The sequence below is a fragment of the Schistosoma haematobium genome, chromosome 6, assembly GCF_000699445.3.
Source record: "Schistosoma haematobium chromosome 6, whole genome shotgun sequence".
Taxonomy (NCBI): domain Eukaryota; kingdom Metazoa; phylum Platyhelminthes; class Trematoda; order Strigeidida; family Schistosomatidae; genus Schistosoma; species Schistosoma haematobium.
Window position 1 is genome coordinate 15,868,353 of NC_067201.1, and position 72,089 is coordinate 15,940,441.

The 72,089-nt window shown below is 34.9% G+C and overlaps 2 protein-coding genes across 4 annotated transcripts; one reads left to right on the forward strand and one right to left on the reverse strand.

The window, feature by feature from the left end:
* Window positions 1-4,280: 4,280 nt before the first annotated feature.
* On the forward strand, window positions 4,281-39,094 carry ERN1_1 (Serine/threonine-protein kinase/endoribonuclease IRE1; the record flags this gene model as incomplete). 2 transcript variants are annotated; one of them, XM_012937574.3, is made up of 19 exons in its annotated part: window positions 4,344-4,469; window positions 4,501-4,597; window positions 4,637-4,667; window positions 4,701-4,846; window positions 6,741-6,954; window positions 8,362-8,420; window positions 8,872-8,928; window positions 10,527-10,806; window positions 12,758-13,153; window positions 16,371-16,946; window positions 18,625-18,757; window positions 19,375-19,594; window positions 22,618-23,144; window positions 24,108-24,441; window positions 31,167-31,291; window positions 32,567-32,875; window positions 33,108-33,354; window positions 36,709-36,845; window positions 37,705-39,094. In XM_012937574.3, 19 exons carry the CDS (start codon window positions 4,344-4,346, stop codon window positions 38,044-38,046), a joined length of 4,356 nt encoding a protein of 1,451 aa, XP_012793028.2. In that variant the 3' UTR covers window positions 38,047-39,094. The 2 variants fall into 2 exon arrangements, with proteins under 2 accessions (XP_051065584.1, XP_012793028.2); XM_051216949.1 differs by having other exon boundaries at window positions 4,281-4,469; window positions 4,701-6,954.
* A 306-nt stretch (window positions 39,095-39,400) lies between these two features.
* On the reverse strand, window positions 39,401-60,254 carry GORASP2_1 (Golgi reassembly-stacking protein 2). 2 transcript variants are annotated; one of them, XM_051216952.1, is made up of 6 exons: window positions 59,949-60,254; window positions 54,862-54,942; window positions 52,857-53,147; window positions 50,510-50,887; window positions 49,274-49,709; window positions 39,401-41,648 (listed from the first exon to the last, which is right to left on the reverse strand). In XM_051216952.1, exons 1-6 carry the CDS (start codon window positions 60,009-60,011, stop codon window positions 41,617-41,619), a joined length of 1,281 nt encoding a protein of 426 aa, XP_051065585.1. In that variant the 5' UTR covers window positions 60,012-60,254; the 3' UTR covers window positions 39,401-41,616. The 2 variants fall into 2 exon arrangements, with proteins under 2 accessions (XP_051065585.1, XP_051065586.1); XM_051216953.1 differs by lacking the exon at window positions 39,401-41,648 and having other exon boundaries at window positions 41,802-49,709; window positions 50,510-53,147.
* Window positions 60,255-72,089: the final 11,835 nt, after the last annotated feature.

Sequence of the window (72,089 nt, forward strand, 5' to 3'; positions counted from 1 at the left end):
ATCCGGCAGTTGGATCACTGAATGTCGAACATATCATCGCTCCCTGCCAAGGTCATGTACAACCAACGCGCATTAGTTAATCGTTTGTCATGGACTGGCCCATGCGGCAGTGGTCTTACTTTCGCTTGTATCTACCTTAACTAATATATTTCTTTAATAACGTCCTCTGTGTTGTATAGTCTTCAAAGCATCTATGGTACCTTGATACGTCAATGGGGTAGTCGACGTAAGGTGCTGACCACGAGGTGTGACTTCGACGTTAGCTAGTTTGTCACACCATTCACATCTAACTCGAGTAGGTCTCCAATCATTTCGACATAGATCATCTACGTTGGTGATCTACAATACTTCCTTCAATATTTATTTCACAAATATCCAAATGTTTTATGTTCTTTAACACTAATCGTCATGGTTATATGTCTAATGATAAAAATTTTCAACGTTTTATATTTTGTGGGTATCACTACCAAAGTTTGACTTGATAATTTCGAATTAATTGAGCATTGTGTAGATGGTTATAAATAAATTAATATATTGGTGATATCCCAATGAGTAGAAAAACTAGATTTCCTGGAGTTTCGTGATTTAGTGCTAGTATTTTCTTCAGAGAATAAATCATGGAATCAAAATTAATCCAAGTTTAAATAATGCAAAGAAACAACGCAATAATATTATGTGTGACACCGGCTGAAACCATATAGGAGATAAAGCCAAGGCGAATGCATCCCCTCAATTTAAGCGGCTTGGAAGACACGTTCTCACTCGTAGATTTTTATCTCTCCTCCGAACTAGCTGTATCTGAAAGCTCTTTTCATCCCTTGTTTATTTTTGCGCGACCTTTACTAACGTAAAATATTTTACAAACGTGATTTGCATTCCTCAAACTCCTACACTGTCCTTAAGCAATAAAAGTACTGTTTTTGATCTAAAGAACAGTTAGACGTCATCAGGACTAGACAGCTTATTTACAGACGAAAGATTCCTAAATAACCTCACAATCCTGGCTCTACTGAGAAAATTTGGTCAAGCCAACACAGTCTTTAACTTTATCAACGAAGTGAATTAAAACATCTTTCTGACTACATGCTTTGAGATTTCAGACGTTAGGTGTCTACTTATCTCTGCCAACAAGTGTTTCGCTTAACCAGTCCTCCTATATTAAGAGCAATCCATATACATAATGGATCGCACTCCTCAAATGCTGAGACTCAAAAGGTGCTACTAGGAGGAATATAGACTAACTTGTGACGATAGCACATGCGGACAGTTTAAACACGTAAAATTCAGCTGCGCGAAAGCAATAAAAGAAAAGAAACTTCTGAATAAAACCAAGTTAATTTGTAAATTTTTCACCAAACCGAAAATCACATTCGAACATGCAGCTTTTCTTTGACAGGTCACGTTTTCCCGTTTGCTAAGTCCTTATGATTCAACCGACAACGTCGGTGATACCACTGAGCTTCTGGCAAAACAGTTTTTCAAATATTCCTACCGTCATATACAAACGACATTGACAAATGCTTCACCAACAACTGAACAATACTCTCAGAAGTGAACTTAAGGGTTGACAGAGAGTATCAGAACTTACAACACCCAAACAAAAACAGTTCTGTCGCCCAGGATATGGTCCATTCGGTCGTACTGACGGAAGCGGCCTAAATCTTGGCGAAACCGCTTAGAGTGATGTCCTCCCATTCTCTAAGCCAAGGAACGATCTCAGCAAATGGGAATAATGCTCACACTATGCCATTTATATGAAGGCTGAGGTAGCGAACTTTCAGGCCACTGGCCAGTAGCGAATCTCGCAGCACTCCAAAAACGATAGTCTTTGGCATGTAGTGATCTGAGTGACTACTTGCTATCTATTAACTTACTTTCGCCTCGATAAGAAGGGAAACCTCTCTTTGACTAAACTGCTGACTGCGGTGAACAGATTGACAACCATCCTTGATCGCAAGAAGAAGGTTGGCGTCATATACTTTGACTTCTCAAAAGCTTTTGGTAGGATCAACCACATATGTCTTATCAATAAGCTCAAACGGTGAGGTATCAAAACATCATTAATTGGTTGGCTTAATTCTCAGTGTATAGTACTAGGACCTCTCCTTTTCTTGATTTACATAAATGAACTTCATCAGCGAGCATCGTCTTATTTCACCACATTTCTCTCAAGATGTGAAAATTTTTAGAGTAACGTTTACAACCAAGATGATAAACTGGCATTTCAGTAGGATAAGACTTGGCTTCATAGTTGTGAGGATAAGAACAGGCTTTCTTTCAATACTTTAAAGTGCAAATTAGTTCATCTAAAACGTTTTATACACTAGGCATATAGTGTAAGTAACTTCCCTCTAGAGGTATGGCAAGTCGAAAAATACCTAGGAGTGTTGGTACCCTATGATCAAAATTTTTACGCTAAACGACAAAACAGCCCTTCTAGCGATACGTGCCCTAGTAAAATTAAAGCACATTTTCAGGCAGTTTGACTTCAGAACTCTCTACTTCAACATTTTCATTCGGCCCCATTTAGAATATGGAAACTTTGTGTTTCCTCTCTTACTTCAGATGGATAAGAATATACCGAAACAGTTCCAACGGCGAGCCGCAAAATCAATGTAAGGACTCAAATAGCCATCTCAGAGTTGACATTTAAATGACTTATAGGATCCCAAACATTCCTGGAGACTCTCTCAAATCTATATTCAGCCTACTTTTAACACAAACCTAAGGGCAAGCCTCGGAAATTAGAGACACAACATAGCACAATAAACAATGATCACACCTTATGATCTGTACTAGTATTCGAATTCCGGTATTATTATTATTATTGTCATTATTATTATTATTATTATTATTATCATTATTATTCACAAACATCTTATGGGTACATAAGTGTTGTGAAGAAACCACTTCGGGTTTCTTCAAAAAATGCAATAATACACAATTTTCAATAATGTCAGCATTATACTTGCCATTTAAAAAAAATTTAGAGCAATAATAGTAGAATACTAATAATAATAAATCGGGTCTGTGCAATTGAGAAGAATATTGAATTGAGTTTAAAGAAGGAAATGGAGAAAATAAGGGAATAGAAATAAAGAAGACGTGAAATACGCAAACAGTCTAATAGGCATGTTTACGAACACAGAACAAGAATAAACGACTATGTATATATCATCAAATTAGTACCAAAAAATAATTAAGAAAAAATAACTTATAATTGCAGTAAGATATGACGCTAGAATAAATGTTTGTGCAGTTTTAGTTTAGAGTGATGCTATGAAAGTTACAATTAAATGAAAAGGATAATAAAATATCAATATGTATGAGTCATATATGCATAGTGAAGATAAAACGGGTCTGAGAATTTAATTTAAGTGTAACACAAGTTATTGTTTTAATTACAAGCTTCGTAATCTTAAGAATAATATTCATTTAGAAGGAAAGAAGAGAGAGAAAAGAAGTGAACACTTAGTGAAAAGTTTTGATCTATGATAAGAATAATATTTGTGTAATGAATATCAACCTCAGAAGGAAACCAGCAATTGAAAAAATAAAATAAAAATCCGTTAAAGCACTCGGATGAATACATTTAGATTTATGTACTGTTTGCAGTGGTCCAAGCGTCTAGTCTTCAAGAGAAAGCCTGGCATATTCTGAGGGAATTTTGACAGTATTTCATTAAAGTTCACCAACATTTTTTTGTAGTAACTAAATATACTTTGATTCTTACCTAGAGGCACCCATGAACTACTGTTAATAGATATGGAAGTCCGTTAAGCGAAAGTTCCTCCTTTTCTGCCCACAACCATTCGAATCATTTGCTTTGTCTTTTATCATCACTAACTTATTCTTATCTCTATTTTATTCATTACGGTTTTAATTCTACTCACACACCAATTTTTATCAATACTGTCCGCATTTGTAATCAATTTATTTACTTTTTGAGACAATCAACTTCTGTTTACATCCTAATTTTTTCCACTTCTCCCTACATCGCAGCCAATCAAACCTCTACTTGGAGGTATGGTAGCTCCTGATTCCAGAAGCTTGACTACACTAAGACAAACCCATTCGATTACTCAACAAGATATACAACGCCACAACTAGCTACAAAACAGACTAGAACTAGGGCATTTGAGCATCTAAAACACCATCCACTGAACATCACTAAAAGACTGGGACAAATCTGAAGCAACAATAAGCTAGAGAAAGAAAAGCAAATAGTGTATACTTGTTCATGTCAAAGTCACTGAATATGTTAGATATTGGATAGTGAAATAGATTTAGCGGTATTTTCAAAGCTCTGGGTCACGTAAGGTAAAACAGATGGCTCTCAAAACATGGGAATTCGTATAAGCGTGCTCTTTATAAAAGTCTATATATTGACAGCCATATACTTCATAGCAATTATTTGTACAACCAGAAATCATGATTATGAATACTCGCATTCTTTGAAACTAAGCAAGGTAGCTGTTTTAGCATATATATACTGTTCAGATTCCTAATGATTCTTATATACTTATCCATACTTTGGGAGGCGAAATTCTATGTGTTCATAGACGCTCTGGACATGTAAAGTGGAAGTTTGACTCTGGTATGCTTTTTCTTAATTCTCTTCATCCTGTTGTTTTAGCCTCTGCTCTTAGCGCGAGTTATGACAATGGGTAGGTTAAATACCTTTCTAGAGCCTTCTGTAGGCCATTACTGATTGTAGATCCAATTAGCGGTTCTCTCTACGAATATGCAAGTTCAGTCTCAGAATTCTTATTTCAACTGTTGGATCATTCCATCATGGGGCACGTTCGACGTTCTCCTGCATACTACAAAAACTTCTTATCTCTCGGTAATTGGTTTTATTTGCTAACCGGTAGAACCTCAAAGTTCCTCAAGGCTTATCTAAAATGGGAGATTAGCATTTCATTAAGTCATTATTTCATGAAATGTTTTATTTTTTCTATAGTTACCTGAGTTACTGTTCTCATTTTTGGTAATCTTGCAAATAATAACGCCTTTTTGGGAATAGCAAGTACTGCTTCCTGGGGGCCCAAACTGTTTTCTACTGATATAACCTAACTAGCGTTTTCCTGTTGTATGTACTTCGGAATCATATTCATTTATTTTATTTGTCGGTATTTTCTTATGTGGCCAGAAAAATCAGTAATGTGTTTCACACATTTATTAGTCCATGAATTAAGTAATCTACGCCTAAATCGTTCTACGTTGTTTATGGACACCCTTCTCAACTGTACTGGAAAAATGTATAAATATCTATTTTGAATCCTCAGCATCATACTTGTGGTCTGTGATTAAGTTCACATTGCTGATCTTGTATTTCTACCGATTGTTGTTATATGACTCACTTCTAACTACCTCTGTAAGATGCGGTTTCAAAAATCACTTATTGAGGTTTTTTATCTGAAGTAATGTCATGCTCCTAATCCGTCTAGCATATTAACGTACTTATCAGGTAAATGTGATATCAGTTAATTTCGCTTCTCATTCATATGAACACATTTTTCCAGAGAAGTAACTAACGTCTTTCTTCTCCCTCATTATAGTTGATGACGTTATCTTTCATAAGAAAAGTTAGAACGTGGGACATAAACACAGCTTCAATTTTTTACAACACATTACAGAGTGATGAAATTATCGAGGTGAATTTAAAAGCAATAGCAATTTTAATATTGATTGTAGTTAAAAAGATTAGAGATAAAGATTATGGTCAGAGAATTATTAAATTTGTGGATTATAGTCATTTTGCACATCTAGAAGTCGATAGAGTGAATGCATCTTAGTCATGTCACTAAATGTCTCCTACCACTGATCACAGTAATCGTATGGACTCCAACCAGATAATCTCCATCAACAATCAGGACTCACATCAACAGTCAACGACTTCATGGATTGGTGTCAGATCTTGGTCTGACAGCCGCTAGCTTTCTCTTTACTTCTCCACCAGCCATCATCATTCACCGGTCCTCACTTGGAATTCATCTCCACGCACCACTTTACAGTGTAGTCTGTCGTATAAATTCCGTATGATTCTGACGATCTTCCTAGGTAAACCATAGTGTCAAACAAGGTTCTGTAGGGTTCTGTCCATACTGTTAGACACGTTCCCATAATCAAAGAATTCGATTTATAGTGACCAGTTCTTTTCAATTGACTCTTCAACAATGATCGTGGTGTTGAGATTTAGCTTGTGTACGACCGATTCTTATGGAATTCAGCCTGTTGATCTCGGAGTTAAGCGTCTACTGAATATTTTATTCAGTTTAATTACTGCTGTTGAAAACTTTTTCTAGTACTGATTGTAGTGTGATGCCTCTGTAGTTTTCACAATTGCTGAGATCTTTCTTTGTCATCTTGATGAGGTATCATTCTTTTCAATCTGACGGCATTGGTCCTTTCTCCTCCAATCCTGTCGTAACGTTTTTGAATCTTATCGACTAGCTTGTGCTGTCATGTTAATTGTTTAATTTTAAATATTGTTTGCGAAGATGTAATGTCAGGATATATGAGTTTGGATGGTAGTGGAGTAAATAGTTCGTGTGATGAGGTCTATGACATGAATATATAAATTAAGTTATGGGTGAATGGAACGAAGAGACGATATCACAGAAACTCTCTCAGTTCAATAAATTAGTAAGTCAGCTAGAAGTAATTCGGTTGTCTTTTCTTAGCAAAGTAAGTTGTATCTAAAAATGCTTGCCTATGTCATTATATTTACTGATAAGGTTCTAAATCGGACTTTTGGACCTCTGTGGATATGAATTCAGGGAAAATTTTCGAGTCAATATTTCAAAATTACGTGGATAGGTGCCCAACTTCGTTTAATAATGAGAATGTTGACAAACTGAAAAATTCTACTGAAGAAGAGATTGATATAATCAACCTTGGAAGAACTCAATATAACCTAGTACTTCGTGATCGTTTTACTGGTTTGGTGAGGTGAGTTATCATTGTTAACCCATATAGTAGTATGCGATGAACATAATTTTGAATTTAAAGTATCTTGGTGATTGGTGTCTATATTATGCATATACTGACTATTTTTATTAATCATTGTTGATTGCTGGCCCAGAGCAGTATTTTAAGCACTAACAAGGTATAAAAATCCTCATAGTTATCAACATTCGTTTTGAGTTGTTTGGAAAGTGTTTATTTATTTGGATTCATAAAACACTCAAAATAATAAATCCGAAAATTTAATATTGTTAGAAATTGATTTCAGTAGTGCGTAAATACATTCATTTTTTTTTGACTTCGCATTCCCAATTTCTTTTTCGTCCTTCTTACGGTTATTTACTATTATTTTATATTTAATAATGTTTCCGCAGTTATATAGCACGGGTCCATTTGTAATGTGAGATTAGCTATGACAACCAACAGTTGTTTTTCAGCTGAATGTAGTTGACTTAAACATTAGCTTATTATTTTAACTGTTTGGTAATAATTTATGTGATCACCGATACATTCAAATTATTTTAAAGTGGAATAAAAGATATATAACTTGAAAACTGCGTACAGCTGTTCATATGGACTGTACATCTGCTAGGTAATTTGATATAGTTGGTGGAAAATCTTGGACCTAGGTTTCGGACTATTTAGCATTCCCCAACAAGATTTACCCATAATTTCTGAGGGGCTTATGCACCCCGGTGAACTCGAACTTGCATCACTCAGCTTCACAGTCCAAAATATTACCATTGAGCTGTTCAGGATATGAAACTGTCCTTACGTAGGACTGAGATATTTACAACTGATTGATCACCCAGTAATAATCAGTTTCATATTTGTCTAGTCCTTTTGGTGCTTCTCGAATTCCACCGCCTAACATCTAAACATAGTGCACATTATGTCGAGTCACTCACGCTAGTGACCACATTCCAACTTTATCGATCAACACTAAGAGGAAATGACACACTACACCTATGTATAAACTAAACTTTTTGGTCACTAAAACCTTGCGAAGTAAACCATAACTTTAATTCAGTAGATTGGGATTTTGTGCTGAAGTAAATAAATTCAAGCGGTATGTTATAATCCGTATGCGACAGTCAAGTCAGTGAGTTAGCATGATTTTGTTTAACCACTTATAATGATGTTTGCGATACATGTTAAAATAGAATTTTATGATTTAAGAAGGAGATACGACTACCTGTTGGTGAAAGTTCTCAATGGTTTTCTATACTCTTCAAAATATTTAAAGTATTAATTAGTGATCTTGTTAATATCAGTAACAGCTTTAGGTTTGCTTGATTCTAAGCATTACTTTATGCTGTTGAGTTTTTTAATAATCAGTTCTTATGGTCATCTATTTAGTTCTTATTCTTTTTTCTCTGTTCTTTTTACTAGGCTTAATATCACTTACAATACGTTCGCCTCTCATACAGAAGCAGATTTACAAAATTATGGTTCGTAAAAAATATTATCGTTTGTAATTAATTTTTAATTGTTACATTATTCAAATTGCCATTTTTAGTAAATAGGTGAAATTGTGGTAAATTTGGATTGGTTAAACAGTAATCAACATCGGAAAACCTAGAAACTTTTAGTGCATGATTCGTTTAAGTTAAGAAAGATTCAGTCGGCCACAACAAAGACTAGAAAAAAAATAATCCTTTAGTATAGTGAAATTATTAGCTTCGTTATGAATCTTTCCACCCTGGTCAGATAATCCTTCCATATTTTCATTAACTCATAAAGTATATTGATTGGTTTCATATTATTCATATGTGCACCTAAGAATTATTATATATTAGAGTGAAGCTTGATGAAGATTTAATATAAACATTTGTTTACTTGCTATTAATTTTGTAATTTTGAACATTTACATCACTTTTAATTTTCACTGTTATCTAACAGATTTACAGCACGTTGCTATTACTCAACCGGCCTTATTGACCTTTGAAGGGTCTAAGTGTAAGTTGACAAAGTATATATTTTTTACCAAACTTGCACATTTTAGAGTAAATGTACTATGAGCTACCGTAAATAGTTTCAGTTAACTCCACTTAGTAATCATATGTAGGAAGTCTGGATGCCAAATGCTTTTCTGCACTCTCTGCTTCACCTGACATTCCACATAATGATTAGACATATTATATGGCTTCACTGTATCAATCGATATTAATTCAGAACTTTACTCTTCATGTTACTTCAATATTAGTTATGTGTTATATGTAAGGCTCCATTTTCAGGCACTCCAATTTTAATTATTGCACCATGGATTTGAACCCATTCAGTTGACACTTAAGTTATAGCATTAGCCTGAGTGCAATTAATAGCCTGTAGATGGGTCTACATTGGTTTTACAATATAGTTGTTCCTAACACAATACGGCATGAGTTGAAATCTAACATACAGAAATTTCTACCTCATGGATGAACGGTCCATATTGTCATGTTTAATTTAATTCGTATCATAACGGGACATTTTTCCACTGCCAACTTTAAGTAAATGTCTCACTCTTGATGTAGTTGAGCTCCACAAATTTTAAAAGACGTTTCTCAGACGTCGTCACATATGTGGATTTTCGATATGTTGATTGTATGTTCAAGGAGTTTAATTGAGTAAATTCAACTATATACTTTTGCAAATTAACATATCTATCCTAGAAGATTCTTGGTTATTTCACAGCTTATTTGGATTTAGTTTCTGCTTCGACTATATTTTCTTTCTTACTAAACAATACAGAATATCTTACCAAGTAATAGTGAGAGCTCTAGAGTCATCTTAGGCTACCAAAAGCCAAGTCTCTTAGATAAAAATGGGGTTAGGTTATGAGATCCCACTTTGTAATTTAAAACTCAACGTAATCATATAATATCATTCAATGCACCAAGACATGTTGCATGAATTTTTATAACACCTATAAATGAACAAGTAATCACACTAATCAGTAGCAACTGTTAATCAGATTAGCGATATCGAATCATCATAATTGTATTATTTGGACATTTTTAATGCTGACTTTTACATTCCAGTTATTTCTTATCTTCACCTAATTTCCAGCATTTAAAACTTACTCGAATCACTAGTTCCAAAAATACTCAACTTTTAGAAAATTCGGATAATTTTAGATATTTTAATGATAAAATAAATATCTATTCGACTTACGAATCCTATTTTTGGTGATTGAAAGTGACCCTAATCTAGTATGTTTGTAGTTCGCAACTATATTTATTGATAAGCAATCTGTTGGTAAGTGATTTTAGTTTACAGTTGTCCATATTCAGGACTCCAAGTGATCAGTCTTTGTTACCATATGGGTAGCCTAAACATATTGCTTTTATATAGCGTTGTGTTACAAGTTTTTAGCGTATTTCAGTATGTGACTAACAGTAAAACATAAGGCGCTCACTTTGTCTTATTAGGGATTCATCAGATGGATCAGTAACGTGTTTGTCGGATAGTATATACGTTAGTAAAACTATTCATTCCCTTAAACTCTTTATTTTATTGTCATTAATACTTTCAGATTTTGATGTATTCGATTTTATGTATCTTTTCTTCCCCAGTAATATGGAGTCTACCGTTATCATCTCCTGTAATCGGCATGTATGCATTATGGTCACCGTCTGATTCATCATCTAGTGTTGATGCAACGAACGAAAACACCAATAATAACATTAATAGCAATAACAAGGAATCCATAAAAGAGACAGCTAAATTACCACGAATCCTTAGACGTATCGCATTTACAACTTATGCATTAGATCTACATAATATGACAAATCCTACAGATGACCAAATTTATGATGAATTGGAAGCGAAATTTAATGGAACATTAGATTTAGCGTACGTCCTAATCTTAATAATTTTTTATATTTGTATAGAACATCGTAGTTATAACTGATTTTGTAATTGTATATATCCGTTAAATTTTGTTGTAAACTCATCACGTTTATAATCAAATTAAGTAATATTATGTTACTGAAAATTTTCTCTTTTCTCTTTTTGTTGTGGTGTAGACTTGTTTTTTTCTGATCATTTAAATCAAGAGCCGATTCTCAATGGCTACGATAGCTGAGTGATTTTCAGTATTTTTAGAACTTTTTTCGACTCTCCAATTAATACTGGTTGACGAGATAAATACTCGATATTGTAACAAGTATGATCAAGAAATGATGTTTAAAAGATATGAATCCTACCACATTTCTCTCCTTAAATTTACTTATATTATTTTAAGGAAGTCTAAGCATTCAACTACATCCTCCTGTTGATGTAATATCCATCAACAACTGAACGACAGGTATACTACTTAACTCTGTATTAGTTTATTGTTGGAGAAATTGACTGTTCTAGGTCAAAAACATGTTCCCTAGTAATTATTCACGACAGCGGGTTTCTTCTAATCATTGCTCGAGTTTGGTAAAACTTTCGTCTGAGCTATATAGGTTTTAAAGCGTAACTGACCGATATATTTGGGACATGCGTTATACTTATTAAAACACTGCCTACTTTAAAGCTCAATTCTAGCTGGTATATTGGTAGGTTAGGAAACGTTAGGAGTCGTCAAGTTAGAACACAGGATCAGTCTATAAAGTCATCGACAGTTGGTCTTACCTGTGTAAGCGAACATTGACTTCCTGCCTGGTTTGCATTTGGTAACCATCGTCTACAGTTGAATGTGTTAGAAGACGTAGCTTGAAATTTCTCCCAGTGGTTTACTTTACTCGTTCTTAAATCTTTCTTTATTACTGAGGTTTCAATATTATCTATTACTTCCCATTCTTCTTAAACTATGTCCGTATTGTTTTGCTAATTATGTTAATCTTCTCTCGCATTACTGACCGAGGTTTTAACGATCTAAATAAATGCGCATCTGTGCTAGATCCTACCCGCGATATATATAATCTTATCATAGTATGAGAACCAACGATATACTAGCGGGGTTTGTCAACTCACATAAGGACTTCATTTTTACACATAAAAGTATTATTTTAATGCATTAATTCATTACAACCTAGTTTTGCCATGTTAAAATGATTTCAATATTATAATTAGTACAGACCTTTATTTGTGAATTATTGGGATAAAATGAAAAACGGACTTCATACCTTTAAATTTCCTATGAGCTTTTTGTGCTTACACTGTATTGCACCATATACGATTGATTGATTGATTGATTACAGAGTAGTAATGAGTGTCATGTTTATTTATCCCTTTAGTATTGATCGAATTCTGTCGATCAAGTTGTGATGTGACCACTGGTCTAAGTGGTTGGACATACCTGCACTGTATTTAGATGTTCAATGGATCAAGGTAGTCGTCATGAAATATTTTTAGGACCGATTCGATAATCACTCAGGTTGTTTACCTAGAATACTAATCTAATTATTTGAACAATGTAAAATATTAAAACAAACATTTGCGTAATCGCCATACTATTCGTTATTTTATACTTACTCATATGATTAATTGTATCCTTTACTCATATACGTTTTATATGTACGCTTGTCGGTATGTATTTGTCTATCTACTTATTTATTCTATCCATTCTCTATTCGAACTGCGTATAAATACACTTATTAACTTATACTTTGAGTCTTTTGGTATGCTAATTCGATTTTGGATTTGTACGTTCGTTAATGAGGATCTGTATTTCACTGAAGTCAAATAAGCTACCATAAATGGTAAACATTTAGTCTGTCAACTGTGAATATTATATACAAATAATTGTTTACTTTTAGATTCATTAATAATTTTGAGTATAACGAGATATTTCAATTATTTTATGGTTTTGCAGACCTTCATTATATATTGGACGTTCAAAATCAACTCCAGTTTATGCTTTGATGTGTCTAGCAGAGGCTACATTACGAATACGTGGTTTACGTAGAGCATCTGAAATGTATATGTTGGAAGGTCCGAAAAATTTAATTGTCATGGATAATAATCAACAAACTACTACTACTAAGACTACAATTACTACTGATACAAATAATCATAATAATAATAATTATAATAATCACAAAGATAATTGGCCAACTGGTCTAATCGGTTTATATGAATTACCTACAAGTTATAAAAAAACATCATCATGGGATGATAATCGTATTGATGACCAACCAATGTCTACACTGAAACGTGGCAAACGATTAAAGCGTTTACCGTCCATATCATCATCGGACTCGTCTACAATGTAAGTTGGATAAATCATTGCCGTATATGTGTACATTTCATTCAGTCTGTTATAAATGAAGTATGAGATTTGAACACTAGACATTAACTAAATAATCAGATGAGTAAGGCTAAAAAATGCTAAACTGACCGGGCACTAGGTCAGTAGTTCACCATACTTGATCACTTGATACATTCGACCCAGTTATTTGATTAGCCGTCGAAAACCGAATATTGATAACAAGTATTTACTGAGACACAATAGTTTCTTTTAATTGATACAGATGGAAATCGTCTGTCTTCGTTCACCGGTTAATCACGGTTTGTTTTCACCTTATATATCACAATCTTTTAAACACTGGTGCTTACAATTGTTTGCTGTTGAGTCATTTTATGCCATAATTCTTCAGTATAAGTATATTCGAGAATCCCCGAGATTTGTTTTAACTGTAAATAGCTTATCTTACTCTGAATCTATACGACTCACTAACCAACCGATTATACGTTTGGTGTACTCGCCTTTAAACTTCACATTTCTCAAAATGTCAGTTGAAACAAAAATAAATGATGTGGGAGTTTGAACCCATAACCTATTGGTTAAAAACCAAATCCATTTAATGACTGAATCACAACTTAGCAAAAAAAAGTGACTAAGTAATCTCTGCTCAGAAATAAATGTCCATTAGGTTAGCAGAAGTCTACGGTAAACATATGGTTATTAATTATTAACATCAAATTACAATGATTTTTAGAAATGTTATCGTAAATTAGTCAAGTTCCTTTTCCCGTTTAAAAGTTGCAGAGATATCTTTGAATTCATTCTTTCGGTTTGAAGATTTTGATCAATACTGTTTGCCTGTGTACAAGTGCTCTATTCTTGAATCGTTTTACCGACCTAGTCGAACTTTATTTTGGATTTTTTAGAGATCTTTCAAGGAAATACCATGTTGTTTGAACGGTCTGCGATAAACCCACTTAAAATATGAGTTTCACGTTTAATAAAGCAAACACAGTATTTTATTGATAAATCTGACTGAACGCTTGAATCCGTTTCCTAAGCTCTTCTAATAACCTCATACTAAATCTACACAAAAACGTGAACATGAGATAATAGGTGCAAAATGTGGAGTGTTTTTTACTACAAGGTTAGTTTATGGGCAGAAATTCGAGAGTATTTATACCATTTCAGACGGCTTTGGGCTTCTGGAAGGTTCTAAAACCCTATTAAACATAGAAGCAGGATAGACAATCATAACGTTTTTAGCTGATTCAGGTAGTAATGTCTCTCCGCTGTGCATCCGTCCATCATCTTTTGTCTACTGAAAAATCTACCTCTTAGTTACATTAGAATTCGATCTATTTTATCTCTTTATCACTAACGCAATTTAATCAAAGCGAATTCAATTATTAAATGACTACAATCTCCACAAACCCCCATTCTGATAACAAAACATATATGTATATTTATAAGTTAATTGCGCAGTCACATTTCGTTATCGTCGTCAAATAAAATCAACAAGACAAAATCTACCTCAGTCAGTCATTATATAGATATATATTTAGGTGATCATCAGTCGTTCCTATGGTTACTGTTACGATTTCAATTGAAACATCTAATAACAATAAATGTACTAATAGCCATAACATTTTGATAGTATATTGTCTTATTGTATTCGGATATTCTTAACACAAAATACACAGTATTACGATAAATTCCTCTTCACTATACATTTTAACTGTAAATATTTGGTTGTACATACCTAAAAAAGTTCCCACTATTGATTATCTGCAGATTCACTAGTGAAGTTTTGGACCATTTCTATTAAGTCCATAAACGTTTTTTCTCATCATATAATATAGTGAATGAACCAATCAAATTAAAAGAGGAAAATATACTAACTACTGTGATGGTATTTAATCATTTTTGTGATTGATAGATCGTAAGTTTTTCAGGAAATCTCATTCATACATCACATATACAGTTAACATGCGTAATGATGTAGGTGAAAAAAAAGAAGTGGAGAATAAAGATATATACAGTTGGAAAATAGATGACTCAAAAATATAAGCAAATCAACTCAATCAAACGTAATATAGCTCATGAGGAAACTAATTTGACTGATAATGTTATAAACTAAGCTCTGTTTATCCACAATGTTTTATTTATATGATTTGTTAACATTGAGAATATTTAAGAAAGAGTTTATCAGATGATCAGGTAATAGAAACTATTATTTATTTCATTACTGTAAGTAACAATTAACTAAATGGAATTGTTTATAGTTAAATTATACCCTAAAGGTGTGTATAGTTATATTTGTATGAATTTAATTATTGCACACATTGTATTTCATCGTTTCATATTTAAACATCTGCTTGTAAAATAAATATGTATATGTAAATTTTCAAAAAATCTCATATTATGTTGTCTTGGTTACATAGTTAAACAAATTAAGAACATGAAACAGTGGATTATTCAACTATTACATGTATTAACTAAACATTACCCTAATTTTGCTTCTATTTTTTGTTTACCTCCTAATTCATTCTCATTTGAAGTAATGAACGGAACATGTTAAACAGTATAATCATTAAATCCAGCTTATATTTTGGTGTAATAACTCTGAGATAATTGTGTTTAGTATTGTTTGGCTATATGCTACCTGTCTGTTTGAACTTAATTTTATCAAATGTGTTCAATTGGGATGAGATTGATTTATTAATAATTGGATAATAACTTTATATCTGTCTAGAAGATGATATTGGACATTTAACGACTGTGTTTAAGAGTGATTTAATAAATTATATAATTTTCTTGTTTAATTCTTACCTAGTTCAAACTTGTGTTGTAACGGTCTCTTTTTTTTCAAAATATATAAACCATATCTATGGTTATTATGAATTACTGTACGCGACGATCTCAGATTTAAAATAACTTCTGTCGCGTAACAGTTTCAAGTATCCTTCGAGTTCTGGTAATACATCTGAAGCACTTAACTCTGAACCATTTATTATCTCTAACTCAGACTCTACTTTACCTTTTTCTATCTAGACATTCCAGCAGTATTATTAACTCCAGCGAAAATGTAACTCTGAACCTGGTACATAAATCTGTACCTAAATAATTTACAGTCATTTGGATTATATCGATGTTTAATGTCGACCGTAAACCGATTTTTAATATTCATCACTTTATTTTGTCCTTTGTATTTGGTTCTTTCATTTTGGGAAAAAAATAGGTGGGCTGTCATTGTACCTCCACCTAGTCCACTAACACATCCAACGGAAACTGTAAATTCTTCGAAAATTACAACATTACGAGATTTACCTGTTAACAAGACTTACATCAATGGTATTGACAAGTATTCTGATGGTAAACATGCAAAGATTACTCCTACTAATAAATTATTTTGGTTACTGTCAATTTTCTTCACTGTTTTGTGTATACTTCCTGTGTTCGTATATTTCATCAACAATTTTGTGAAATCTAATACAATGAGCTGTTTAACATTCATTTCGAGCTTTAAAACAATATGTAAGAATTTTAATATTGTATACAATGTCGTTTCAAAATCGTACACTACACATATCGACATGAAAAATAGTCGTCTGTCGACAAGTGCACTTAAAACAAAAACGGATCTGTCACAAGAAACAAGTTCAATAGTAGCAGGTCTTCTTCCATCGCACTTCGATACACCAGATTCTAGTGGTTGGGCTGGGTGTTCAGCACAAGAAATTGGACAACCGGAACCAATTCGTTTTAATTTAAACAAAGTTTTAGGTCATGGGGCAAACGGTACTATGGTTTTTGCGTAAGTATATATTTCATAAATCTACTTACTGAATTATTCATTTGCTTGATAATAATGGTTACTTGCTTATATGGTATAAATCTTTATATTAAGTCTCAGGACTTTTAATATTATCATTTTTGAAAATAGTAATCGGAAGCCTGTTTTTTCCAGATCTTAATATAACGTACCTTGATGATAATTTCCCAGTTATCAGCTAATCTTACAATTACATCTGATAAATTACAAACAAGCGTGGTTGAATAAAAATAATAAACTGCACGGCGGTCTAGTCACTAAAATACTAGATGCTTAATGATCTCTTTTCCACACACACACAAGTATGACTCGAGGTTGGTTACATAAATCTGTACTTAGAAACTAATTTTGACTAAGATTTCAAACTGATTGCTTGATATTCATCACTGAGTACTGTTGAGGCGTAGCATAGTAAGAATAACAAATTCAATAGATTATACTTTCATTTCTGATTGATCGTTTTTTGAGGTCGCTTATGTTACGGGTTTTTTATATATTAAGAGTAAAGGTATACTATACTAATGGCCTTGAGCGGCCAATCAAAATCAAGGCAGAATGTGTTTAATTTTAGTGCATTTAAAGACACTTAGGGAATGTCTTGTTGTTAAATATCATATTTTTGTTTGGATTTCGGATTTTGAATGGTCTGGATGATCATTTTATTATGCAATAAAGTGTTTGCGCCAGAATTTTAGGTTTAGGAGTCAGGGTTTGCGATCCTTAATGAATTTATCTTTCTTTTCGTCATATAGAGCGCTTTCACAAAGGCTGCATTCCGTTAGGTTGTGGTCATGGTCACTCTTAACTTCACTAGACTCTGTCAGTATAGTATACTTTTGCCACATTAAGTATTCTTTGGAATAAGCATATCTTCATCTTTCTGTAACAATCTCTGTTTTGTGTAAGTAGTCATAAAATATGGGGACGTTTTTATTGTCACTACTATAAGAGGCCAATTTTTACGAATGAAATAGCAAGTTACTTTGTTTTTAGTGAAATGAAATTTCAGGCTTTATCATCATGATTATATTTACCAAGTATTAAAATATTGCAAAACAAGTGCGGACTAACAAAGTATAAGATTCATTTCCACATGATATCATTGTCTCTGTTTAATTAAATGCAAATATTTGCAGGTATCTCCTAGATTGTAAGCTCTGTCTTCGTTTGACTGTTCGTCAAGACATTGTTGTTAGTATTTTTAAGTTTATAATCGATTATATCAATTTGGTATATTGTTTTCCGTTTCTTCAAGACACGTTTAATAAAGTTATGACAGTAGTTTGTACCAATATTTTTAAAACATAAATCCTATAATTATCATCAGCTCATTTGCCAGCTACACATTAGTGTTATTGGCATCAACTGAGGGCTAGTAGTACTAGTACTCAGTTGCCCAATCCGAAGTTGGTGGAGCGGGGGTCGAGCCTTAGTGTTTGAAAGTTGAACACCTTGACTACCGAGTCATTAATTCTCTGGTTTCTGTTTAGACGAATTCATGTCATTCTGTGTGTGTGCATTCACTGTTTTTGCAGTTTCGTTAACTAATTTAAATTACATTACAGCTCTGCTACGTTACAATGTTTACTAGCTTTCTTGAAAATGTTTTTTTGTTAAAACTTAAACTGGATGGATGGAATTTTTTTCTTTTCTAATGAAGTGGAACTTATGGACCACATGAAACCGCTGTTAAACGTATTGTAAGACATCCTTTATTAGAAAAACATTGGCGTCGTGAACATGCCATATTGTTAAAGCATCAGCATCCACATTTAGTTCGTTGTTATTGGACAGTAAGTTGGTTTTTATCGTGAGTTAGTTCTTTTGTTTTTGATGAAACAAAGTATTGTAATATGAGATATAACAACGTATTGTTTTGATATCTTTCTGTCTTTGGAGTGCAAGTATGCTTATATATTCATTCACTGGAAGACAGTAGTTTTGTGATTAGAGTAGAGTACTGAATTTTTATTCACTTGAAATTGCAGGTTCTTACTCCTGCTTAACCTGCCACCGTTGAATCACCTGCATAATATCACTAATTCTTAAACTAAAAGTTGGACACATGCACTTGTATTTGGTTCATGAGTTATATTTAAATGTTCTACATTTACTTTAATCCAGAAATTGTTATATTTTTACAAAATACAACTTTCCCACTACATAATTTCAAGTACAGTATCGTACAAATGTGTATATATTTTATTTGCATATATGTGTTTATAGTTAGCCAAGTCTAAATCTTGCACTTAAACGAATAGATCTCCATTCGGATGAAATGTCTGATTTTAGAGTTAAAAATATATGTATTGTTCTCTACTCCTTCAATTCTTCAAATGATAATAGTTTATAACAAGGTAAATAATCTGTTTATAGTACTCAGTCAACTTATTTCTTTTTGCCTTTATAGGGTAGTACGGCAAACTTTCACTATTTAGTAATGCAAAGGTGTTCATTGAGTTTAAATGAAGCATTAACATCCATGAGTTCATCAAATGCATTGCAATCAGATGAAATCAATTCAACTGATCCCATTAAGACATCTTTACTCAATGATTTGGGTTTAACTCCAGTACAAATTATTCATCAATTTATTTTAGCTGTTGCATGTTTACATCGTAATCAAATTGGTAAGTCACTAGATCCGTTGTTTTTGTCTACTTTTCTTTCATCTTTTTTTTATTCTTACTTATTAATCCATAATTTTCAATATTTATCCACTTTACGTCAATTCATAATGCAAAACTAACTTCAAATTCATTTGGCCTTTGTTTCATAGTTCTGAGTTGTCTAGCTAACATTTACTCTACTCTTTTTCCTTGTTGATGTACTTGAACCTACATAGATTCGTTCCATCATGTCCTACTTAGTTTATAGTTGACTGATTAAATTGGTACTTTACTGTCTTTTTCAGTGTATGACTGTGAAACCTGTCCTTTAAATATAGGGTATTTGTAGGTTACTTTTATCCGATCAAAGATGCCTTAAAAGCATTATTTGCGTATGTCTGAATCACTGAGTGAGGTATACTGAAGTTAGACGTTGTTTACTAGCTAAAGATAACATCAACTGATATCATCGCGGATCTTCATCGACTGAGATAGGTAGGACACGTAATACATATACCTAATCACCGTCTGCATCAACAAGCTAGTGTAAGAGTAGGTTCATGTCAGTGACGGTTGGATTGTAGATGAGTTGTCTGGTTAAGTTCCTCAAGATTATCGTAACTAGTGGTTGAGATGTTGGGTGACATGGTTCAGAATCTGTCATAAGGGCATTGATGCATTTACTCTTCTTCTTTTGGATCCTGTCTTATAAATTTTTGAATTTTAATGGGGCTCACGCAATGAGGCCGCTTATTATGAAAGCAGTTATATTAGCTATTCCGATTATTAATTTATTCCCCTGTATTGCATGTAAAACCTGTAACTGCTTTATCCAATACTATGTAACTGTAAATAATAACCAGACAACCTTAATACTCATCAGCCCACAAGTTTCTTCTACGGATAAGACAAAAATATAAACCAACTAGTTCTCTGTTGTACTCTTGCTCATGCAGTCATAGACTTTGAATACCTAGCCGCACAACATCAAATAAGATATTACATTGTATATGCAACCCAGTCGTATGTGGCTCAAAAACGGAACAGTACTTAAATAATTAATTAATGATAATTATTGGACAGTAAGAAATACAACAATCAAATAAAAGCTTACAAATAGGCGTATATTAGAATATACTACTCCAATCATCTAGTGATTTCATATAATTGGTCCCCTTTATAACCGAAATGAAAACACTGATTTCTCTCATGATAGTTCCGAAATTTCAACGTTGCTCAAAATCTGTTTGATATATCATATCCTTAGTTTCAAAATTATTGTATGCTTTATTTGTTCTACAAATTCATTCTTCTTGGATTATACAATCTATAGCTAATGTTTTCTATTACCACCGATACTGTTACTATTGCTACCACTCTAATGTTTATCTTGATAATTTCATATCACAGTAGGTGATATGGTGTAATGACTTTCACTGGTCCATGTATATTTGCCAGGTCTTGTGTTGTTTATGATTGACTAAATAAATCGGTTATATAAATTACTAAGTAAACGTGTTATACATGAAACAGTTTAACCTTTGTTTTTGAAGTTAAACCAAATTATAATTTATTGCTATAGTATTTTCTTTTAAAAAAATATTGTAAGGGAAATTAATCTAAAGCAATCGTGATATTTCTACGTGAACAGACACAAATTTCTGGATCTGTAAAAAGTAGATTTATTATTACATTTAACAGTAAAATATATGCAACGAAATATTTCTTTTCACTTAACTCATTATATATCGCTTTATACAATAATTAACAACAAAATCACTACCAGTCTAACTGTATGGTGATTTAGTGTAATATTACTCGTATTAGTAACTTAAATGGTGAATATAACGTTCAAAAGTTAACGTTTTACACAAAATTTAACAGCCAATTAAGAGATTATGTGATAAGTACCAAGAACGTTCAAGTGAATAAATTGATTTTTGTTAGAATAGTCCCAAAATATCCCTCATCAAAGTCTCTAGAGGCCCAGAAACTCTAGTAAACACTTTATCCAATCAGCATTGAATATAAGCTCCGTAAAAAAACATCTAGAAAATTCAGATTCACGCTCCATGGTTTTGATTGAATATTTACCTATACTGCTACTATGTTAAGTATGGCTTCGAAAATTTTCATAGGCTCAAGGTCGTGTGTATTTCTATCTATACCCTCGTTTTTCCGTACATAAGTTAACTGTCAAGGAAAGCTCTTACTCGCATTTCGCGCCTTTCCTCTGTTGCTCCAGTTGACATAAAAAGTTATTTGGGATTATCGGAATCGGATAAGAAGATAGTTTAGGTGGTATCGGTGGCAAAACTTACACGTGTAGAATAGAACTGTAATTGTTACATCATTTTTTGTGTACGCATAAAGCATGATAAATAAAGCAAATTGAGAAACTAGTCGATTATTTATTTACTTATTAACACAGTTTCTGTAAAAATTATAGGGTTAAAAATACCAGTCTGATGCAGAACTTTTACATGCCCTGGTACACTCGAGGGTGGGGAGAGTCAGCTTTCCCTCTCGAAATGCTCTCACATGACCACACGTATAAAGCCACTATCATGGATGTCCTACTCACTGCCTTCTCGCAACGCGGGTGTTGGTTACGAAATTGAGAGGACGAAAAGCGAATGTCTGGCGCTTTAGCCGGGTCGGTAGATATGAAGGATCCACTCAGGGGAGTTGGAAAGCCGTAATTCCAAACCAGTGGTGCATATGGGCCCCAAGATCCTGAGGAAGCAAATGGAGAATGAACCTACTGTTGGTTACCATCTACCATGGGACTACATCTCCTTACGTTGTTCCATTGCCTTGTGGATTAGATCTCTGGGTCAAAGGCTTAGAGAATAACCACCCGCTTCGGTTTGGGCGCTCGGGCAGTATGTCAGTCCTCACATAAATCGAATGATGAAGTGTTGTGCATATATATCTGGTGCCTCCTTTTACCAATGTTTATGTGTCTAAATAATTTGAGAACTTAACTGTGACGACAATCACTTTTGAAATCTCATTTTGTATTTAATTTTTTTCAATTATAGTTCATCGAGATTTGAAACCAAGTAATATACTTATAATTTTGGATAATAATTCTAATAAAGTGAATAATAATAATAATAATTCAACCGAGAAAGCACGTGTTGTAGTTGGAGATTTCGGTTTATCTCGTCCATTACCTACAGATCAACACGAACAACAACATCAAGATACATTCAATTCAATTGGACCGCACATTTCTGTGAAAATTCAACAAATTAAAAGTCGTTCACTCTCTTCAACATCATACCAAAATGACAGTAGTGTTGAATTTAACTCATCTGAGAATGATATACAATCGGATGTTACAAGTGTTACTAATAATAATAGCAGTAATGTTTTCGGTATAAGTGTAAGATATGGTGACCAAGAAGAATATACTCCTGGTATTGTTAATAATTCCAGAAACCCTAATGTAAATAACTATCATAGTGATAAAAATCAAGTATCAGATAATAGTGTATGCTTCACTTTTGGTACACTTGGTTGGATGGCACCTGAACTGTGCGATGCAGAGTCGGCCTCACAAGTGGTAAGGTTTTTTACACTTTCAGTAAACATTATTCTTTAATTTTTTCAAAAAATAAATGTACAGCCTTTCAGAACGTTTTTGAATGTGTACCAAAACCGATAAAAATGTATTAATGTTTGTTGGATGAACCTATCCGAAACCTTTTTCAATGTTCAATAATTATGCGATGTTTATCACTTCCAACCACCTTTCTATTCATTTAGTGGGTGATTCCAGCATATCAAAGTGTAATTCTCATCAGAAATTTCATTTCAAGCTCTAACGTGCACTCTTTTTTATTACTCATCGGGTATATCGGACTGCGCTAGACAGATAATCGCGGCTAACTCCAAATATTAGCAAAATGAAACGTCAACAAGTCGAAATAATAATAATAACGCTAGAAAGAAAAACACAGGACAAATAACTCAATAAGAGAAATTGAAGTCGATGAATTTATGATGTGATAAATAATATTAAAGTTTTAGATTTAGAATAGAATAAAGAATAAACAAATCTTGGTCATAACTATTAATTTTAGTCCCATATCCAATCAAGTCTCTAACCATAGAGTAAGATTATTCTGCGAACTTCATTCGGAAAGGGATTCATCACTATCTATGTCATTTAAATTTGTTTTAAAACTGTCCATAATTAGTATAATCAACCAGTTAGTTACGAGAGGAACAATTGATTGTAAAGAGTTTTTTTAATTAAGTTCCTTAATTCATTCATTTAGTTTTTGTTGTATGAATTGACATTTGTTGACTATAAAGTCGTTAATCTTGTCATTATTTACGTGCAGTTTACATTTTTTCCAATTTATTAACAATAAATACTCTTCCTTAACAGGAGCAAAAGAAAAACATACAGCTTAAATTAAGAGAATATTTAACAATTAATTTCACGTTAAACTTTTGATTTATAAATTTATACCTGGTTCATCAATCCGCCTTTCTGTCTGTTCTCTTTTTATACAAACAGACTTGTGCAATTGATATATTCGCTTGTGGTCTATTGGCTTATTATGTTTTAACTTATGGTAAGCATCCATATGATTGCTGTAGTAAAGAGTTGAATAAATTTCAAATTGACAAAAATACCCAATCAACAACTGTATGTTCGTCAGTGTCATCCTCGTCATCTTTTACTACTACTGGTGTTGGTGGTGGGGACAGCAGCTCTGACACCGTAAATGAAGTTAAATCATTCAGATGTACCACTTTAAGCCGTCAACATGAACGACAGTTGGCAATAACTGAAGGTCGTCTACCTAATTTGGACACTTTGACCGAGAATCCAACCAATGTTCATGAAAGTAAAGAGTTACTTCTCTTGTCTATGTTTTAATATTGTGTTTGTTCTGTATGTATTCATCATTGTATCATGCAACACAGAGTAGTAGCGTCTTACAAACTAGTGTACTCAGCTCCAACTACATTTTTTATGTGGAAGCTAATGATGACACTTGTATGTACAGACTGTATTAGGTAAAGCAATGTCCAAACCCAATCTTTAAAGTTGAACTCTAACTACTAAAACGTCGCTTATTAGTCTCTACATCAGTTGATTCGCACTTGCAAATTGTTTGATATTATGATTTAATGCCCTACTGTGTTATGTATAATATTTGCTTTTCCTTCAAACAATCACGGTGCGCTTAATAATAATAATAATAATAATAATAATAATAATAATTATTATTATTATTATTATTATTATTATTATTATTATTATTATAAATATCATTTATAACACTGATACTACTAAGATTAATTTGGCATTCACGTTGATAACTTAATCGCACCCTTCTAATGTAATGTAACAACTTTTACCAATGCACATTAGCTCTGAATTCTACGTGACTCACGACTAACTGTTATTTGTATATCTACTCTCTGCAGAACTTTGATTAAGTACAAATGAATTTGAAACTTGTCATGTTATATAACATTTATTTAATTAACTCTATTGAAATCTTCTCTTCATCATGATACACATATTCATCTTTAATCACCCTCGTTGTAAGTAGCTGATGAGAACCTAACGAAATAAAATATATTCATATTATTCTGCACCAATCTTCCTTCTTGCTTTCTTTAATATAATAGTCATTAACCATAAAATCCAAAATATGCATTTTTGTTTAATGTATTAATTATCTTGGCTTTATCATAATTCATTACAATAGTAGTGCATAATATCACCATCAGAAAATTCAATGTAGATCAAATGAATCAATTACTCAATATGCACTCATTCACGGGATTTTCATTGAATCAAATTTATATGGAGTTATTTTTAAATAAATGTGTGTTAAACGCCTATACAATGAGATGAATTTCTATAAACTTTGTTTTGATGATGATGGATGAAACATTCATTCTAGATCCCACTGCTGGCCACCATCCATCTGTGCTTATAATGCTTATAACTGAGAGTAATATCGAGGTGATCCACACATATACCCTTGCCAGGGTAAACATAGCCCTATAAATAGGTTCTGAGATAAAGTGTAAATCTAAACTTATGAACACACTGATAAACCACGAGTGGTAATTTTTACAACGGTCAGAAGTAAAGAACTGTTGATTATTTCATGACTTCTACTTCCTCATTCACGGTTAATCGTTTGTAATCTGATAAATCATCCTACCTCAATAAAATATCCTGTGTAGAAATAATAACTCTAACTACTTAATATAAATTGTCTTGTAGTTCTGTTTTGTTTTATTTTGGAAATCTATACTGTTGGAACTTCTTTGATGCTTCATACTGAGAATAAGTTATCAGTTTAATCCACACCTACCATTTCAGTATTCTATCAAATCAATCATTCCGTTATGTTCAGAAGTCATTATTTGTTCATTCTACTATTTATTTCATACTGGTCATTCCTATTTGCTTCTTTTATTCCATTTTGATTATAACGATCTTTGTATAAAGTAGTAAATAACAAGACTCACTTTTTGTCAACTATTCCTAAGGTTTAAAAAGTATCCACTGCGTTATCATACAGTGTATACGAATCGACTCAAGTTGAATAATATCGGCACAATGTGTATCATGCTCATTGGAAGAACACCTGCTTTTTCCTATGATTTTGTAGCTAATAAATTAATTTGTGTAACGAAAAGTTACTTATAAATGTTTCATACACATAGTTCCCTTTATCATTTTGAAAAGAGCAAGAACAAAGATTCTAGCAGAATAGCATGAATTCATTTTATTTCATTTGATTGTTGTCAACTACTTACAACCTGTGATATTTTAAAATCATAATTACAAAATGGGTTTAAATTATTTACATGAAAGAGTTTAGTTGGAAGTTATATTGAAGACACATTAGTATAGTATAGCAAGGATGTAAATACATTTCATAGATTGAATATTGTAAATACATACCTTATGTAAAGGGAAATTTTACAACATTCATTCTGACAAGAGTTCAAACGGTCAGTAACAAGTGATTACATGATGCGTGAACGCTGATAGGAATAAAAGGAATAAAGCTCAGTTAATAAAATAAGATTACTAATCTAGAGGACTTTTATTATTATTGTTATTATTATTATTATTATTATTATTATTATTATTATTATTATTATTATTGTTTTACTCAACCACACCCATTGTTGAGACCTTTATTGAAAACAAACAACGTCATTCATTCACACATTTTTTTCATTAACGAAAGCACTAAATAAATTGTATTTACAAATTTAGTTTCCAGTTAGACCTATAAAACATCTGTGTGTACACAAGACTTATTAGAATTGAACTTGTAAACAAGTTTCCTTTCTTAAATTATTGTTTATTTGTTTACTCCCGTAAGCAATGAGAATAAAACATACAAAGAAGAAGAAGAAGAAATAGGTCAAACTGGCATACCTTTCACCTTTTTCATTTTTGCTATTACAATTTTATTTAAGTATGAACTTTCTTTTCAAAAATGAATGGTGTTGACTTAAAAAAGTAAAATAAACTGAAAAGGTGATTATACTTGCAAACAACGGAAATCATGAAGTTTTGGCAACAAAAAAAAGAAGAATATAACAAAATATTCTATGAGAGTTAGGTATGTTATCAAGTTTGGATAGTGACTGGCACTAAAATCCAAGACGACTGTGCCGTCCTACTTGGAACTCATCAATTGAATGTACTTGTATTCTAGTATTAATCTTTATATTAAGACTCAAATCTGATGTGTTTTGATTCAAAGGTTACTTTTATTATTCACTGAACTACCGAGTCCAGGTAGCCACTTGATTTTGCGATTAGTATGAATTTTGTTTTTAATGGTTTGCATTTTCCCGTTGTTTTTTATTGCGAACTACAATTTTCTATTAGTGTATATACTTTCTTACCGAATTGCCTTGATGTTACCGCACAAATCTTTACAAACAAATCATTTTATCATTAGCGTAAGAAGAAAATCGAAAATATGATTGTCCACATTAGCCTTGGTTTTTATTAAGCTGTAGCATCATGTAATGTTTATTCCGGTTCATCATTTTGTAGATCAATTCACGTCTAATTAAATTGAACAGAAAAATGCAGTGTACCTCTACTACTACTACTACTACTACTACTACTACTACTACTACTACTACTACTACTACTACTACTACTACTACTACTACTACTACTACTACTACTACTACTACTACTACTACTACTACTACTACTACTACTACTACTACTACTACTACTACTACTACTACTACTACTACTACTACTACTACTACTACTACTACTACTACTACTACTACTACTACTACTACTACTACTACTACTACTACTACTACTACTACTACTACTACTACTACTACTACTACTACTACTACTACTACTACTACTACTACTACTACTACTACTACTACTACTACTACTACTACTACCTACTACTACTACTACTACTACTACTACTACTACTACTACTACTACTACTACTACTACTACTACTACTACTACTACTACTACTACTACTACTACTACTACTACTACTACTACTACTACTCTACTACTACTACTACTACTACTACTACTACTACTACTACTACTACTACTACTACTACTACTACCTACTACTACTACTACTACTACTACTACTACTACTACTACTACTACTACTACTACTACTACTACTACTACTACTACTACTACTACTACTACCACTACTACTACTACTACTACTACTACTACTACTACTACTACTACTACTACTACTACTACTACTACTACTACTACTACTACTACTACTACTACTACTACTACTACTACTACTACTACTACTACTACTACTACTACTACTACTACTACTACTACTACTACTACTACTACTACTACTACTACTACTACTACTACTACTACTACTACTACTACTACTACTACTACTACTACTACTACTACTACTACTACTACTACTACTACTACTACTACTACTACTACTACTACTACTACTACTACTACTACTACTACTACTACTACTACTACTACTACTACTACTACTACTACTACTACTACTACCTACTACTACTACTACTACTACTACTACTACTACTACTACTACTACTACTACTACTACTACTACTACTACTACTACTACTACTACTACTACTACTACTACTACTACTACTACTACTACTACTACTACTACTACTACTACTACTACTACTACTACTACTACTACTACTACTACTACTACTACTACTACTACTACTACTACTACTACTACTACTACTACTACTACTACTACTACTACTACTACTACTACTACTACTACTACTACTACTACTACTACTACTACTACTACTACTACTACTACTACTACTACTACTACTACTACTACTACTACTACTACTACTACTACTACTACTACTACTACTACTACTACTACTACTACTACTACTACTACTACTACTACTACTACTACTACTACGTACTTATTTTCGTTCACGCTATAAAAATCTACAATTAACAGTAGAGTTGAAGCTAGTCACCTGGGAACTGAAGGTTTAATCTACTGAAAGTCGAGAAAAATGCTTGGTTGTTTAATCAAAGTGAATAAATGTTTGTTGTACTTTATTTCGTTCTCATAGTATATAGTAATTGAAAATAAATTTTGGATCCGATAATCAGTTGGCAATTTAATGACTATTTAGTTTGTGATTTTTAATTGTTCATAGTCAGGATTTGATTTCGATCAGTTTGTTGTTATATGTACTTCCTAAGCGACTCCCTCAATATTGCCTTTTACTTACAAGTTTCAGTCCTAAATAGCATCAGACTCACATATTGATATTCCACTGCTAGCCATATTTTATCTGTTTTATATAAGTTCCAGCTTATTCGAATGGTAACTAATAGTGGAATTCAACTTCTACTAGTTTTTTCAATGAAAATATGTACTATAATTAATCATGACAATTACTTATATACTCTTTTGTAGTTATATAGTGTTAAGTATTAATAACTATTTATTTTATCCTCTTGGTTCGATTTAGTGGCTAATACTCTTTCTAACACTTATTTAACTAGTTATACAGATTTAGAAGTCAAAGATGGCATAGCAAAGTCTAACCGTAAAGTTCACATGAGTCATTTTTACATATTTACAATACTAGAATGGTTCACACAAGTATATATATGGGCAGATATCTTTACCAGATAAATAATCTACACGCCGATAGTAAACCTACCAAGCCTTGTATTTTTCATTTACAAAGTGTCTTTATGGACGGCATGTAATATGTCTAAACTTACCCGATGTTACATCTCCCTCTTTGAGACTTCTTCCTCCTATGTGTTTGTTTATGCCATTTGATGTGGGAGTTTACCAATTTCGTGTCATTTAGACAATTCCCTCATTAAATTTCTTCGTAGTTTGTGGTACTTATTGGCTATCTATCTTAAAGTTATGTGAATTACTCTTCTTTATATATAGAAATGCAAAAGAAATCATTTCAACCAAACAATGAATTTTCTTCCCAGACCATTTTACATCATAATTCCACTCAACATGGTAATGTAGTTCACAATCGTAAAAAAATTACTAATAACCACTGAATTTTTTTGAATAGTTGTGATGTATGATACTCATTCTCAGTTCCGCCAATCAAAACTTGACTATTTTTCACAGACGTTTTACTACTTATTTTTGATAAGTAGTTAAAGGAAATATTTTAAATATATGTATCGCATTTAATATCATGTTCCCAATCCGTTCCTGATTTTAAAAAATTAATCTAAACTTGTTAGAATGCCTTTCTATGATGAATGTTATAGGAATATAAAAAGTACAGACTCTAGATTCTTGTATAGCATTTTGAGTTCAAATACACATTCTCTAAAATAAGTTCAACAGCAAAGTAATTTATGTTGACAATTAAACAATGTGACATACAGAACTGGTAAATACTGTGCAACATAGGAAGTCTGGAGAATTCGACAAATTATTCTACCTGTTAACTACATGTCACACTGGAGCTTTTCAAATGGTTTCTTGTCGTTTATTAGTAGAGTTATCAAATTGTAATTCTGATGTTTTTATCTTTTATCATGAAACGTGGTATGAAGAGAATCCCGGTTGTCGTACATCAATTTACTTCACTTTTTGATACTGTTTTTTCTTTCCTCTTAATGTGAATATGGATCATAATATTTTACTTTATCCTATAATAATCCTGTCTATAAAAGAATTAATATCAGACAATCAAAGATATATTTCACTGGCGTTCCCTTTCAAATATTCTCCATATGTAATGCCATCACTGAGAAAAATTGTAGAATTTTATATTAAGCAACTTGTATATATGTATCAATTGATATTAAAAATTTATGTGATTTACATTACCAAGTTACAGTTGGTTTCACTTTGTTTTGTGTTATGAAAGTAGAAATGTTGGAAAAAACTTATTATTGTTAATTACTTATAGTGACATCTTTTGTTTTCTTTATATGTAGCTGTACACTCAAAATGTTAAGTTTTCCTATAATTGTTTTTGTACCTTTCTGTTTCATTCCATCTCATCTCTATTTTAGGTTATTTAGCTCGTTACCTTGTACAAACAATGCTTTCATCGAATCCTAACGATCGACCAACAGCTGAAGAGATCACTTACTATCCATTGTTTTGGTCACCAAATAAAGTCATACGCTTCATATCGGTAAGATATACATATGTATGGTTCTGTTTTTAATCATTTTTTTCAAAATCTAACTATTTGTTTTATTATTTTGATTAAAAAGGTTTTGAATTCGTAAATATTTCACTGTTTTCTAATTTCATTTCCATTACATATTTTCAATTTGTGATAAATGCACATAACTGTAGATACATTAAATAAATAATCCCAATGGTTGAGATCATGAGTCAATATCCACAAAACCCTTCGGATATGAAGTAATTCTATCTTTGACGAAATGAAAATTTAGATAATACAATGAGAAGATGAAGTTTACCAGGACTATATGATAACATTAACACAATAGATTCAAGTGTATTTACACTAGGGATACTACTGAATAAAAGGTAGAGTTGTTAGCTGAAACATTAGGGAAAAGTGGTTATTTTTAAGCAGAAGTCCCTATACCATGAGACTTGATGAAAATCCAAAGCTGCTTTATGCCTTCGAAAATAATTTCTTCTCACTTTAAGCCTACCCTGTTAATAATGATCCTTTTCCTTATTATCTCTATTTCCCTCTTATCTTCCAATTTACCTAGTTCACCTTTTATTTTTCAAGTAAAGACTTCTTAACAAGTATATGTGTGTTCAAATTATTCGAAATGGATTACGTTAATTTATCTCACATAATTGTGATTAAATATGCTTTCTTATCGTATTATCCAAATTTATCAAGAGAACTAATTGTTTTAAATGTAGTAGGACATTGATTAGATTGCAATGTTCAAATAAACAAAAGGGCTAAAGGATAAAGCGATTGACTAGATTCGAATCATGATTGTGTGCTTTTAAGTCGTCTTGTCAAAGATTATCTTGTAGACTACAATGAAAATGCCCATATTTTAAGCATTAAAAAAGGCACTGTCTCCCTTTTGGTTTGCGTACTCGGGATATTATTTCACTGTAGTTATATATTCTAGTTTAACTTCATATATTAAGGGGTATGAAGTGACTGGAGATCAACTTACATTCTTTAGTAGTTACAACATTCAAATGCTTCCGAATTGATCGATTAATTTACTTTCGTCTGTCTCAAAAATCTTAAATCCCCATATTCACATGAAATAAATGTGTACTACCATTCCATTATTATTAGGTGCTCTTCAAATTTACTCTACTAAGAAATATTTTAAATCTAATATTGTAACTATTAAAAAAAAATAAGAAATAGGGGCATTGGAATTATATTCTTTCATTTACTTATTTACATAATTCGTACAATAACCATTATTTCTTTGCTCTCATTTATATCAAGGAATTATCAAATGTTATGGATATTAAAGATTTATCATTTGATATTCCATCTCAAATTGGCACTTCTACTAATCATTCAGTTGACGCTGCTGACGGAAACTGCACTCAAGACAATAATAATAATAATAATGGAGGCAGTACACCTACTACTAATTATCAGTCAGTCAGACAACAACATTTCGATAATTATCATCAACAACAAATGTTAAATGATCTTATTCGTTATAGAAATTGGGTATTTAATGAACATTGGTTTGCTAGACTAGAACCTGAACTAGTTGATAATTTATTGAGTAATAGAAGCTATCAAGTATGTCTTTGTGCGTGTGTGTGTGTTTCTGTTTCAATGACGTGAAAACTTTATACCGATAATCTCTGTATTTCATGTATTCTTTTTCTAAATACATTTGATCTTTTTATTTTCTTCGAATATACTATATGTTCAATAAACTTACTGTTTAAGCAACCTTGTTTGCTATCTTATATAAATAACCAAGGTCACACAACATTGTTATTACTGTTTGTTTATTACTTCACCTTAGGATACTTCTCTTTTATACCTTCTACGTGCTATACGCAATAAACATAGTCATTTCTGGTCATTACCAGAACATATTCGTGCAATCTATGGTTATAATCAAGAAGGTATGTCAATTTATTGGACAATGCGTTTTCCTGCTCTTCTACCGCTTATCTATGGTTTATGTAATAAACACTTTACTGGTACTATTAATTTTTCGGAATTTCTACCTCCAAAATCAATTTGTAAAATATTTGTCGGTGTTCCAAGTAAGCGGTTAAATAGTTTTTTTTTCTCTTTGTAAACAGAGATTCTATTTTATCATGATTGTATTATGTAATCTGTTGTATATCGGTTTGTAAATTAAACATTAACAAATATTATAGAAAGGGTAGACTATAAGCCCCCAAATGCCCTGGTATGGCCGAGAGTGGGGTGGGTCTGCCCTCCCTCTCGAAATGCTCTCACACGGCCACGCGTATACAGCCTCTGCCGAGGGATTCCTACTCACTGCCTTCTCGTGGCATTACTGTTGTTTTCGAAAAGCGAATGTCCGGTGCTTTAACCTGATCACAAACCAATGGTGCACATGGGCTCCAGTATCCTGCGGGAACAAATGGCGTATGAACCAATCGTTGGTCACCGGCTTCCATGGGACTGCATCTCCTCACGATGCTCCACTGCCTTGTGGATCAGACCTTTAGGTCAAAGGCTCAGGATGTGGCCCTTTAAGAAAACCACCTGTTTCGGTTTGGGCACCTGGACAGTATCCCAGCCCTCGCAAATTCGAATGATTTATGTGGCGCATATTTACTTGGTTCCTCCTTGTACCAATGTTTATGCGTTTAAATAATAATAATAAGACTATAAATGTACGTTATCAGTTATTGTTGCTGTTGTGTTTTTTTTGTATCACATTTCTGATAAGTACAATGTATGCATGTTTGTTATGAATTTCAGAAAACCTTTAGTAACACTGATTCAAACCAATATTAAAGCGTTATCACTTCTTCCAGATATGCATTAAATGAAAGTGAATTTGTCAATGTTTTTCTTTAAGACATAAGGCAAATACTTTTTTTAAATACTGACAATCTTACACTGTAAAATTCTACACATATAAATTGAAACCTTTCTTCCTTACTTCAAACTCATCATGAATGTAAATCTTTAACTCGATACACTAAATTCCATAATTATGGACAAGAAGTAGACCTAATAGTTAAAGTCTAAACTGATTGGAAAATGATTGATCTACAAACTGATTTTTTCCAATCACTTATAAGATTTTATTATGTTATTTTTCGTATTAATATGGTGTTGCTTAGTCGTTTTCTTTTTGATTTCAAATTACAACATACTTATTTACAATGTAATTGGATTCGTCTTAAGCACTTCTCTATATAAGAAATATATGTATAGTTAGTGCCACCACTGTAAGCCAAAGTGCAGTTTACTTATTCATGTATCATACTGCTATGTTTGAAGAGATTGCAAATTCACCTAGTCTGCGAACGAAACAAAAACTCTGTGGCCAAAGACCAATAAGCTAGCTATTCTGATGCATCATAGCCCCGCTAACTAGAGAGAGAAGTCGAAGTTCGAACGGGGAAATATATCCCTCAAGCAGCCAGAAGCACGAGCGATAACAGCAGGCACAAATCAAACGTATATATGCATCATAAAACTGTCCTTGGGAAGCGTTGCAAAATAGCATACTAAAAGGGGGTACTACGGACCAATAACGTTTAAGATTCTCCCAAGTTGAAAATACGACGTGAAGGTGAAAAGAGCACTTTTGGCGCAAAAACAAAGAAATTCAATTTTTTTAAATAAAATTACAAAAATAAGGTATTTACCAAGTCAGTTCTGAGTATCTAACATCCCCAACACATACATGATAAATAACAAATTATAGTGTATGAGTTTATCGTTTTGAATTAATTCACATCTATTTTGAATAAAAAAATATATGGTAAACGAATGATAGGGATACTTAATAAATACATTCTTGTTTATGGTTAATTATAGTTTTATGATTGATTAAGTATAGTTCCCAATAAAAACCAAAAAAATTCTGGATACCTAGGGTAGTAATATTTTACTTAAGCTACGTATCTGTAGGTACATTTCCAGTGTTATTGTTAAACTTGCTTTAATCCATGGAACTTGACTTGTGAGTTAGGCATGAACATTAAAATGATCGCGATGAATTTCAGCTTACTTTTAGTCAGTTAGAAAATATCTACTGAAAATGAATAGTTTATAAGTCGAAACAATGTTTTAAAACGTAAATAAATTTTATATAATTAATGAATTTATATTGAAATCTCCTACGGGCTTTCCTGCCTATAAATCGGAAAAACAACTACATGAATATAAAATATCCGTCTTTCAGAATTCTTATAGGGACTCAAATAAACTTTTAGCAACCCTGCATGTTCCTAGTTAGGGTTCGCATTAGAAGGAAGGAAAAGTAGAGTTTATCTTCATGTTATATCAAATCTATATCAAAAAAGAAATGAATATGTGATACATTTCACACTCATTTCCACTCTATGATTTCAATAATAACTTCTTATGTTTTTCAACATTCGGAGAACTACATAGAGATATTTATACTGCCCAGTTTGTGCGGTGAAAAATGTGTCATCATGTTGTTTAAAAGAAAAATTTGAGCAAATACACAACAGTTGGTTTCTTAATTCTAATCGGGTCGTCCATAAGTTGCACTTCTACTGTTTGTAATCTATTCTGAAGTTGTCTTTTTCATCCTAGCTGTTCATCTTCCTCATTGTATCATTCGTTATTTTTTGTTCTATTAAGTTTCATCAGTTCTGTGTTAAGATTTATTTCCGAGTAGTTTTGTAGATTTAATCTACTGAGTAATTGTATGTCTAATCAGTTCTCGTCGGCTAATACAGTAAATTTACTAGTCACTTTTGTTAATTGTTCATAACAGTTATAGATCGATGTGATTTCATCATGATCCTTGTTATGTATTTATTTTAAATTAAGAAAATTTTATTGTGAGATAACAGTAAGTTTTTCAGTATAGTACAGAGAAATAGTAATGTACAAGTGTTAACGGTAAATGAACTAACTAACAATGTTATAGTTTCAAGGATGTGGGTAAAACCTGTTAACTAGAGACACTATCATTTGACTTCAGTTGTTGGTAAGAATGAATATTCACAGTGGTTGTCATATAGCTAGGCATGGAATGATTATTAATTGGAATTTAGTAAGTGAATAAGAATTGTAGTCCTTCAAATGAATGAGTAAAGTGCTGATAGATAGACTTAACGCTATGATAAGTTATGTCCAAGTGATAAATTTTGATAAAACTGAATAGTTGCTGTAGTCCCCAAATTGAAGGGATATTAGAAGAAAAGACAACTATAAACACGATCTGAAGTTGTTTGGTGTATACATAAGCTATATGTTGTTCACTCTTCAATATCTTATTATCACGCTTAATTCTTGTCCTATCATAATAGCAATGGATAAAAATCACATCATATATGATACCCGTTTTTTAATCGTTAAATCACATTCTAAGTACCATTTGTGAATAGTTTCTCACTTTGTTGGTATTTTTTTGTTATTGATTATTAACAAAGCAAATTGTCCATGGTGGCCTATTTGGAATACCTCTAGTACTGATAATAATGAAATAGACGAAATTTCAATTCAAGAGAACAATTCAATAAAACCACATGTTCAGTTTAGTCAAAATGCAAATAAATCAAAGAATTTAGTAAGTGGTTTCAATATGTAATTGATGTGCTATGTGTTTATAGTTGCTCAACATTGAATTCAAATAAATTAAGTTTTTTTTCTAATATTGAAAGCGTGTACATTGTTCAGTGTGCACATTCCAAAAGAAGAGGTTACACTTATTAGACTTTGATACTATAAAAAGAAATCTAATAAAATCTGCCTTTAACAATCAATTAATAACCATGGTGATTTTTGTTTTAAATATTCAACTCGAAAATAAAACCCACTTGTTTAAATTACAACACTTATCTGATCATTCATTGTCTTCTATGAGATGACTTTGGGAGGCTAATCATAGAAAAATTCAAATTGAAACTAACAAATTGTAATCATAGTTTAGAATAAAAGTTTGATGAAAGATCATTGATCATTGACTACTGAACTTGTTTGTTTACTCCTTCTGAACATAAATGACAAGGTTTAACTGTATTACTTGAGATGTTCTTTGTAAATCAAACTGAAAATATATTCTTTATTGATTATGTGGTGAGCATGTTTACATCATGCTATGTGATGAAGATTTAAACGTTTCTTTATTGGTTTGGTTTTCGTAAGGTTTAGATTATGTGGAATGTGTCTTAAAGTGTACTGTTAATATACAACCTGTATCTCCGGAATATTTGAAACTAATTACACTAAAGTTGAGTTATTAAACGTATTGATTGATTGGATTGTTTGAACTTTATCACAAAAGATTTTTGAGATTGGTTTATTAAAGTGTGATATCTACTAATTGAATAACGATCAGACACATTTCTGCATTGAATAAGTTTACCAAAACATTTATTATATAGTGTATAATGTTTCACTCACATACGTCCACTTTCTATCTTTAGTATGTGAATAGTAGATGGAAACGTGGTGACATTATGCCCTCCTATTCTTTGGAACTAAGTAAACCATACAATAAACCATCAGATATAATGAATAAATCACTTAAAATCTCAGTAAAACATGAATGTGATCAAGAATTAAAATATGAAACGATATATCCTAATGAAGTGGATCCCAATGATGATGTTTGGAATAATACTACTGTTAATAGTAGTCATAGACGTCGTCGACCTAACCAACCTAAAAAAATTCGTCCTTCTAAAAAACAATTCACTATACAACGACGTCAAGATTTAATTTCAATTGCTGGAACTGAATTACCTTCCATATATGAGAACAAATAATTACTTGTGATATAAAGCTTTTTTTTCTTTTGTTATACGAGTTTTCATTCTTTGTACTTTAAAGGGAAGTTTTATTAAATAACCAATCGTTATACTTAATATTCCTTTTAATGAACTAAACAATCTCTTCCTGTTGTTTTATACAACAAATTGGTTTTACCTTCCAAATCAACGATAAACTTTATACCTGTGTGTGTGTGTGTGTATGTCTGATTATAGTTTTCACTCAAACATGTGTGGTGTTTCTCTTCTTATTTATTTTGATTATTTGTACATACTACTCTTAACTGATTAAAAAAACGGTTGAAATGTGCAGTTACTGTGACTCGTTTGTGATTGATATCGATATTGTTATTTTTTATACATTTTGTTTATGTTTTTTTCGATATTCACAGATATATATAAATAAATAAATATGCACCATTTTTCTGTTGTATTTGTGATTTTTATTGGAAATTAATTTTTGCTACTTCAGTGATCATTGTTTCTCATGTAGGGACTACAGTACGAAAATGACTTGAAATGTGGAAACATGTGTATGTGTACAGGGTATCTACGAGATGATACATCACAAAATCTAGTTAGTCATAATTTATTAGTTGTATAAGGGTATTTATCCGTACTGTGAAGGGTAATTCTTTCTGGAAAGGAAATTAGATTAAAAGTTATCTTGTTGACTTAGGAAGAGTGAATCAGTGTCCAAAGAGAAAAATTGCTTAATACTGGTTATACATGGTCTTTTTATCATTAACTTAAGTTATTGTTGATTCATCTAGTATGTTTTGAGTGTAAGTGACTGAAGTGGATAAAAAATTGTTGCATTACAATAGACGATTTATCCGCGGTGGTTTGGGAGAACTACAAGTTCGTTAGTTTGATGTTCATGAGTTAATTTTCGAAACCTTTGGTTGCTAAAGTCGATTCACGGATTTAATAAGATATTTTCCTGTGCTACAGAAATATTCTACTCGCTGTTTACGTGAAGATTTAAACGAAGCATCTTAGTAGGTCGCTTATGCGTGCCTTTTATATACGAATTCTTCTACTTTTGCAAAACTGGATATGAACTTACATATTATATTTGTTAAGTTTCTGTGACACAAGATCTTTATATGTGAATAATTATCTCAAGACAGTAAAATACCTGACGGAAAGGTACAAAGATGTAGCGTTAGTAATGTAGGAGAGGTTAATGCATTAGGAAACTACATAAAAATATAAACTGAAGTATGATTAAATCAATCGACTCGAACTCATTTAGGTAACGACTAAGCTTTCGTTATGTTGCTTTATTTACTAGTATGATTGTGATAATTTGAACTAATGAATTTGTGAACCAAGTTTTGTTTTTTCATAGAACAAACCAGCTTAGCCATCGTCAAGAAATGCTGTATTTTAAGAAATTCCGACTAGAGCAGACAAAGAATCTTTGAAACAGTATTCTTTGATTCTTCGACCGCGTAATAAAGCTCAAATACGGCCTCCTAAAATTTCAGTATTACACCTAGATTTTCATTAATGCGGTAACGTCAGATATGTTTGTCTTCTCATCTGTTAGCGTTAGTTACTAACTCGGTCCAGTGCTAACCTAGTTATCATTATTTGCATTACTATGTCATTCGTTGCAGTTTATATAATCCTTTAACAATTGTGAAGATAACTTCCAGTTCTATAAATATTAATTTATGAACTAATAGTAAATAAAATTGCAGATTCGAGCTAACATCATTGAACCAGTTCATTTCACCCATCACCATATCGACGGAGCAGATTGCTATTAATATTTTCCTCCAAATTTCACGCTTTATTGTTACCTCAAAATACTTACTTCGTATTGAACTGGTTAGTCGAGAATGTCTGTGAATAGTATGTCTATCGCTTCAAAAGCTTGGGTCTACTGAATATGAGTACTCAAATTTTATTTTGTTATAGCTGCGAGTTCACACTTCTTATGAAAAAACAACATTTGTATGGTGAGTTTCCCGTGAAGTTCAATCAGTGAACAAATTTCACGAAACGTAAAGCTGACAATTCAACCACCCATCCAGGCTTCCCCATATGTACTTTCTGATTTAACTCTTTCATACTAGTTCACATTCTCTTAATATTAACTATACTCTCATGTGCCTTACAAGGTTGGGTAAGAAAAGATGACACTATAGTCGGTCAGCCCAGAACTTCGGCTTGCTTGTCTAAAACATCACAATAATGTCTCAGCATCTTTCCTACGTGTCGACATTAACAATCAATATTAGGTGACCCGTCAATCAATTCGTAAACCATCACTATTCGTTTTTTTCATTTCAAATTCACGACCGAAAACCCAGTCAAGAAGTAGAGATGTTTAGTCGTATGTACGTTCCTAAGCGTCCGAATCACCTACTAGAAGTGGAAGCAATTTAACAAACTAGAAAACAACTTCCTGCATTCGACTTTCCATTCGGTAATTGTCATAAAGTATATAAACCATTCGCACTACTTTTTACAATTCTCATCTCTATTGGATTACTTTATTTGATGTATGTGATTGGATATTTTGTCTCATACAATGTACAAGGCCGTTTCAGTTACAATCCACATTTCGCCCAAACTTGAGGATGTTACAGTGTTCATTAGTATGTATCAAGTAATCGGGGGATTAATCATGAGAAGAAACAACTAGGAAGGCACCAATAATTCAGACAACCCACTAAATGCTATGAGTTACGTAATTTACTTTCAATCTCGAAAGGTTTCAGATTGTTCCACATCTACGTATAAGCTACCCAGTTTACACCTGCTGACATTATTATCCTTCGTAATATCTGAATAAATTGATATAAGCAGCCAATTTTTTACCCATACCATAGTTTATCAAAGCGGTACACACAAAAAATGGGTTGAATCAACTAATTGGTAGGTGGAATACTACGTTGAAAAAGAGGACTTTCATATCCGAAAAACTATATAACACTAATAATAATGAACATAGTACATAAAACTGAAGTAGTGATTATACAATAGGGAACCACAGATAAGTTGAATGAACCAACAAACTTTAAGGAAAAAACGGATCATTGTATATTTTCTTGTCAATGTAAAATCACAAGAACCAAATAATAAATAAGGAGACAATAATATTGAAAAAGAAATAAAACATCACTACGAAGGAAAATAATAATGTTACATATGACAGCATTACTACACAATTGAAGAGATATTGTAAATGAGAAAACGAATATTTGTTAAATTTACGGTATGAAAAGAAAATTTGAGTAGATTAATTTATTTAAGAGGCACTTCACAATAGTTCTGATAGTTTATATTATCACAAAACGATGTGAGTAAATTCACAACAAATAAACATGCAAAAAATTTCCAATAAAAAAAGAGGGAATATATTTTCAAATTAAAACCACAGATTGTTTATCACATTGTATATATATATATATATATATATATATATATATATATATATATATATATATATATATATATATTTGGAAAACAATTGACTAAGAGATGTGATTCTCGATAAACCGAATTGATAAAAGCCATTTCTTTTCTAATTTAACAAAACAAATGTACTAATTACGAACTTTGATTTGTAGAAAGATTGAGACCTAAGAAGAGAAACAAATGAAAATTGAGAAACATGTACTAAATAATTTTTATATTAATTTACAAAATAGAGAGAATTTAACAGTCGAATGAATATATATATATATATATATATATATATATATATATATATATATATATATATATATATATTTGATCGATAGTGCTCATGAAGTGGATGGAAATAGATCATTCAGTGTTCTTTATTACATCATATTCTTTGATGCAACAAATACTGAAGAGATTCGGATAAATAACCCAAGTTTTTGTTTACCAAAAAATAACATTTTCAATATCCTATATCCTTTTATTGCCAAGAAGGACTAAGTGAAGAAGTTTATGTACCTTGAATGTTTACCCATAGTTTCCACAACAAATAAGATTGTTATCTAGGAGAGGATTGATGACTTAAAAATAAATATTTAAAACTCAATAAGATTAATATTGGAATCGAAGAGATGGTGTGAATCTCCGTTAAACCTGAAAGCAGAATTTATCTATAATTCTCCAATGGGATGCCAGTTATTTATCACTCGATTGTGACTGCTAAATTGATGTTGTGATCGGGCTTCTACATCGCGGTGATCCAACTGAACCATATAACCTGAAACAGTTGTTCCTTTAGATCCTGCCGTGAAAATCACGTCGGTTGGAGAGGTGGCAAAACCAGAAGCAAAAAACTTGTGAACTGAGGGCGAAGTCATACTAATGGCTGTACTGGAGTGTGGTGGCAGTAAGATGCTTCCTCGAAGAAAACTTCACCTACAGTAATGCTACCTTCTTACAACGGAAGGAGAGGGTTAGAGAAAGTCGGTCTTAAAAATAACTTACCCTACGGACTTCCAAGGCTGGTTGTATCGTCTTTAAAACGAAGAGCTAACACAGTAGAACTGAGAAAAAAACTGCGACCAACATCAAACAGTAGACCCTTGGACACTATGGTCACACTCCAAAGTTATCAAAAGCACTCCATACCCGATTTCCTATTAAGGTTCCTCAAGGAGCATCCTTTAAGGTGTAAGAAACCAGGAAATTGTAACCAGCTTTATACCTCCGCACTTAACAACACCTCATACGCAAGCCGAGTTAACCAAACTACTATGAACGTGAGTCAATGTTCCTGCGACGTGCACCTCTTAACTTCTACTCACCGAAAATGTTCATGATAATGCTTTGGAGTAAACAATAACAATGCTTTCATACACTTAGTTCACTTGGTGAAGTTGGTACGACAAGAACAACAATCGCTAAGCGCTGAAATAAATTCACTTTATATAGCTTGTTCTGCCTTTTTTAAAAATGAAAATAATAGAAGACAATAGTAAAACATTGGAGTGCGATTGCATAATGTGTCACCGCTATTAATATTGTTGTTTACCGAAATATAATAATCAGTATGTATCACATTACAAATTTTACTTTGACTAAACCTATAACAATGATCGATAAGAGAAAAATTAAACAAATATGCACTTATGCTAAATTTTAAAACACATAAATCCCAGTTATTTAACATATCTTTTATCATTCGAATATTATTACTCATTGTATTATTTAACTCCGCTTGCAGCTCTTCTAATGTTACTGCCAGTTCCAAACCTGAATAAAGGAGGAGGGTTGTGCATGGGGTCGGCAACCACATCCCGTAGAAAAAAACCTTGCTAAAAAACGCCAACCAGATTAAATAATTTGAACTCTGCCCTGGAAGTTAAAGGAAGAATTATGACGCCTCATGATGAAAGCCAAGGTTCTTCGAAAGTCACGAGGCCGATGACCCTTCTAACAACTAGAACAACAATTTTTATAGGTACATGGAATGCTCGGACAATGTGGGAGACCGGGAGGATCAGTCAAATAGCAATGGAAATGAAAAGATACAACTTGGAGGTTCTCAGAATCAGCGAAACCCATTGAACCCAAGCTGAACAGCAAAAGTTAGGTACGGGAGAGATGCCGATGTACTCCAGTGACGAAGAGGAAATTGTTCCACACACTCAGGGAATCGCTCGGATGCTGTCCAAAGAAGCACGAAATGCAATGATCGGATGGGAATCTCATGGACCCAGGATCATCAAAGCATCCTTCAAAACAAAGAATGAGAGAATACACAAGGAATGTTATGCACCCACCAATGATAGCAATGATGACGATAAAGATCAGTCCTATGAGAAGCTGCAATCGATTGCAGAGAAGTGTTCAGGAAAAGACCCGACCATCCTAATAGCAGAACTAAACGCCCAAGTCGGAATGGACAACAACTGTTACGAAGATATCATGGGGAAACATGGACTAGGAGAAAAGAAGGAAAGTCGGGAGAGATTTGTAAATCTATGTGGATTCAACAAAATGGTTATAGGCCTCATAAACGCTTAACCTCTAGACCACTGAGCCGACACGCGTATATAGCCTCTGCCAGGGAAGTCTTACTCACTGCCCTCTCGCGGCATTACTGTTGTTTACGAAATTGAGAGGACGAAAAGAGAATGTCCAGAGCTTTAACCGGGTTGGTGAACACGGAGAGTCAACCTAGGGGAGTCGGAAAACCCTGATTCCAAACCACTGGTGCACATGGGCTCCAGTATCCTGAAGGAACAAATGGCGTATGAACCAATCGTTGGTCATCGGCTACCATGGGACTGCATCTCCTTACGATGCTCCACTGCCTTATGGATCAGACCTTCCGGTCGAAGGCTCCGGGTGTGGCCCCCTAAGAAAACCACCTGCTTCGGTTTGAGCACCCCGGCAGTATCACAGCCCTCACACATATCAAATGAGATTTGTGTGGCGCATATGTATTTGATGCCCCCTTGTACCAATATCTATGTGTTAAAATAAATAAATAAATGAAAATTATAGGCCGCACAACATTCACACACAAAGTTACATGGGTCTAACCGGACTACAACACAGAGAACCGGAAAGATCATATTTGTACCAATAAAAAATTCCGAAGGACAGTGGAAGATGAAGGACAAGGAGAAGAGCTGACATAGCTTCAGATCACCGCGCCTGGTGGTTGCCGAGATGAAACGGAAGCTAAAAATACTGAAAAGCTGGGGAAACATCAGTAAAAAGATTCAATTCAGACTTCCCAAGAGATACTAACAGACTCAACGAATTCAAGATAACTCTCAACAACAAGTTCCAAGTTTTACAGATTCTACTGAAAGAAGAAGAAATTACTATGGAGGACAAATGGAAAGGGACTGAAGGAGCACTAACTTCGACGTGTCAGGAGGTTCTAAGTCGCAACAAGCATCATCATAGATAATGGACCTCTATTGAAACACTAGACAAGATTCAAGAACGAAAGAACAAGAAGACAACAATTAACAACAGCCGAACAAGAACAGAGAAAGTCAGGGCACAAGCTGAATACGCAGAACCAAGTCAGTCAGTCAGCTACAACGTACGACCAGGCACATATATGCATCGGTCCAAGTTGCCACAACTCATTAACACAACAAGATGGACACCGGATTCATAAAAGTAGTTAATTCAGAGGTGGTAATATACAAAAGAAAGATTGCGTATAACGATATAATACAAGAAGAAAGAATTAGTTTGTAAAAGAAAAATATAAAGCAATTTTTATCTCATGGTTTAAGGGAAGACAGAGAGTGTATACACCTACTCCACTGTGATCGATTCTGAGCCATGTCACTCACAGTCTCAAACCGTTGGTTACAATAGTCACGCGGACCCCAACCAAGTAGTCTGCATCTATCAACATTGCTAGGACTAGAAGTTAATGACTTTAAGCACTGATGCCACGTTTTAGTTTGGCCGCCCCTAAATTTCTTCCAACCATCACCAACATCGGTTAGCATTGCACGTCGTGGTAATCAGTGTTCAGGCATACGTAACACGTGGCCCAACCATCTCAGTCGATGAAGATCCACAACCTTATCAACTGATTTACCATCATTCCCTAATACCCAGCGTTTTACCTCTGACTCAACTGGTGGTGTTCGAGTAAAGAGCCTTCACAAGGTTTATGTACCCCTGAGGTACGCCTTTCAATGACAGATACTGCCACAGGGTCTCGCGGTCTACGGAGTCTAATGCTGCTTTTCAGTCAAGAAAGACCACCATTGTCGGACGCCGATAAGTATTCCTTGTGTGAAGGCAGCATCGATGTCATGCTGGTTGTCTGAAGGAAACACCTTACTGCTGTCACACCTCTGTACAGTCAGCAAGACGACTTCGCCTTCGGACCTTAGGTTTGTTGCTTTTAGTCTTACCGCTCTTCAACCGACCTGTCTGACATGGTAGGACCTTGAGGAACGGTTGTTCCAGCCAGTATAGCTCGGTTGCTTCATCACGATAGGCAAGCCCGACCACCAGGTCAAGGTAGCAACAACGGTCGGGACTCAAAGCCAAACAAGCAAGTGAAGAGGAGCATTATAGTCGACAAGCATAAATACGTGGAAGGGTTAGCAATAACAGCGGGAAAAGCTGCTAGAAAAGGACATATGAAACAACTATATGACACAAGGAAGAAACTGGCAGGGAAATATAGTAAACTAAAGAAACCGACCAGGGACGAAGAAGGCAAGCCAGTCACTGAAATTCATGGACAGAGGAAAAGGTGGGTAGAATACTTCGAGGAACTCTTGAACAGACCAGCTCCGTTTAATCCACCGGATATCGAAGCAGCACCTACAAACCTTCCTATAGATTTCGCTCCACCAACGATCGAAGAAATCGAGATGGCCATCAGATAAGTCAAATGTGGGAAAGTAGCAGAACCTGACAATATACCAGCTGAAGCACTGAAGTCAGACAGAGAAGTAATTGCAAGCATGCTTCATACTCTATTCAGGAGGATTTGGGAGGAAGAACAAGCGTTGACATACTATAGTTCTCACAATTGCTTAAATCTTCTCTTTGGTATCTTGATGAGGTGTCCTTTCTAGAGGCAGTGCACTACTACAGGTACCAGGAAAAGTTTTCAGCAGTGTTACTGAACTGGATGAAAGATTCAGTAGACTTCCAGCTTCAAGATCAACAGGTTGGATTCCATAAGGACAAGTCGTGTACATACGAAGTCGCGACACTATGGATCATCGTTGAACAATCAATTGAATGGAACACGTCACTGTACATTGACTTCCTTGACTACGGAAGAGCATTCGACAGTGTGGATAGGAGAACATTATGAAGATCTTCGACTCTATGGTGTGCCTGAGAAAATCGTCAACATCATTCGGAATTCGTACAACAAACTAGACTGCAAAGTGGTGCATGGAGGACGGTTAGCAGGTGCATTCCAAGTGAGGACCGGAGTCAGGCAAGGCTGTTTACTCTTCCCCTTTTTCTCTCTTCTGATAGTCGACTGCATTATGAAGACGTCAACATCTGAGAGGAAGCACGGAATACAATGGACAGGTTGGATGCAACTAAACAATTCGGACTTCTCAAATAAACCATTCCTTCAATCCCATCACACACCAACAAATGCAGGTCATGACAAACAGTGTAGCAGCATCCTCTGCAACAGTAGACCTGAAAATACATAAATGAAAAAGCAAGATACTGAAATACAACACAGAGAACACCAACCCAATCACACTTGATGGAGAAGCTCTGGAAGAGGTTTAATCTTTCACGTATCTGGGAAGCATGATCGATGAACAAGGAGGATCCGATACAGACGTAAAAGCGAGGATTGGGAAAACAAGGACAGCATTCTTACAGTTGAAGAACATATGGAACTCAAAACAACTGTCAACCAATACCAAAGTCACAATCTTCAATACGAACGTCAAGACAGTCCTACTGCATGGAGCCGAAACTTGGAGAACTACAACAACCATCATCAAAAATGTACAAGTATTTCTAAACAATTGTCTACATAAGATACCGAATGTCCGTTAGCTAGATACCATCAGCAACAACATACTGTGGGAGAGAACAAACTAACTTACAGCTGAAGAGGAGATCAGGAAAAGACACTGGAATTGGATAGAACATACATTGAGGAAATCAGCAAATTGCATCACGAGGCGAGCGCTAACTTGAAATCCTGAAGGGAAACGGTAAAGAGGAAGGCCAAACAGCGCACTGTGTCGGCAATTGGAAGCAGACAGGAAAAGGATGAATAGCAACAGGAAACAACTAGAAAGGATTGGCTAGGACAGGGTTGGATGGAGAGTGCTGGTAGGCAGCATACGCTCCTCCATGTAGGGTAACAGGCGTAAGTTGGATGATTTATTCTTTAAGTGTTCCATCTTAGCTGTTTTCATTTGAAGTAAACAGGATTTATGAACTAATATATACGCATTACATGTTACCTAGTTAATTCAATAGATATGTAGATTGCAAGTGAATAGGAGAAATTTTCACATAACATCTAATTATACACAACCTTATATAACATCAATAAACGAGACCATACATTGCCAATATCTGAATACGGAAGGTATCCTATACGAGAAGGATTACACATGGATATGAACCAACACTAAACCTTTATTTATAAGTTTTAAATACAAGAAAAACAATTCTTTACTAGAAAAGATGTTAATAACTGCTATTTGTGTATACTCGTCAGGAATTACATAACAACAGATTTGTAAATTACACTTTTAACTTATTAGTTATATAATGAAGTTTAGAAGCTCAGTTTAATATGTAGAGTAATACTTCTAGTAGTATGAGTATAATTGATATAAGAGTAGCCAACCTTAAAAATTTATTGATTATATCTATATTCAGCTTGATTATCAACCAGTTAAAAAATAAACACCATACCAACTTTATCTTTTTTCAAGGTTTACATATAAAATAGTATGTATTGAACTGCTGATGATTAGTGTAACTGGTGAATTTTATGATCACAGCAGAATTCTAAACTGAATCTCAGGGTATAAATCTACTGACTAGAATATTACTTATAAAGTGTGAAAATAAATTTTATAATCCACTATCAGACAACAATGTAAGACCTGACACATCTATGTACATGTCCAATTCAACGGTCAGTATATAGATGAATTCACTGTCTTCAGAAATATTCTGTGCATTAACAACTGTTAGAAAAATATTGTAGATTCTGAATGAAAACCCGAGTGAAGATAGCATTCACTGAATGGAAAATGTGGAAATGAAAAAAAGTAGACAATAACATTCATCATATCCTTAGCTTATCTGGTCCCTAAATGTTTATAGGAGTTAATGTTAAAAACCGAAAATCCGTCAAAAATCTTAATAATGAGTTTGAAAAACAAGAAGAAACATAAACTACTGAAAAATAGTAGGAAAAGTAACACAATATATTCACTAACTTAAAAGTATTCAAATTAAATCAGTTGTGTTTACCGCTACATCATTACTTAGCTATTTGATAGGTCTAATATTTGTATTATCCTATATTTGTTTAGATCTATCTTTTACTTATTATCTGGGTACGCTATTGATAGATATAGAAATCTAAAGAACTGTACATATCGAACAATTGAAATAAACAATGCTAGATAATGATTAGTGCTATATGATGTGAAGAGAAATCAGTGTTTAATATCGGTTAGTGGAAATACTAATTGCTTAAAAGTGAAAAACATTAACAGTACATACAGTTTTAGATTAAACCATATAAACTGTTTATAACACATATATAACATACTTTCTAGAGGAGGCATTTTAACGTCTAATGGTGGCATTCCAGGCAGTGCAATCATCGTAGAAGTAGGTAGACTATCAGTGACAGGTTGAAAATATTGAGCACTTGGCATTTGTGGTATATTAAACTGTGAATATTGAGGAGCATTTCCAACATTTTTTGTAGATTCGAAAGAAATCAAAGGTGCATCTGAAGATACGACAGGAACACCGCCAACAACAGATGGAGAACTTATTGATGGCATACTAAATATATTTGTCAATCCAGGAGGAAGAGGTGCAGGAGGCGGGATATTTGAATTTTGTGTAAATGCTGAAGATGGGACGGGGGCGTAAGCATAGTTAAAATGATCTACAGGAACTTGAGTAGGATAAGTAGTTGGAAGTGGTGTCGATGAAGGCGGTATTGTGGGTTGCATTGATGAAGATACTAGAGGAACCTACAAAAAAAGAATTTAATGAAACTTATCCTTGCTTATTTTAAAGGATAGTCAATAATTAATTGGGAATTTATTGGTGTAACAACCCGAATCGAGTCAAAATGGGGATAAAAACTGAAGATTGAAATTCTTTAAAACCTATTCTAATGATATAGGATTTGAAAAATATGTAAAACACATTAACATCAGTGCAAAATTCTTGATATATTACTTTGTTGATACTTTGTTAGGACTTCTTTAATTTTCTCAAAATGACCAACGCTACAGTTTAAACAATTATTTTAACAAAAACTGACTGAACGTTAGTAAGTGTAGTAACTTCTATACGTTACAGATACATACAAAAATATATTTTACAAAAAAAGTAAAGTGGCTCATTTATTACTGTACCAAGACATAAATCATACGGATACTGATATACCTTAGATATGATACCTCAAAATTAGACCTAACAGACCTAATTGATTCGATAATGAATGATCTAAAAGTTAATTTCCTTTAATTGGCTGTTTCATTCATTACTAGTGCCCACAAATTATTCTTACGTAGTTAACAAAAACGACATAACTGATTTTGGCATTAATAGTATTAGTTATTGTTGAACAGAGGACTTAGTATTCTCGGTACATAGATTGTTATACATTGGATTAGGTCACATGAACTATAGCTGTTTTAGTCTGAGAAACTAATTAAGATCATTAATCTCCAAAATTGCATGTTTGTCAGCATAATACACAAACGCACTAGAAAGGATGGAATACTATATTAGGTGTATATGCTATTAATATATGCTCGCTCACCTCAGCAAATTTATTTGATGGTGTATTGTTGAACGTATACGAAGGTGGAGGATAACAAGGAGCAGCAACTCCGTTAGTAATTTCATTTGATGACGCAGGTGGTAATTTTAATTCACTAACAGTTGACGATTTCAGAGATTCCTGTGGATAATGCGGCACATTATTCGGTAACTGTGATGATTCAGGCAGTGTTGATGCTGCTGTTGGAATACGATGTAAATAACCATAACCAATATCACAACCGAGTAAGCCATTCCCACCCCAGTTGGAATCAGGTTTGAGATGTACTTCACGACATGAATCCAATTCAGAATTATAAACATACAATTGAATCACGTGCCCGTCGGAAGAATCGATTAGTTCGAAAAAATCATCTCTCTTCATAGATATGTTAATGTATATAAAACATTTAAAGACAATAAGCTCATGAAAAAAGGGCTTGTTTGTTAAGAAAAATACTAAACGATTACATAAAAAACTTTCTGGATTTAAGTGTTATGTGTTTATTTGCATGTAATCTCCCATAGATAAAGTCTATATGCAAGCTGAATGTAAAGTAAACGTTTGTTGATATGTTTGCGACAAGATTAATGTGAGACACTGCAACGTGGATCAGGATGATAAAAAGCCGGAATGATATAGGCTAAATTGAGATACAGTCATAGCTACAAAATGTGATACTGATACGCCCCATGACTGCTGGCTAGTTATTACGCTTGATATTGGACATATAAAATTAGTTTCAGCGGTGCAGGCACACTCACCCTACTTCCTACTTAGATCTTCAGTTACAATGTAAATGGTTAGGCATTGTGTTACGAACACTACATCTACATACATTACAATATAACAAATGAGACTGAAGTCGGTTGGTGCAAACTAGTCACCAAGAGCAAGTTTATGAGCTTGGCTTATACTCAGACTTTGCGTAAACCTAACGATAATCGGCTCTCTAAACCGAATTGGGACAAGGCGATTTAAACTCAAGCACTTTGACCACCTGATCGTCACCGCATGTATTAGGAAAACCAAATGTGTGATTTATAATTTCAGCCACGTATCAAATCGTTATGGGGAGGATTTTGAGTAGGTTCGTGGATTGTTGAATGAATAAATCCAATGGTAATCGACAGCTGATATACAATGTGGTCACGTGATAACTGCTCATGAGACCGATTGATTGGCGTGCGCCAGAAACTGTACTGATATCAACAGACGAGATAAAGGAAGAGAATTAATTTTGTAGGTTACTCGAATTTCAATTAGGTAAGACCCTTCTCGTTATATCACATGATTACACTGGGCTACAAATTCAGAAAAGTAATGATATGATAGGAGTGAACGAATGTCGATATGGTGATGTTAAATTTGATTTGTGGTCGAGTGACCTAATGAACTTAAGTTTAACATAACCTTTGGTCATGTTTATTTTAGTGTTTAATATTTTTCATAGACTTTCGTTATTTTATTAAGTAATAAGAACGTGCTCTATAGACTTGTGTTATCAGTTTATTTAGAGGCATTCGTAAACAATTCGATCTTGTCAGCAGTTATTAATGGATTATATTACTTACTTACTTACTTACTTACTTACGCCTGTTACTCCTCGTGAAGGAGCATAGGTCGCTCACCAGCATTCTCCATCCAACCCTGTCCTGGGCAATCCTTTCTAGCTCCTTCCAGTTGTAATTCATCCTTTTCATATCTGCTTCTATTATCCGACGCAATGTGTTCTTTGGCCTTCCTCTTTTTCGCTTCCCTTCAGGATTCCAAGTTAGGGCTTGCTTCGTGATGCAGTTTGACGATTTGCGTAATGTATGTCCTATCCATTTCCATCGTCTTTTCCTAATTTCTTCTTCAGCTGGAAGTTGGTTTGTTCTCTCCCACAGAAGGCTGTTGCTGATGGTATCCGGCCAATGGATGTTGAGTATCTTGCGAAGACAGCTATTTACATTACATTGTATCACCGTTAATAATCTATCAATAGGTACTCAGTTCATTATTTGAACAACAAGAAGCATTCGTTACAAACCGAAAACTCCGCTATAACTATATATATATACGAAATTCCTTTTCTACAACGAAATGCAATTATCGGTATTTAATACAATCAAAAAAAAATCGAAAATGGGGCAGTGACTCGGTGGTTAATGTACTTGGCTTTTAACCAACAGATTACAGGTTTGAATCCCATAGTCTTATACAACCTGATAATGACACTAGTCCCTACACCTAGTGTGGATCAAAGTCGAAAATTTAAACATGTACTTAGTAAATTATTTAATCAACAACATGAATAAAGCGCAACTAGTAAATATGTGGCAAAATACATCGAAAACAAGCTTACATTATTCAATACGGAGTTTGCACCAATTATGTAATCTGTGTATGGTTTTAATCCAGCCAAATCCGCTGGTGATTTAGACTCTACACCTAATACGTGCCATACATTTTCATTAGCTCTGTCAAATGAACAATATCGAATACTGACACCCATCAAACCCTGACCACCCCAATGATTATTGGGGATTAGAGTTACTTCACGACAAGATTGAGATTTAGACGAATAAACAAGTAGGCGAACAGGTTTATCTTTATTAGCCTGTAATAAATCTCTAATGCAGTCATTATCTTCCTCCTAAATAAAGGAAAATGGGTAGATAGTAAAAGTATATGGTGAAATGGAATTAAATATTTATATATTGAAAAATTATACTTCTTCATTCAACAGGAATGAGGTCTGTGCAATAACCACGACCAGTAGTTAGAAATTTAAGTTCAGAATCGGTTACAATGACCTAGATCGATTTGTAATAAATGCGACGCCAATCGACAGATAGAGGAGAGTCGCCAACGAGAATTCCGGTGATAACTTCCATGTCCCCTGTGTAGTGCTTCGTCTATAGCCTAGCGTTCTAAGGTTCGACCAACAATACGTTTAGACTAATAAAACTAAACATGAGTTGAGACCGAGATAATCTTAACTCTTAATGGTCTGCCGATACACCCACTCCTATCCCCAGTCTTGAGTCCCAATAAAAGAACACAGTAGGGGAGCTCTTATTATTTCAGATACCTATGAATTTATATACAGGTACATTGTTTATACATATACAAACCAAAACTGAAGTGAAAAGGGCAAGTGGCAAATAATTAATTAGCTAGAACTAAGCAATGGTGAAATGTATAGTAAAAATTTATGGGTCCAACATTAGCCTATAATAAGGGGAATATAGAAAAATAGTTGTGCAGTTATTGAGTAACAACATGATAAGAATATATATATACATATGTATATAATATTTCATAAGATAGTTTCGGAAGTTGCCAGATCTTAGGTGTTCCCTTCATACAGCAGCATTTATTAATGATTGATTAATCTTCCATGTGGATATCCGTTTGATTGTCATTACTTTCTGGTGAAATATTTGAGATATGACTGATTTATACTTGAAAGATACATTCTTTTAAGGTTAACACAAGACAGAAACTCTCGAACATCTTTGATGAAATACTTAAAATCTTAATATACTTTTCCCCTACAAATCCAAAATACCACATCAAACTAAACTAACCTAGAGTTAATGAAAAATGTTAGCGATTCATAACAAAGGGTTGATGAATGCAACCTACACATAACACATCGTAAAGTCAAATAAAGTAGCATGAATATGTCTACCATCTATTTTAATCCAAATGTTGAACATATCATTTATTCATTATAAGCACTAATTTACTTTGCTGCTTTTATCATACTGCCGTTAATAACATTATTCTTGTTGGCTTGATTTCTCTTTCTATGGGTATTTATTGTTGTGAAATAAGGTGAAGCAACCTGGAACAATATTCATTTGTGCCATGTTTTACATCGTCCGAGTTTGTCTTTTATATCCACTTTAAATAAATAAGTTATTATGAATGAAACAATCCACACACTCAATAACAAACTTCAAATTTGCGCATTTTCTGACGGCTAACAATAAGAACTGGCTAACTACAATGAATGCAACGAGTCGAAATTTGATATCCAAACAAATTAACAGTGAGAACAAAATAGACTGGATTCATCTGCAGAAAATCCTAGACATGGATTTCAGTCGTTCAGTACAAAATGAAAAAATAGTTAAACACTGTCTCTGTTAGTATATAATGTTGATAAAATATTATACAGCTTCAATATCAGTAATTTAGTTTTTGTAACTCTTTACTTAATATCATATACCATTTCATGACCACAACAAATTACAGCTCAATTAGGCATACAGACAAACAGTAGTGTGAGCTTTTGGATTAATATACTGAAAAATATGAATTAAAATAACATAGAGACAAATCTTAACTAAGTTACTTACCAGACGTTTGTCGCCAACTGCAACGATGAAATCGAAAAAAGCTTCCAAACCAGCTTGATGACCAGGTGAACCGTCCTGAACCTGAGAAAAAATTTTTTCAAAAGTAAAAACAACGCGTTGTTACAAAGGTAAATGTCAAAAGTTGTTTTAGCTTACTAACAATTATCAACAGTCAGTCAGTCACCTGCAATGTAAAAACAGGTACATATATGCATCGGTTCAAGTTGCCACAACTCATTAACACAACAAGATGAACATCAAATTCATCGAAGTAGTTACTTCAATGGTAATAATACATAAAAGAAAGATTGCATATGAGGATATAGTACAGGAAGAAAGAATTAGTTCGTAGAAAGAAAAATATAAAGCAATTTTTATCTCATGGTTTAAGGGAAGACAGAGAGTGTATACACCGATGCCATTGTGATCGATTCTCAGCCATGTCACCCACAGTCTACAACCATTGGTTACGATAGTCACGCGGACCCCAACCAAGTAGTCTGCATCTATCAACATTGCTAGGACTAGAAGTTAATGACTTCAAGCACTGATGCCACGTTTTAGTTTGACCGCCCCTAACCTTCTTCCAACCATCACCAACACTAGTCAGCAGCATTGCGCGTTGTGGTAATCAGTATTCAGGCATACGTAACACGTGGCCCAACCATCTCAGTCGGTGAAGATTTACAACCTCATCAACTGATTTACCATCATTCCCTAATACCCTATGTCCAACCTCACTATTATTTGGCCGGTGATCCCAGCAGATGCGAGCAATATTTCTAAGGTATCTGTGGTTAAATACTAGTAGCTTACGAATATCTTATACTCTTAATGGCAACGTTGCGCAGTCGTAAAGTAGAACATAACGAACTGTTGGGCAGTATACTCGTCCCTTAATTGATATACGGATATCTCACCTTCACCATAGGTGACGTAAGTTGACAAAAGCCAAACGAGCCTTCTGAATCCGTGCTGAGATTTCGTTAGATGCCAACCCATGAGGGCGGATCAAACTCCCAAGATATGAAAAGTTGTAGTCGCATGTGAAGTTATGAGTTATACATTCCTGACAAATCGATTAACTAAGACGAAACATCTATACATGCTAGCATTTTCGGCATGCTATTCTCCCCCTCGAAACGCAAACTGTTGCTTCAGGATTGGGTTTCATCGACACCCGAACTAATGATAGGGAGTGAAGTAGTTGAGCGTGTCGACCGCTTCACTTATCTTTAGAGACTCATCAGTCCTTATGTTTTGGTGTGTGACGAAATCTCAGCACGGATACAGAAGGCTCGACTAGCTTTTGCCAACTTGCGTCATTTATGGTGTAGGCGAGATATCCGTCTATCAACCAAAGGACGTGTTTACTGCGCAGCAGTTCGTTCCGTCCTACTTTATGGCAGTGAAACATGGCCGGTAAGAGTAGAGGATATTCGTAGGTTACTAGTATTCGATCATAGGTGTCTTCGAAGCACTGCTCGTATATTCTGGGACCACCGAGTAAGTAACACAGTTGTTAGGAAACGGGTACTAGGCAAGGATGGCAAATCAATTGATGAAATAGTAAAACCTCACCAGTTGAGATGGCTGGGACATGTGTTACGTATGCCCAACCACCGACTGCCCCCCCCCAGGTGCGATGTTTTATGGTGTAGAAGTAGGTTGGAAGAAAACTAGGGGCGGCCAGACCAAAACGTGGCACAAATCCATGAAGTCACTGGCAAGCGGACTGAGCCATGTTGGTAGGTGTAGACTACCTGGTTGGGGACCGCGACATGATAGCAACCAATGGTTAGAGACCTTGCATGACATGGCTCAAAATCGTTTGCAATGGCGCAGGTGCATCCACTCTTTGTGTCTTCCCAAATTCTAATCTTCTAAGTTCTTCGTGTCCGTTTTTTCGCTTTCCAAATTTCTTTCACTGGATTATACTCCTTGAATAACATCTTCAAACCATAATGTTTCCGATTACTACTTATACTATTACTAACACTACCACTAAGGGGTTTGAATCGACAACTGCATCTCTGTGCTAATGTGGTATGGCAACTCGAACTGATGTACGTACGTACGAAGTTGTACGTTGTTACTGACTGACTGACTGACTGGAAGAAAAATGTTAACTCAACTATCTTTCATCCAATATTTTCATTTTTTATTTTTATTTGAACACATAAATATTGGTACAAGGGGGCACCAAATACATATGCGCCACACAAAACAGTGAGAATGGGAAGAGGAGAAGAAAGGAAGGTAAGGAGCGTAAAAGAAAAAAAGAACGATAACGACCAGATTAGTGTAGGGTAGTGTAATAATAATAATAATAATAATAATAATAATAATAATAATAATAATAATAATAATAATGGGGGAGACGGAAAGGTACAATCAGAAGAAATCTTTCAGTTAAGGAAGACACAACCACTTTTCATGAAGAAAGTAAAAGAAGGTTACAGCAGAATCGCCACTGGCTTCTATTCTCAGCCATATCTGATAACGTCTCTAGCCACTGTGTTACACCATCTCTCGGAACCCAGCCAGGGAGTCGTGAAGGGTCAACAACACGACACTATGTCATACACTGACCACCTCTCCGCTTTTTCCAACCAGTCACAGCGTCCGCAAATAATGCAAGACGTGGAATTCTCTGGGATGACATTCGTAGAACATGTCCAAGCCACCGAAGTCGATGTTTCAAGATGGTGACACCGATTGCATTATCATCTTTGTGCCCGAACACACGATGCCGAACCTCTGCATTACTGACATGGTGTTGCCACTGAACGTCAGCAATCCTTTGGAGACAGCGATGATCGGACACAGAGAGTCGTCTAACATTCTCAACTCGGAGAGACCAGGTTTCACAAGCATAGAGCAGAACTGCTCTCCCCGATGCGTTGTAGATCCGACCTTTTACAGCCAGACTAACATCACGAAGACGCCAAAGATGGCTCAGATTGGCATAAGCCGCTCTGGCTTTCACTATACATGCATTGATCTCATCACTCACGCCACCATCAGCACTTATGCAGCTACCTAGATATACGAATTTCTCGACTACTTCTATCTGCTCATCATCCAGGGTGAGTACAGGATCAGGGTCCTGCCAGTCTTGTAAAAGTACTTTGCACTTAGAAGGTGCAAAGCAGACACCGTACCTACGGAGGTTTTCCGCCTTTTCAACAAGAAATCAGGATTACCAATCATGCTCAGTGTAGAGATTCTTGTGACAACATGCGTAAAAGACGTCAAGATCGCCACAGCAGTGATTTAAAACTGGAACATATGTTAAGTGGTGATATCCATTAAACTCAAGCACGCGCTACCAGACCTTACACAATCCTACCAGAGTGTGTAAGTAATAATTTATAGGCAAGCACCACAGAATACGAGACCTTGCAACATACACAGCTTAGATATTCTTAGGTTTATTTGCATAGACCAAACATGCCCGCACTTAATTGTAACGAGTCTAGTATTTTTCTAATGTAAGATAAAGATTGTTCATATTACCATAAACTGCTCTAACTATTGACATACACAGATTTAGTTTGTCTGTAATACATGAGAAACCACTAACATGACTACCTAGGTAAGCAATGCTTAAGATCGATTCCAACATCTCCCTACTAAGAATAAGTGCAATCAAAGACCTTCCCCATTCCTGTAAAATTAATGTGCATTTTGATGGTGTCATAAATACAACCAAACGAATTTAATTTTGTTAAAAAACAAGCTTATGTGTGAAACATCTGGAGTTTCATTTTTTGATATTTTTGTAAATAAATAGTAAGAGAAACAACACAGCCATATTCCTGAAAAATTTTAGGCACTATCAAACTAAAAAAGGACAACTAAACTTGTCAAACCGCTTACATACGTTTCCGTTATTTAAAATGACTCAGGTTCACATACTGCATCACGCCAGTTCCGTGAGTGATACTAATACTATAAGACCTCCCAACCCAGAATAGGTAGAAATTATTTGAAAGCGAAAACCACTCGGCGAACTGAAAGCAATTTAGGGTTTGGAATAGATGTTTATGCCGACCGAAGTCGCCACACCATTTAGATGCAGATGTAAACAATTTGGAGATAAACTGTGATACTTACATGAATAAGGATTAAACATCTATAGTGTTTCACCTTCAGTGAGTCGATTTTCAGGTCTAAAACAAATGTTCTAACCCGAACCTAAATACATAACCACAGAAGACCCTCTAAAGTGAACTGGAACTATCGTTTCACAATAAAAATCTTCGAAAACTCTCCGTTGATTTGAGCCGAGATGGATAAGCACGCAATTTCAAATGCATTTTATAGCCCCTTCTGATTTTTCGAACTCCATCAGATAAGTTGAGCATTTTTATGTCAGCTACGCAGGAGACTATTTTAACATAATATATGAGCCATCCCTTAATTAGCCCCAAAAGGATTAGAAGATGAAATAATCCGCTTCGCAATTGCTGCTGCTTTTCGGGCTATTAGGGTTTCGGAATTTGTGAAAGGAATTATTCTGCCTCTCTTAATGTGCAGAGAGCATGAGATAAGGTTACCAGTCGGACTATGAAACTCAAAATTAACACGGCCGAACACGGCCCAAATAAAACACGTGGATAATCAGATAGTATACTGCAAATATGACACGTATACATGTGTACAGTATTCTTTTGGAACGAGAGAACGGACGTGACATAGAACTCAAAGAACCACGGATCAGTTGACATGCATAAATCTAACAGTTTTAGCTTTCCGTAATAAACTGACTACCTACTTCCGACTAAAATCTACGCTGGTGACTGATGAAACAAAATCTATAGTTACTGTTTACTTAAATATATATCTGCACCTGTATGTGGTTTCGGAGATATGGGTAGAATAGCTATATTTCGGCCTAGTGCAAATTATTCTAGTAACTACCAAGCTTTGAAACAAGTGAAATTCAGACAAGCACTTTTAGCATTGTTAGAACATCCGGCAAAAATGTGAGGTTCGTATAAGAGGATCTTAACACTTGGTTTCACAAATCCTGACTCATAATGTGGTTGGACAAGCACAAAAAAATTCAGAAATGCACTTACTCGCAGAATGTGGTACCCAGACGTCCCACCGCCAGGGATCGGAGAGCTTGTTGAACCGCCCATTATTTGATTACGAGTACAAAACGTGTGCAGTAGAAATAAGATTGTCCCGGCTTAATTGGACATTTGACACAGTACCAAATAACATGGTGATATCCCACTTCTTTGTGATATGCCAGAGAATATAATTTAATTTCTTATATCTAGTGTCTTTGTGCTACTATATGATTCCGTGTCGTTATTATAATTCGGTGAAAGTATTCTAGCTATTCATCTTTATTAGTCCAATTGGTTTGAACAGCTACTTGAAAGCAAGAATATTCAGGTTTTCAATGACTGCGTTTTTGCAGGGCACTATGATTTTTGTCACTAGCAGCTACGACTTCACCGGAGAGGAAAAAAATTGATTTGTATGAAAATTGCAGTATTAGAATGCAGATGAGTGAAGAGAGGATTGTAGCGGTAAATAAATCCCCAAAATAAATAGCACTAAGTTTTCGACATTGGATGCTGACCATATGTTTTAGTGGACTCATCTAGCTGAAGGCGCTCGGTCAGGCATCCGCACCAGATCACGTGTGGTAACGCCGTGCTCAACATCAACCGCAATCGCTAGCCAGATTAGATCAGAGAATTCCGATATATTGGTCATCGCCAAACATACTCTTCCGATCTCCTCGACTCTGTCTTTTGATTTCTCTGGGTGGGAACGAAATATATTAGAAGGTGTTACTGGTAGAAGCGTTGTCAAACACTGAATACCTGTGACATCATCATTGGTGAGACCGACGTGATCTGGTACACCTTATTGCAACTGTGAGTCTGTTCCTTTTTGGGATTTTTATATATCATTACCTTATTTTTTTTAAACATTGTGATTTTTTTTTCGTATTTTTTCCTGGATATATATATATTTTCCCCTCGTTCATTATCGTACTTCATACTTCATCATGACTGAACAGACACCTAAAGTACTCAAGCTTAAGACTTTGTCCCCGCCTTCGTTTCAACTGATGCCTTTCTGGCCCGACAACATCGAAGCCTGGTTTTGCTACGCAGAAGCCGACTTCTCCGAGCACGGCGTGATCGACACACGTGCACAATTCCTCGCAGTAGTCAAGGCACTACCGCGCGAATTCAACAGGTACGTAACACCTAGTATGTTTACTAGTGATGTTTCCGATCCTTACGAAATCTTAAAACGCTCGATTCTTAAACGAGGAGACCTAACCGATCGACAAGGGTAAGATCAACTCTTCAACAATATCGACCTGCAACACGGTTCTGCGACGGACATGTTGCAACGGATGAGAGAGGTTATAGGCCCAAGAACTTTCGACGAAGGTCTATTCAAACAACTCTTCTTGTCAAAACCTCCCCAACAGGTGCAAGCAGTTCTGGTCTCGTTCCAGAACAACGCCTTAGACGAGCTAGCTGCATCTGCCGACCGCATTTTAGAAATTACGAAATCTTCTACGACAGAGGTTTTTTCAGTCAAAGAAAAGCCTAAAACGACTCAGAATGATATAACCGACTTATGTCACACACTCACGCGTTATCTTAGTCTTCGTACCGACCGTAAGAGATCGCGCACCCCACGTAGAGGCATGTCACGTAAGCGATCTGTCTCTAGACCACGAGAGACAGATAACCCCGACTGGTGCTGGTATCATAACCAGTATGGAAAGTTTTCCAGAAATTGCAGAAAACCCTGCAACTTTCCCAACACGAAACCGACTGATTCGAATAGCAATTCGGGAAACTTTCAAGCCGGCACGCGTTAACGGCAACCGTAGCCGGCGAACAAAGCCGTCTGTTATTCGTCACAGATGTGACAACGAGAGTTCGCTACCTCGTCGACACTGGCGCAGAAGTTAGCGTTCTCCCAGCAAATCCTAACGACCGACTTCACGAATCGACCCTAAATTTACAGGCGGCAAACGGAAAACCGATCGCTACGTATGGCAAAAGGTACGTTTACCTTAACGTGGGTTTACGCAAACCCATTCACTGGATCTTCGTTGTTGCTGATGTTTCTATGCCAATCATTGGTATGGATCTTCTACAACACCATAATCTGATCATCGACACGCGCAAACGGAGGCTAGTAGACGGAAACACTAATTTATCCGTTTGCGTAACTTCTTTTACTGGTTGCAAATTATCCCCAGTCACAATTAAACATATGATAGACCCACTCTATCAGCCACTTCTCGATAAGTATCCTGGGATACAACAAACGCAACCGAGATTACCGTGCGTAACCAGCAACATTACACATCACATCACGACTACAGGACCACCTGTATTCTCTAAAGCACGACGACTAGCTCCTGAAAAGCTAAGGTTGGCGAAAAACGAATTCGATCACATGATAGATTTAGGAATCATACGACCGTCAAGTAGCCCATATGCATCTCCGTTGCACATGGTCCCTAAAAAGGACAGCAACGATTGGCGTCCAACTGGTGACTATCGGCGATTGAACGCGAAAACCATTCCCGATCGTTACCCGTTGCCTCACACTCACGATTTGACAGCTACCTTGAAAGGTACAACTGTCTTTTCGAAAATCGACTTGGTTAAAGCGTATAACCAAATCCCCATGGCTACAGACTATATGCCAAAAACAGCTATCATTACTCCCTTTGGACTCTATAAATTTTTGCGAATGCCTTTCGGTCTAAGAAATGCTGCTCAAACATTCCAAAGATTCATAGACGACGTTTTCCGAGGTCTCAACTTCGTACATGCGTATGTTGACGACTGTCTAATCGCAAGTCCGGACAGAGAAACACATCTCAAGCATCTGGATCTTGTTTTCGAACGACTACAAAAACGTGGCATAACTGTAAACGTTCAGAAATGCCAATTCGGAACCGACTCGTTAGACCTCCTAGGACACACTATCGATGCTCAAGGCATTCGACCTCTTAGGACCAAAGTGGCGGCCATTCTGGATTACCCAGAACCGACCACCGTCAAGCAATTACGCACGTTTAACGGCCTCGTAAGTTTCTATAGACGATTCGTACCTAAATGCGTTTTACTCATGAAACCTCTAACCGACCAACTTCGGGGAAATGCGAAATCCATTAATTTGGACGACATTGCACGAAAATCATTCTTCACAGTTAAGGAACTCATCGCTAAAGCAACAATGCTCGCCCATCAGGACACCGAAGCACCCATTAGTATCGCAGTAGACGCATCGGACTCGGCAATCGGTGGCGTCTTACAACAATGAGTTAACAACTCCTGGCAACCTTTGGCATTTTTCTCTAGACGGTTGCTAAACACTGAATCGAGGTACAGCACATTCGGTAGAGAACTCCTAGCTATGTATTGTGCTGTACGACATTTTCAACACTATATCGAAGGCCGTGAATTTACCCTTTTCATGGACAATAAACCGCTCACCTTCTATCTAAGCTCTTCCTCTGACAAGTACTCACCTCATGAGTTTCGACGACTGGACTACATTTCGCAGTTTACTTCAGAAATTCAGAACATTTCTGGAGCACACAATGTAGTTGCAGACGCTTTGTCTCGCATAACTTCCTTGAACAGTTTCCAAGGAATCGACCTTCTTAAACTCGCCCAGCTTCAAAAAGAAGACACTGATTTTCAGCACGAGTTATCGTCCACAACACTTAAACTACGCATCAAACAGATGGGAACAGGTAAGGAAACCTTACTTTGTGACACATCTACAGGTAGGGATAGACCAATCGTGCCGAAACGTTATCAACGCAACGTATTCAATACATTGCACAAACGTCCTCATCCAGGCGTTCGTGCAACCATCAAGCTTATAGCAGAACGGTTTTGCTGGCCTGGCATGAATAAAGACGTGAGGGAGTGGGCACGCTCCTGTGTAAGCTGCCAAAAATTTAAGGTTATCAGACACAATAAATGTCCCTTAGGCTCATTTAAAACTCCCGATGCTCGTTTCGACCATGTTCATCTGGATTTGGTAGGACCTTTACCAGATTCAAATGGATACTCTTATCTCTTAACCTGCGTAGACCGTTTCACTCGATGGCCAGAAGCAGTACCTATCAAGGACATCACTGCTGAAACAGTGGATCGCGCCTTCGTCGTACGATGGGTAGCAAATTTCGGCTTCAACCATCACTACAGATCGCGGACGTCAGTTTGAATCTGAACTTTTCCGTCGTCTGACCACACTTTTAGAAATCACTCGCTTCCGAACGACCGCCTACCACTCACAAGCAAACGGGTTGGTAGAACGTTTTCACCGACAACTAAAAGCTTCACTATAAGCTGCAAACGTTTCACAGTGGACCGACGATCTTCCACTTGTTTTACTAGGTATTCGCAATGCAGCGAAAGCTGACATTGGATACACTGCGGCTCAACTCGTTTATGGAACGACACTTCGACTTCCAGGAGAATTCGTGGATCCTTCGTCCTCTTCAGTGAACATGGATCTAACCTCCTACACGAACAGGCTTACAAACTCAATGCGTTCAGTTAAACCTGCTTCCACTCGACCACAATCAACCGATGTTTTCGTTCAACCTGACTTACGATATAGTACACACGTTTTCGTTCGTCGAGACTCGCATCGACGACCATTCGAATCAGCATACGAAGGACCCTTCAAAGTTCTTCAACGTGAATCTAAGTACTATATAGTCGACAAGAACAGAACAAACGATAGCATCAGCATCGATCGCTTAAAAGCAGCGTATTTAGAAGGAAATCCTATTCATGTCGACTTTCCTTCGGTACAATCGCACAACACGACTCCTACACTCATAATTCCTCAACCGACAACCAACACTAGCGATGATACTTCGAATGTATCTGAAAATATACCTAAAACGACGCGTTCTGGAAGAAGAGTAAGATTTCCAGAACATTTAAACGACTACTGCACGTAAAGCACTACTCGACATTTTATATTATCTCGATCTTTCTTTTTAACGATATATAATTATTTTTTAAAAAAAGACAATTTTATTATGCCTATATATTTATATTTTAAAAAAAAAACAAAACATAAAAAACATTTTTTTAACTCTATTATGTGTGCTTGAGTATATTTTCCATTTTTTCGCCGACATTGTGTTTTTACGCACATACGAGTGTAGTTCGACATGCACTTACACTTTCTTTTTTCTTTTCCAGGACGACTGGAAAAGAACGATGCAGTTTACGAGGAGTCGAAATTTTCGTTGTAACTTTTTCCTTTTTTTTACTATGTTGTACCTCGGTCCCATATAGTAAGGAAAGACGACCAGACGCTGCTACACTTAGTAAGCTATCAGAAGAGTGTTTACCAACGACAAACTCGTTGGGTTTAAACTTCTGGCTGGCCACGTCTTAGGGTCGTCACTGCCCCACTAGGGGGGGAGTGATCTGTAGCGGTAAATAAATCCCCAAAATAAATAGCACTAAGTTTTCGACATTGGATGCTGACCATATGTTTTAGTGGACTCATCTAGCTGAAGGCGCTCGGTCAGGCATCCGCACCAGATCACGTGTGGTAACGCCGTGCTCAACATCAACCGCAATCGCTAGCCAGATTAGATCAGAGAATTCCGATATATTGGTCATCGCCAAACATACTCTTCCGATCTCCTCGACTCTGTCTTTTGATTTCTCTGGGTGGGAACGAAATATATTAGAAGGTGTTACTGGTAGAAGCGTTGTCAAACACTGAATACCTGTGACATCATCAGGATAAAGGTCAGGAGAAAACTTTCATTCACGAATATAAACGAATTGCTAAAATTAAGTGTATGACTAAAATGTATGCTCAGAAAGAATTAACTCAAAAACGCAAGGCAGGTATTTAGAAATATTAGTAATAAATCACACCAATAATAATGCATAAGTTGAGATACAAGGATCAAGCAAGACAGGTACGTGAATAAACACATCTGCCTTTTATTGAACACAATTGGCCGGTGTTTCAGTCGGAAGACAGTAAACCCTTAGTTTATTATGGTCGTCAAATCTCCTTGTAATCTTGTTCACTTCGGCTGAGTCACATCATTGAGAAGAGCGTTCACGACATAGCTGATACTCAGTAATATGGTAGTTCTCAATCGATTGATTACCCCTTGACGTGCCGCTTGCCGAAACCTAATCATTAGGATGCGAACTACAGGAGGAATTTTTTCCTCAGGACGAAATTGGTAGGTAATTCAATGTTCTTGAAATTTTTCTCTGAATCCTATTACCCACTTTGTTGGAGATACTCTGTGTATTTCCTTAATACATGTAGCTGCTGTTCAGGTTTTCTGTCGGCGACAAGCCTGAATAACGCTCCGTCAACATGATCGAAAAATAAAGACCACAAAGAAAATACGTCATATTACTCCGCTGGAATTCGGAAACATGTCGCTTTACATTTCCGTATTTCGGGACAAAATGTGCTATACAACTAACCGGAACTGCATTAACGATGACACCAGCATCGACTGGTTAAAAGCCGATTTCTTCGGAGGAAACTCCTGCCTCGAAGTTCCTACTAAAAGGTCGGACAACACAATCCACACTATCAAGATGTAATGCCCGATAGTAAACTACTGCGAAGAAACTTCACTGGTATCAGATAACCGGCCTCAATCTATGTGCACTAAAAGAACCATGGCTCTCCCAGAACAATTATATATCTTGTAAAAAAATCAATATGATTTTAACGTACTTATATGTATGTGCAAACCACTTTTGCGAAGAATCCCTCAAAAGAAACATTTTCGTGTGAAATTCTTTTCTTTGTCGCATGGTGTAAATATGCATTTATACCGGTTTTTTAATGCATGTTTTGGTCGCTTACGTAAGTTTGAGTTTATTTTGATGTTCACTTACACTTTCATTCCTTTCTTTCCCAGGACGACTGTAAAGGACGAAAAACTGGAGACGAATACGATTAACTGAACCTTTCATCATAAATTATTACTATGTAACCCATGGTTTCTGTAAGTAGTAGAAAAACGATCAGATGCTACCAAGTTATCAGAAAAATGTTTACCGACGACATGCTAGTTTGGTGTAATTTTCTGGCTGGTTACGCCTTAGGATTCCCACCAACCCATTAAGAGGAAAAAGATTTGTAGTGGTTAACGAATCCTTAAATTCTTCTAGACTGACTCCGGCCTCATTACTTTTACTGGATGCACCCTAGCTAGAAACTCTCAGATGTGTTTCCGAACCAGGTCACTATTGGGTACGCCGTGCTACGCATCTCAACATATTGATTATCTTCCAAAAATATATTCATTCCTAACCTCTAAGATGACTGTGTTTTTGATTCCCAGTCATTAACTTGTTGCGAACAACAGCTTTCTCACGCGTTGTATACCGGTGAAATTCTGACTTTGAACATGGATCGGTATAAAGAGGGATAAAGTTTGTATTAAGGCATGTTCCTTGCAGAAATGTGTTGTGGCGCTATGGATTGTTTTTTCTTAACCAATCAGCACTAGCGGATACTCACAAAAGACTCTAAAATCTTATTATATAAAAGCTACAAATATGTCAACCTTTATTCCTATTGTGATTCCGTCTTCTGTCCAACCTTGTTTATTTAGCATATAATTTCACTCTTGTTCGACCGTGTTCTGGTCTGGGAACTTATTGAGTGAAGTACTAAGTAACAAGAGCATCTGGGTCGTCAACAAGTTCATTAACAGCCTTTAGTAACATTTACATTTTTCGATGAAATGGGTTTATTAAATATCAGGCATTAGCTATATATGATTATTAATCGACGTCTACCTAGTTTCCTGCCTTTCAGTTCTATCGCCAAACAATGATGAGAATACTGCAGAAACTAAGGAAGAGTTTGGGCCATAAAGTTTCTGAAATCTTAAGCTTGTTTCAAATTGTTCAAACGGTAAAAGCCGAGTATTTAACTGTCTCATTTTCAGATTTGTACTGGATCAATCGACTGACAGTGTCAACAGCACCACACACCCTGGAGTCAGTTGCAGCATCGTCTGTTTAATCTGGTTACTTGTTGATCTGCACTTTTGTCACAGCTGGGTGCATATTCGTAAAACCTGCTGGATAATCTAAATTCCGAAAATAATGAAGACGAGTTTCGTCATTTCGCCAGATGATTTTCCATGCTTTTGATACTTCCTAACATATATACTGTCACTTAGACTCGACGTATATATAGTTCATATGAACCACTCGTAAAACCGTTTTTTGAACTAAGACATATCTAGTAGCTTCAAATGACAACATACTACAATTGCAAAGTCTGTCATTTATAAGAGAACCGTATTAGACCCAACATTAATCTGATAATCGTCACTGCATATTTAAGAATGCTACTAGGCTGACTAAAGCGGACTCTTATGAAGTCTATATTATGCCCGTCTTCTTCTTAGTTGCGATGCCATAACTCATGTCTGAACTTCAAAATATTTTTCCGCCGATTCGTATTTTGTATATTGGTACATCCCCTTACCAATTTACTTCTTAGACTAGCTTACAAATGCATAACACTGTATGATATTTATGCCATTTGAATTCAAAAACTATTTGGATCTGCTTTAACATTTTCCACCAAACGCATCATAGTCGATATTGGCATGCATATTCGAGTTTATAAATTGGGCTGTCATATTAATTGCCTGAAAAGGCGTGTAACATATTTAAAATAATAAAGTCACAGCATTATTATATTATAGTTCCGCACTGGTATAATAACCAAACTAACACGTAGTTGTTAGTCAAGAGAGCATTCAAAATAAAAACTCTGAAGCCTATTACTAAAATTAACACCAAGTGAACACATATTTCTGGATTACAATTTGTAATATAACCAGGTAGCCCAGATCAGCTCATGCTGCGAAATTCGGATATTTTAAAAATCTCCTAACGTCGATGTATATTTTGAACAATAAAATTATTAAACACCTAAACAACCAATAAACATTTCTGAATAGCTAATGCCCAATCAACACCATAAACAGTAATCCATAATGGTTTCACAAGATCGTCATTAAGTACTGTTACAACTTAACAATCAAGTAAAATGACAGGTATATGACAAAACTGTCAATAAAAATATCCTTCGTCAAATTGACGGACAGTTTTCATTAAGTAGTTTTCTCGTGGCCATCTTTATATAACACAGATGATTCCAGTAAGTGTTTCCGCCGGCTGATTCTTTGGTAAACAACTTTGAAGCTTTTTAGCCTGATGAGAGGTTTAGCAACACAATCACTCATGAGAATCATTGGTATACTCAGCGACGCAAACCATCTGCAAACTGAAAACATCACTGTCAAATCTATCCCAACACTGACAACGGTTCATTTTATTATCATAAGCATGAGATGGGAGTTGTATTCTCCTCGATTATAACTTATGCTGTCCCTAATAATCACATGAGTCGCACTCATCGTTTATCGTCTTTTAAAAAGTTATTTAACTAGAAGCATCATACAACACCATGTAACCTATATTTACGGTACATAAGCTCAATAAATTTCACTGTTTTAAACCTACACCAGGCTCGATACTTGCAGCAGACTTGTATACACCATCAACCAACGTGTATGAGTATGAATAATTGATTTATTGCACATAAAAGCATCGAGTCTAGAGCAGGTCCCTCCCTGAAGTACTCATATTCAACGGATTATTATCAGCAGTTTGTTCAAAATCCATAAAGTTATCAGGATTTTCATGTATTGAATTGATATTTGATAACAGTTCTTTTTAGCCACCATCACATTGCTTCTCTATTATTGATATGTGCTCCCGTGGTGTGGCCTACCAAATGCAGCTTGTAAACGACGATACGATGCACGTAACCAAACCTAAATAGTCGCCGACATTCTCTCCAGTTACCTATGTGGTGTGGTACTCGGCAGCACTTAGTATCGTACAATCGGTATGGCAGTCGTAATTTGTTACGTTGTAACGTGTCGGAAGTGTCCCTTCTGAGGTTATTGATCATATACCAAAGGCCTGCTAAGTATATTTAAAGAGGCGTTGCTTACTCATTCTTCTCCGACACTTATTCCTCCAGTGACATTTCGTCTTCTGATAACCGTTTCATCGATTTCTACGATTTTTCCGATTCTGATGCAAGCTTGTCACTTTCACTGCATATATACTTCGACAGTACTCATACCACTGAACTGTCAAAACTTAAATAACTTAAGTAACATCGGCAAATGTTGCAGCTACTACTACTAGTGCTTTCATTATCCAGTTCGCAATAATCATCGTAATCCACCGTATTGTACATTGGAATCGAACGAACAAGGTTCTTGTTCTAAGAGATTTTCTCCCCAACATACATTATTTCAAGACCTAAAATCTGCACGATAGTTTGCGCAAAGTCCCAAGTCACTCGAACACTTCAATCAATTAGTTCAGTCATTTGTTTTTACATCATGAACTTTTAGTATAATTTGCATTTAATTTATTAATATTATCCCATTTACCAAAGTCAACATCCAAATGTGATTGGATTAGCACCGTATAGATTTAATTCGATTCGATTGTTAAACGCTATATATTTCTTTGATGATTTTGATTACTACCCTAAAGAAGTTCAAACAAGTTTGCTGGAAGAAGCGTTGGGATTATTAAAATTTCAATTGCTAAGATTAGGTCAAACATAAATTTAACATATAATTCTTTCTTATAACTGTTGAATAACCGTTTCTTGTGTTTTCTTTTGATCTCTACGATTAATATGTTGCACACATTAGTTCTTAGAAATAACTTGGACGGCGACTCGATAAAACTTAATGCAACTAGGGACTAATCAGGTTAGAAATCAGAAATACTCTGAAACTTTTTCTCAAAAGCATCACCATTGATAACAGTGTGAGCCCATTCTTATACTATTAGTTTTCTACTATTACCGCGCATGCTGCTGTTCAACCGCCTAATTTCAAATCCGTGCATATGGCCTTAAAATTATTAGAATTCATAACTATTCTATCTAACTCCACGCTCTATTTCATACTACTGTGCATTACTGTTCTATGCTCGATAATTGGCCTACCAGCTTTAACTGTCCGACATGTTTGCTCACTGTGCTGGAGGAATAAGTGTTTTCTCACAGGATGTGGAAAGCAGAGCCTGTAAATAAGACATAACTGCATTTCATTCAACAACTTAAAGGAGCGTAACATAATGGAAGGGGCTGGAGTTATTGACCAGCAAGCAATGAGGGTGAGTGCGATTATTTCAATCCGTACATGTTTGTGGGGCAAAACGCCTTGGTTATCTTCAGAATTTTAACAAGTCTTTCAGTTTGTTCATATGTTCACTGTCTCTGTGGTGCTGCAGTGCCTAGACAGCACTATAGGTTTGTGTTATGTCGTTCAATCCGTGATTCTGGTATTGCTGATCACATTTCAGAATAAACACACCAACAGACGTATTAAAAGAAAAACATAGGTCACACTGAAAGCAACCGTATCAATACCCATCAGCATATCTAGATAGACAGACACGAACCAAGCCAAACATATGACTATCGTAGGCCTGACCCGGATGCATACGCCAGCGAAATTACCCACTGTCGCTAACACTTTAGCATCAGTAAACAACACTGTGGGCATTGGGAAGGCTAATGATAAAAATCTAGATCCCAGAAGACTAAAGATGGAGGAGTAATGTCAGACAAAACTCCATGATTTTATTTAGTGTTCCAATGACGAAGAGTAGCTTAATAAAATGTAGGTCAACCTTCGATAAAAGCGCACAATGAGACATCGTGGTGTCATTTGACCCTGATTATCAACCCACGCTTTAGAACAGATAGATAATAATTCCGACAGTGAGACACGTTGTACAGGCAAAAAAACTACAGCGGACAGTCCTCACGGAACTAGCCAACACACTTTAGGAAGTCACCTGCTGAAAACCCAGAAAACAGTGGCAGCTATAGAGGATTAACGTAATATGAAACAACTGAGGAATAAACTAGGGAAAATTAGAAACATGTGCTTTCTGTTAAATCTGAAGATCATGGTCCTAACTGCAACATGTCTAACATTAAGCATCATGAATGGAAGGGTGGGTCTGTGAGGTATAACATTTTTTAGATAAAATATAGTACACGAAACAGGGGGTGGGATGACGGTATACATTAACATTCGCTTCAAAACCGCATCATCACAT

Bases quoted from the DNA above. Each gene is read 5' to 3' on its own strand.
- GORASP2_1 (XM_051216952.1), bottom strand. From the start codon at position 60,011: ATGGGCGGTTCAACAAGCTCTCCGATCCCTGGCGGTGGGACGTCTGGG. The intron at 50,888-52,856 runs GTAAGCTTGTTT...ATATCTATGAAG, and splicing joins CAAACTCCGTATTGAATAAT to AGAGATGATTTTTTCGAACT. The intron at 41,649-49,273 runs GTATGTTATATA...TTCTCTTCTTAG, and splicing joins TAAAATGCCTCCTCTAGAAA to GTCTCAATCTTTCTACAAAT.